We start from the raw sequence: 72089 nt of genomic DNA, 5'->3' as shown, positions 1-72089 counted from the left end.
TCGGTCCGGGCCGCTTCATCCAACAATACCGCCGAACCAAAGTATGACATGCTGGTAAGCAGTATGACTTATATCGCCCACAACTCACTTGTGTTCTACTCGTGCATATAACATCAACACATAAAACCTAGGCTCTGATGCCACTGTTGGGGAACGTAGTAATTTCAAAAAAATTCCTACGCACACGCAAGATCATGGTGATGCATAGCAACGAGAGGGGAGAGTGTTGTCCACGTACCCTCGTAGACCGAAAGCGGAAGCGTTGTAACAACGCGGTTGATGTAGTTGTACGTCTTCACGGCCCGACCGATCAAGCACCGAAACTACGACACCTCCGAGTTCTAGCACACGTTCAGCTCGATGACGATCCCCGTACTCCGATCCAGCAAAGTGTCGGGGAAGAGTTCCGTCAGCACGACGGCGTGGTGACGATCTTGATGTTCTACCGTCGCAGGGCTTCGCCTAAGCACCGCTACAATATTATCGAGGATTATGGTGGAGGGGGGCACCGCACACGGCTAAGAGATCTCAAGGATCAATTGTTGTGTCTAGAGGTGCCCCCTACTCCCGTATATAAAGGAGCAAGGGGGAGGGGCGGCCAGCCATGATGAGGCACGCCAGGGAGGAGTCCTACTCCTACCGGGAGTAGGACTCCCTCCTTTTCCTTGTCCAAGTAGGAGAGGGGGAAGGAAGGGAGAGAGGAGAGGAAGGAAAGGGGGGGCGCCCCTCCCTCCTTGTCCAATTCGGACTAGAGGGGGAGGGGGCGCGCGGCCTGCCCTGGCCGCCCCTCCTCTTCTCCACTTTAGGCCCATGAGGCCCATTAACCCCCCGGGGGGTTCCGGTAACCCCCCCCCCCCCCCGGTACTCCGGTTTTATCCGAAACTTCCCCGGAACACTTTCGTTGTCCGAATATAGTCGTCCAATATATCAATCTTTATGTCTCGACCATTTCGAGACTCCTCGTTATGTCCGTGATCATATCTGGGACTCCGAACTAACTTCGGTACATCAAAACTAATAAACTCATAATATAACTATCATCGAAACCTCCGGTAAACGGGAGTTGCATAATCTCATAGTCATAGGAACATGTATAAGTTATGAAGAAAGCAATAACAACATACTAAACGATCGGGTGCTAAGCTAATGGAATGGGTCATGTCAATCACATCATTCTCCTAATAATGTGATCCCGTTAATCAAATGACAACACATGTCTATGGTTAGGAAACATAACCATCTTTGATTAATGAGCTAGTCAAGTAGAGGCATACTAGTGACGTTTAGTTTGTCTATGTATTCACACAAGTATTATGTTTCCAGATAATACAATTCTAGCATGAATAATAAACATTTATCATGATATAAAGAAATAAAATAATAACATTATTATTGCCTCTAGGGCATATTTCCTTCAAAAACGGCTTGCCTTCCACCAACACACACTTGATAAGGGTCGCAAGATGAGTGTTTTATAGAAAATAGGATAGCTCCCCCAAGACTAGTGCATTATAGAGAATTTGCATTTGAATACAAAATGCACAAGGTGGGATCACCACTTTCACTATATCTAGAAAACACTAGACAAGATCAAGAAAAAAACAAGATCCACAAGTGGTATGGAAGACAAAGGGAGTTGATACAATCCTTGGCAAGAGAAAGGGCAAATAAAAAGAAAAGGCCAATGTAAAGATGATCAATAAATTCTACCACAAAAGTGAGTACCAATTGTCAAAAGACAAGAAGTAAATGGAAATAGTTCCCGGTGGTAGATAGAAAGGATATCCGACATCATCTTCACACCAAACAACAAGCAAATTGCAACTTGTAGAGCTAGCATGCCACCTAGGAACAAGATAATTTACAATATCAACTCTAGATGACAATATCTCAAATGTACACATTTTCTAGGCTAGTAATATACACATAGCATATTACTCCCCCATAATGTGATACCAATTAAAGATAGACAAGAGGCAATTAAAGGATCCAACAAGAGATAATTAATGGACTATTTAGAATTTGAATTTCTCATGAGAAGACATACCACATAGCGACTAGATAATCTTGTAATATCAATACTAGATGGTATTCCTCATGTACACACATTTATAGGATTGTGAGGTGCACAAAGCACATCACTCCCCCACAATGGGATATTCCATTAATCTCTCACAAGAGCCAACTAAGATATGACCAAGATGCACAAAGGCTCAACTAATGACACACATGTACATGATGTGCAAACCAACACACACATACTTGATTGCTCAAGATAATCAAGTTGGAAGCACAACATATACAAACACATGCAAGGAACAAAGCCAAACATGCAAAGGGGCAAGTAACTTTCGATGTAAATAATTTAAGCACGAGTTACCTCAAGGAGGAACATTGGATATAAGATAGAAACTTGATAATCCGAATGACTTGGCTTGAGACAATAAGAATGATGAAGTCCCCTTAATTCTTCATAATGTAGCCAAGTCTCCAATGACCTCCAACAACACCTATTGATCAAGTATGAGCTATTTGGTCCCCAACCAAGTTGGGTCCTAAGAGGTTAGTCACAATAGGCTTGGCTACCCAAATGGTTCTTTGCTTCAAACCACTTTGAGTACCAACAAACTTGGCAACCACATTGCCAACCTTATCCTTCCCAAGAGAATAGACATCATCAATAATAATTGGGTTGGATAAGTTACCACTAGTGCATGAAGAAGCGAGGTGACCTTTCTCACGACATAGGTAGCAACGTCTACTCTTCACTTTTTTCTCACTTGATTTCTCAACTTGAGAAGCATTAGCTTGAGTCTTCTTGGGAAGATGCCTTTCTTCAACTTGAGGTTGAGCATGAGAATGCACTTGTATCCACTTCCCTTGTTGCTTGTCACTACTGGCCTTCTTCTTCAAAGGGCAAGATCTAACATGATGCCCTTCAATTTTGCACTTGAAGCAAATGATCTTGGCCGAATTCTTGACTTGTTTTTGGCCCTTCTTTTTGTTCACCTTGGACTTCTTCTTGTTGGAGTTGAATCCAAGTCCACCTTTGTCATTGGGGGATTTTTGCACACTCAAGATATTGTTGAGTGTGGATTTCCCTTCATGACTCTTTTCCAAGTCTTTCTTCAAAGAAGTGACTTGGGCCTTGAGCTCTTTGATTTCCTCTACATGGTTAGTCTCAACACAAGTACTAGAGGAAGTATAAGCTTCATCGTTAGAGCAACAAGGCAAGGAAAGCAATTCATCACAAGATGTACCAACATTGTGAGTAGATGAATTACAAGGACTAGCACATGGAAATATAGCATTTTGACTAGAAGTAGTGCTAGTATGCACATGAGGCTCACTAGATGTTACCTTAGCAAGCATGGCCTCGTGAGCTAATATTAGCACATTATGGGATACTTGAAGATCATCATGAGAGCTTGTGAGCTTTACATGATTTTCTTCCAACATCCCATAATTGCTAGATAGCAACTCAAGTTGAGCCCTTAGCTCAACATTCTCCTTCAATATGGATGCTTCACAAGAGATAGAAGTAGCACAAGCATCGTCATTAAAAACAAGAGGAGAAGACAACTTGGCAAGCTCTTTTGAATATGAAGCTTTAAGTTGAGCATGAGACTCGATGAGTTTGATGAGCTCACTCTTAATGACCCTTGAGCCATTTTCGAGGTGCTCCAAGTCCTCAAGGAGTTTAGCATGTGCAACTTCAAGCTCCTCATTTTTAGTTTCAAAATCATTGGCCACCTCAAGAGCTCTATCACGAGATTCCCTCACTCTAGATAATTCTAGAGCAAAAGTCTCCTCAAGAGATTCCTTGGTGGTTTGTTCAAGTTCAAGAGCTTGAGAGAGGTCCGCAATCTTATTAATATACTTCTTTCCCTTAATGGCAATTGACATGATTTCCATGAAGTTGGAACGAGCAATCTTATTAGCGTAATCACGCTCATGACCTTCCATTTTCTCAATGGTGACCTCATGCTCCTCAAGACGAGATTCCAACTCATCAATATACTTCTTTCCCTTAATGGCAATTGACATGATTTCCATGAAGTTGGAACGAGCAATTTTATTTTTATGAAGAGCTTTAAAAACCATTTACCCCTTAATTTTTAAGGAGGCAACATTATCATTCTCTTCATCATTATCCTCATCATCATTAGCATCAACATCATCATCAAGAGACATATTGGGTTTCAAAGTAGGAGATACCTTTGAAGCCTTAGCCATAAGGCAAAAAGCAATAGATGATGATGTAGGATCCCTTGAAGCACCATTCAAGACCACATCTTGTTCCATGGGGTGTTTGGTTTCCTCTACATTGTTAGCATAACAATTCGAGGACATACATGCATTTTTATCATGGCAACAAGACATAGTAAACATATCATCATGAGATTTAGTCAAGCAATTTCTACATGATATGCAAGGACTATCAACACAAGCATGTGAAACATTTGGAGTGCTCAAAGTGTTAAAGCCCAAAGAAGGAGCATTGCAATAAGATAGTGATGATGGATCATCCACAAGAAGCATACTATCATCATTGCAATGACCAACACTACTCACCATATCATTACCTTGTGGCAAACCACATGTAGGTGAAGTATAAGAAGTTGAGAAGACTATACGACCGGAGATGGACGGAGAACAATCATCCCCACAAATCTTGGACACACCATATTTATCTTGAAGCTTCGTCCACAACTCATGAGCATCCCGGAACAGCATGAGTTGAAATATAACTACATTGCTCAAAGCATTGAAAAGCACATTAGAAGCTTGAGCATTGAGATAAGAGTTTTTCTCATCCTCTAAAGATAATCTTTGGGGATCCTTTGGGGGAGAAAAACCCATATCTACAATTCGCTCTAAATTTGGGTCCATGACCCTAAAGAGATTAAGCATGGGAATTACCCAAACATCAAAATTTGTGCCATCGAAACTAAGAGTGTCAGAGAATCCTAATCCCCTAGTCGACATCTTTACTCTCTAGGCGGTAAAGCCTGATAAAGAGAGACGAGGCTCTGATACCAATTGAAAGATCGTGGATGTCGCCTAGAGGGGGGGTGAATAGGCGTTTTAAAATAATTACGGTTTATGCTTGAACAAATGCGGAATAAACCTAGCAGTTAATTTGTCAAGCACAAAACCTAAAACAACTAGGCTCACCTATGTGCACCAACAACTTATGCTAAGCAAGATAAGCAACTAAGTGATAACAAGATATATGACAAGAAACAATATGGCTATCACAAAGTAAAATGCATAAGTAAAGGGCTCGGGTAAGAGATAACCGAGGCACACGGAGACGATGATGTATCCCGAAGTTCACACCCTTGCGGATGCTAATCTCTGTTTGGAGCGGTGTGGAGGCACAATGCTCCCCAAGAAGCCACTAGGGCCACCGTAATCTCCTCACGCCCTCGCACAATGCAAGATGTCGTGATTCCACTAAGGGACCCTTGAGGGCGGTCACTGAACCCGTACAAATGGCAACCCTTGGGGCGGTCACCGAACCCATACACTTTGGCAACCCTTGGGGGCGGTCACCGGTACCGTCAAATTGCTCGGGGCGATCTCCACAACCTAATTGGAGACCCCGATGCTTGCTCGGAGCTTTACACCACAATGATTGAGCTTCGAACACCACCAACCGTCTAGGGCGCCCAAGCACCCAAGAGGAACAAGCTCAAGGGTACCAAGCACCCAAGAGTAATAAGGTTCTCAACTTGTAACTTCCACGTATCACCGTGGAGAACTCAAACCGATGCACCAAATGCAATGTCAAGGGCACACGGAGTGCCCAAGACCTTCTCTCTCAAATCCCACCGAAGCAACTAATGCTAGGGAGAAAAATGAGACGAAGAACAAGAAAGAGAACACAAAGAACTCCAAGATCTAGATCCAAGGGGTTCCCCTCACATAGAGGAGAAAGCGATTGGTGGAAATGTGGATCTAGACCTCCTCTCTTTTTTCCCTCAAAAACTAGTAAGAATCCATGGAGGGATTGAGAGTTAGCAAGCTCGAAGAAGGTCAACAATGGGGGAAGAACACGAGCTCAAAGGATAAGGTTCAATGGGGAAGAAGGCCCCCTTTTATAGGGCCTCCCGAATCCAACCGTTATGTGCTCAGCCCGCACACGAGCGGTACTACTGCTCCACGAGTAGTACTACCGCTTAGCATGGTCAAAACACCCAAACGAGAGAGAAAAACACAAGCTGAAAATCTGCCAGAGAGGTAGTACCTCTCTAAGGAGAGGTAGTACCGCTTACTGCTTATAAGAGGTACTACCGCTCGGGTGGAGAGGTAGTACCGCTTACCGCATATAAGAGGTACTACCGCTCGGGTGGAGAGGTAGTACCGCTTACCGCTTATAAGAGTTACTACCGCTCTACTACCGTGAAACTCGACACGAAAGAGAAAAACAGGAGCTGAAAATCTGCCAGAGAGGTAGTACCGCTCTAGGGAGAGGTAGTACCGCTTATTGCTTATAAGAGGTAGTACCGCTCAGGTGGAGAGGTAGTACCGCTTACCGCATATAATAGGTACTACCACTCGGGTGGAGAGGTAGTACCGCTTACCGCTTATAAGAGGTACTACCGCTCTACTACCGCGAAACTCGACACGAAAAAGGCGCATCCCCAGAAGAAGCGGTACTACGCACGGCACAGTGCCACGGTACTACTGCTTACAAGCGGCACTACCGCTCTAGAGAGCAGTACTACCGCTTGAGGCTTTCAAGAACACAACAGAGAAAACAGAGGATGCAAAAGAGCCTAAACTACCACAACTTCTGCATATGAGCTCCGAATTGAGCAAACTCAAGCTTGTTGGAAACAAGACGACGAGGAGCATCAAAACAACGACTGGTTAGTAAGAAGAGGCAGGGGAGGTATGCCTAACAAATGGAGGAGTGAAACCTCCAACAGAGAAGAACGAGCATAACCTCCAACATCGAAAACATCATAGAAGATGCGAGTGAAGTCCGTTTTCGATGAACTCGAGCTTGTCATCAAGATGACCATAAGCTCTAAGACTCACAAAGAGAACCAAACAAGAACCAAGAAATATGATGCAAGGATGCAATGGTTTGAGCTCTCTACGAATGATACAGTCAAGCTACTCATCGAGAGCCCTCCTTGATAGTACGACAATCGATCCTATAACCTGTTCTCCCAACTACCATCATGAGACCGGTAAAATAGAAAACCTATCAAGGGCAAACATTTGCCTTGCACATGGTCCACTTGAGCTAGATGATGACGATCTTGACTCCCTCAAGTTGGACCACCTTTCTTGATTGCGTTGGCTCGACGAAGACTATTTGATTGCTCCCCCATACTCCACTATGGGTGAGTCACTCTTCCGCACATCTTCACAAGTCCATTGTCACCATAATAGATGGCAAGCTTCAAGCATTTGATCTCTTTGTGATGCTTCACTTGAATTTGCACACCGCAACCATGGGATCGCTTGATCCCTCTCGGTACATCTTCTACGCTTTGTGGGTTGATCAACTTGATTCACTCTTTGACTTAGTCTTGATCAACCTCTCACAAGACCAACCTTTAGGTAATTCCTTGAATAGCACCTTGGTCAACACAAACTCTCCTTAAAACCAACACATGTACTCCAAGAAAAGCCTATGGACAAAACCTTCAAATATAACTCAAGGCAACCATTAGTCCATAGAGATTGTCATCAATTACCAAAATCAAACATGGGGGCACCGCATGTTCTTACACGATGGACAATGCCAACGATCAGTTCATTATTGTCGATCGTTGTGTGGGATTCTGTGTCAATCTTTTTCTGTAAACTTTTGTTTTGTTGATTCCAATTATTTAAGAAATTGTGAAATTTGTATCTTCTGTAAGTAAATGTCAGTGCCAAGGCGTCTTTTGTATATTTCATGTAGTTCTCAGAAGGTTGCAAACGAACTTATTATTTTGTGTTATTCTAAACCTTGAAACTTTTGGTGCATTATATATGCTAAATATTATATGAAATGCATCAATGGAATGTACTGATCTTCATGACTTTGTTACTGGATTGGATATGATTCACCAGGCAGGCCTATGGCAAGCCACACTTCCTACTAACTTAAACCATGCTTTCTACTAACCGATGATTACCTTCTTGACCACGTCGTTGGGACCGGCACCCCGCGCCAAGACGCGTTCCTGATCTAGTACCTCTCATAGCACGACTTTCTTAACACTCGGAGTAGTGGCGATATACATCTTTTACTTTTTCGCGTTGGAGCTCGATCACCTCACCCTTGTGTTCAAGCTGGGTGCGAGCTAGGTCAGGTTTATAGGTTTTATGAACATTTTGTGTGGGCCCATTCTGTAAGGAGGGGGCAAATGATCAAAGTGTGTATAAACTTGAGTCAAATTCTCAATTGTTCCTACAACAAAAACGAGGGAAAATGGTCAAAGTACCTGAAATGCATGCTCGCCATCTTGACCGTCCATCACGATCGGACGGACCTCAACTCTCTTCTCCTCGGCTCAGGAGCTTCAATAATCAATACCCACCCATACGCCCTACTACCTTTCCTCGTTCTGTTCTGCCCGCCGCCTACTGTGCTCTGCTCCCCCCACTGCCCAGTCCACACTACCCACCCAGCGACTCCGCCACCACCGAAACCCCAATGCGGTCGCCGCGACTCCGCCGCCAGCCGGCGCCGGCGCCGGCGCGGGATCCGCATCCGGCGGAGCCCACGGAGGTCTTCCCCCTGGGCGAGGCTGTGGAGGTGCTCCCGGACGAGGGAGCCTACCGCGGGGCCCACCTCCCCGCCGTCGTCGCGCGCTTCGACCCCGACCTCCGCAGCTACGCGGTCGAGTACGACGCCCTAGCCATCTCGGGGGCCTCCGGCCGCGCCCTCCCGGAGACCGTGCCGGCGTCGCAGGTCCGCCCGCGCCCTCCGCCACCGTCGCCGGCGCCCCACGCCGAGCACGCCCCCGTGGACGCGCTCCGAGACGGCGCGTGGTGGCTCGGCGTCGCCCTCCTCGGCGGGGGGCGGGCGGACGGGAAGGTCGCGGTTCGCTTCCCGGCGACGAGGGAGGAGGCCGAGTTCGACGCGGCCGATGTCCGGCCCCACCTCGAGTGGGTCGCCGGCGAGTGGCGCTCCCCCGAGGACATGGTACGAGTTCCAACACATCTTGCAAAAGAGTCGTCCTTTTGTGCCGTTGCATCCCCATTCAAACTGGGGGAGCTCCCTTTGTTCCACAGCTAGGGTTAGCAGAAGAACATCTTGCAATGTTCGTCGGATTGCTGTTACCTAGGCGTTGTTGTTGAATGCAGTAACGCATTCATCTCCATGCGATTTCCTGGTTAGGGTTTCTGTGGGGAATCCCATTTTGTTCTCTCGTAGTCTGGTTAGGGTTATGATTTACAGGATGATCCTGCAAAATTGCAATGCGCTGGAGTTTTATGCATTAACATTGGACATTCGAGATTAGTGTCGTTGCTTCTGCGCTTTTGTTAAGTGCAGTATTGATGGATTGTTGCTGAATGTCTGTCTAGAAGATTTCAGTTCATCAGATTTATTCAATAAATTTTCCTTTGGGCTGCCGGAGGGCTTGTGTTCTGCTAGTTGGATCTGTTGAATTTGTTTGATTGGATTCATATGAATCACACTGAAACAAAGTGAGCCTAGTTGGTCACTCGGTGTACATCTGCAATGAATTGATGGTCGATAATGCTGCTGTTACTTCTCCTGGCATGTTTCTTTTATTACAGTTCCTGAGCCTCAGTGCAAGTTGACATGACAAGATTGTTATGGAACTACGTTCCTGAATTGTTGATGATCTTCCAAATGCTTTATACTGAAATTTATTGTTTTAGAGGGATTCCTGACTTCTCCTATATATTACATATTGGTATTTTATGCTTTACATCTAGCTGTGTCTTAAGCACATATAATCACCGGCTAGAATTAAACATATGGGATGATTTGTATTCCTTTTCTGATTGCTCTAGATTATACTCCCTCCGTTTCTAAATATAAGCCCTTTTAGAGATTTCAACAAAGACTATATACGGAGGCATATAGACATATTTTAGAGTGTAGATTCACTCATTTTGCTCCCTGTGTAGTCCGTATTGAAATCTCTAAAAGGGCTTATATTTAGAAATGGAGGGAGTAGATATCAACATCTATATTATGCCCTCAATTGTGTTGGTCATGGTAGTTTTACATTAGTGTCGCTTATTTTTCAAGGTTTTCTTTACTTGCGTATTTTTATCACCTTCTTTTAATTATTGGTTGCTGAATAACTACTCTTTGCCTACCAGGAGACATCCAAGAGAACGCCGTATGCTAAAGGAACACATATAGAAGTTGCCAGGTTGGAAGCTGATTCTGTTGTCGCTTGGTTCCCTGCAATTGTTGCAAAGCCTATCTGGAAAAATAACCTCTTGGTGGAGTACCCTTTCGGGAAGGGTAGTGAACTGTGCAATGAGATTATCAACATCAAGCACATCAGACCTTGCCCGCCACGTGCATCAGTTATTAGTTTCTGCGTCAATGATGATGTTGAGGGCTTCCAAGATGATGGCTGGTGGCCAGGGAAGATCACTGAGATCCATCCCAAGTTAACATATACATTTAAGTTAGCAACTTCAGGAAAGAAGGTTCAGTTACACCAGAACACACTGAGGCTTCGATATGACTGGACTGATGACCAATGGAAGCAAGTTGCACAGGTGTGTACAGAATCTTTCGGGTTACATTTCTTTGAAATGTTTGCACTTTGTGTGGATGCTTCCTGCACTGTTTTTATGTGTTTATGTTCTTAGTGCTATAATCAATTTGTATGGTGTGAAAAGGTGAGGATTCTTAAGGCTGCTTTCGTTGTAGCGAAACCTACTTTTACTTGTCAATCAAGCCTATTTGCCTCTTTGGATTGGATGATTTCAATCCATAGGATTTTTTCTACAGGGTGCCGGGATCATAGGAATATGCAACCAAATTCTTATGGATCGCTTTCCTATGCCCCTAATTCCATAGGACTTTTAGCATGAGATCATATCTCTTGTATTGTTTCCTTTGTGTGCATGGCAACTATTGGCATACATTCATGACTAGTTAGTATCTAGAGAAAATTTCTGTGTTTTTCCTGTGGTCCAACAGCATGATTCCTAATCGTTATTTCTGTGGGTTTCAATTCCTGTTTTCGGAGAACTTTGCAATTTCTATTGACACATGAGCTGTGGTTGATACCAATATTTGCTCTATTGGTGCTTAAGAATTTTGTGGTGATTCGTGATGCTCCTGTTCTAGCATTTTCTAACCATAGCATGGTCAATTGCGCAGTTCCCTTTTAGGCTTTTAACTATGAAATTTGCATGCAGGAACTGTGACATTGTTAACAACTCGAGATATTAGATATATTTTCTTCTTCTCAGAATTGTTAACCTGGATAAATTGTTAGTTATTAGTCGTGCTGCCGTGATATCTGTTCCAGTGACACAATATGCAATTCACCCTGTTGCATCCTCTTTTTATTGTCTTTTCTCGATCAAAGGGATGAAACATTCATCTCTGGCCTCTTTTAGCTAAAGTACGTACCACTTCACCACCCTCTTGCGGATACACAGATAAGAGAGAATGAAACTTCTTCTGTTTTTGAGGAAGAATTAGCTCCATTACTTGACACTGCTAAAGAGGCATCATATTGTTGTCTGTACTTGGGTACTAAGGATGAACAAATGTAGCATCTTATACTGTCTCTGTTTATGTTGCCTAGTGGATATAGTACTAATCGCCAAAAAAAACAAATATGTTATGAGCCACATCCATGACAATTACATCAGTCAGATAATCACTTGCACAATCAAACTGTTTGCCTATTCTGGTACTATCAGTGCTCTCTCATCCAGTAGATCAAATTTATCAAAAGAATCCTTGGGCAGGTCCTAAGTTTGGTGAAACTAGAATAAATCTTTCTTGTCTGTTGAGTTCTGAAATTGTAAAATGAGACGCAAACTCACATCAATGATGATGATTACTTATTCCTCTGTACTTTATGTTTAAAGCAATTTAAACTGCCAACGTTTCTAACAAGTGTCGCCTTTCTACGGCCTTTGGCCATCTTTCAGAATCTGTCGGGAACAAAATTCACAGGAGGCGACAGGGTTGAGGTGAGCAGCGACGAGGAAGGTTTCAACGGAGCGTGGTTCCAGGGGACCGTCGTCAAATCCGTGGGACACAAGTTCCTCGTGGAGTACGATGCGCTGAAGGATGATGACGAGATCACGCCTCTGAAAGAAACCATAGGGGAGGAGCACATCAGGCCCTCCCCTCCTGCTATCCCTGTCACCAACGGTTTCAAGGTCCTTGACGAGATTGACGCCTATACCAATGATGGGTGGTGGGTCGGCGTGATATCTGAGGTCCTCGACGACCAGAAGTACAAGGTTTACTTCAAGGCTTACAAGGAGCAGAATGACTTTGAGCTCGAGCAGCTGAGGCGTCACTGCGATTGGGTGGGGGGAAGGTGGATGCAGGCTTCCCCGGTAATAACCTCTACCGCCTATCCGTTTTATCAGCATCTAAGTTGACAGCTGATAATGAAATTAGCACTTGTGATGATGATTTACTGATAGCTGCTAGCATAGCTGGATAGCTACTTACCCATGTTTGTCTCATCTTTACATCCCGTTATTACCATCACCATCCGTTTCTTTGCTATCAGTCAATCACATGTGTTTGTGCAAATTCAGTTTTTCATTGACAATCTATAACCCTTGGCAGGCGCTGGAGATGTGACAGCTGAAGGGACACACGCATCTTTGTACAGGAGCCTGGGATAATTAGTAGTCCTACCCATGAGAGTGTGGCTTCACTAGTTATGATGGTTGCTGAACTGAAGCTGTGTTATGCGCATAGAAAGGCCAGCAAATCGGTAGTAGATGGCCTTTCTGCATTGCCATTCCCGCAGCAGGTGATCTAGATGAGATGTTCGTCGACGGGAGACTTTCACCTTTCACCGTCACAAGTAAGATTTCGTCGTGCTTTTTATGTAAACCACCTAAGAACAAACCTCTGGGAACATCGTCGCTATTCACGATTCCGCCTGAAACTTGTGCTGTTGCGCATTGGTTCCGCGTGATCTGGCCGGCATGGAACGTTTTAAGCACTTGAGCCGAGAGCAACCGCCAACGCTTCGCCGCTCTGATAACTATGTTACCACGTGGTTAGCCTTTTGGACCACCGAGTGCCGGGTTTAAAAGCTTGAATTCAATGTGGCGTGAGGGGGGAGAGCATGGCCGGATTGATTGCCTTGGCAGCAGAGGACGATGAAGGTTTGTTGATGGTGACGACGCGCCGTGGTTGTACGTACGAGGCAATGCGAATGGCACTTTCTTTTTTTTTTTGAGAGAGAAAAATGGCACTTTCTCTGTGCCGTGTGCTGTGCGGTATGTGCATGCACAGTGTGGCTGAACACATCTATAGATAACAAGAAAACTAATTTCGTTTTCTAATCATGGACGGCATGGTAGCCCTCTCGAATGAGAAGTCGCCACTCTCCAAAGATTCCTCCAGATGACAACAAATGCTGTTCGTTGCAGTGTCAAGTCAGTGGTACCGCTGCCTTTTTTCGTGGCGTGGCAGCAGGAATTCAATTGCTCTTGAGATGCCACTGTTCAAAACTGCGCCTACTACCAGCACATGTTGGTGGTAGAAATCACATATTTGACCTGAGGCAGAAATCAATTCACAAACTGACCTGCTTTTAAAAAAATTTCACTCTGCTGACCCTTTCGTGTGGCGCCCGACAGCTGGGCATCGCACCCTACTGTGCAGCGCCCATCACTTAGGTGCCACACTTCCTGCCAGCGTGGCAGCCCTGGTCCAGCTGCGGCCCCACACGCACTTGTGCAGCGCCTAAGTCTTAGGCGCTACACATGTAATGTGCAGCGCCTAGCTCGTGGGCGCTGCACAGTCTGTGTTCCACTTGGGCTGGCCCCACCCTCTCTCCCCTCCCACCCCACCCCACACACCCTCACCCCACCCAAACCCTAAGGCTTGCGGCCCTCCTCTCTTCCCCTCTCCCCCCTCTCAAATCCTTCTCAAATCTTGCAAATCCGGAGTATTTGACCGTGGATTTCGAAGCCAACCCCTCCCTTAAGGTAATCTCCTCCCATCCCATCATTTTGGGTGGGGTGCAGTAGCACTCAAATAACTAAAACATCAATAAAAGTACTATAAACTGGACATGCTAAGCAAAGAGAACTAATAACTTGAACATCACATCATTTAAGACAATTCAAGTTTGCTTCAAGTTTGCAAACACAAATACCATAACATAAGCTCACAAGTTAATCAACCTCACAAGTTCACAAGTTCATCATATAACATAACCTCACAAGTTCATCAACCTAACACAAAGCACTAATGCCTTCCACGCGTGTTCCTGGTGCCACGCCTGCAGGTAATCTTCTTCTTTTTAGGAGCACGAGGCTCCTCTTCGTGCACTTCCTCCTCCGCCTGCGGCTCCGCCTCCGCCTCCTCCTCCGCCTCATCATCCAATCTAGCCATCCGCGAGGTCCCTACGACCACCTTTGGGTTGCCTCTGTTGTCATAGTCGTTGGGCGTGTACCGGCGTCTGGGCTGCCTAGGCTTGAACACATATGCGGACCAAGCTTGAGCGTCCGCCAAAGTCATGTCATCATCAAGCTCATCGCCCTATCACACAACGAAACAATATGGTGAAGGCCGATGTCGTAATCAAGTGAGAATCACATCTAAATGATTAGTCATACCTCTTGGGTGATCCCACCCTCATCATCCACATAAGCATATGAGGAACTCACATCGTCCCCCTCATGGTGAGGTGCGGGGTCTGATGGTGTACCAGACCTAGAGGCAGATGGTTCATCATATTCAGGATCACGGCAACCGAGAAGGTTCGATAACCGCCTTAACTTCTTGGCCTGACGCTGTAACATGAACAAGTGTGTAAGATATCAAACTTCGCAACATAGACTGGCTCTCATAGTGAATGCGATATGTACCTTGAGGAATGCTCGTAGTGAACCATCATCATTGCCAGTTCCAACCGGTGTCTTCTCCAGAATAGACTGGCTCTCATCAGCTGCTTTCTTGATCTCGGTGCGCTGCGGATGAGAAAAAATGAATGCGTTAGCCATTCAAACATGTGTAATACGGTCAACAGGAAATTAAAGAGGGGAACACTTTACCACATACTTAATCACCGGAACAGCAGGCACTCCTTGCCCTAGCCTGACATCTCTGTTGTACTTCCCCTTTGCTAGATCCTCAAAGTTTACGGGTTCTTCAAGAATATCCTCATTATATGCCGGCGGGCATATCTCAACTCGAGTAGTTCCAATAAACCATCGTACATAGTTATCAAAAGCAAGTGAGTTGTGCTCACGAAGCGGGGCGCATGCAGTGCTACGAGCTTGCTCCACACAAAGCTGGAAGCGGGTAACATACGCAGAATGATGCTTGGCCCAGTCCTTTATCTTCCGTTGCCTTCTCCTGTCTAACCTGCGTGGTATAAAACCAAACATTAGCACAATCAAAAGGAGTCCCGATGATTAGACAATACGCACACATGCTCTCTTACCTATGAAGTGCTTTATCCATGTCCACCCAATCCGGCGGGTGAGGCTGGAAAAGACCAAACTGACGATACACGCGATGCGGCAAATGAAACTCAACCGCCCAGTTGCATATCAATGGGCACCGCATAAGACAAAGATCCTTATCCCGCAAGCACATCGGGTTGAGGCGGAACTCCGCGGTGTACCCCAAGCTCTCACCCGCGCCATATGGCTGCCATTCCACCTATGAAACAGGGCAACAATGCAAATTTGATAACTATTTTTCAAGCAAGCATGAGAAAGGACTAAAGTAATGACCTCCTTACCTGCTCAGGCGTAATCGTGTCCAACTCGGCAATGTACTTTTGGTACATGAGATTGACATCGTTCGTCATCTCGGAAACGATATCCCACTTGTAAGCCCACGTGGGGCGCCGTAATTCGTCATGTTCATCTGCATACCAAGGATCAAACCTGACGCTCTTCGGGCGTCCAACAGGCAGACGCTCCCAGCTCCATACAGAAAGTAGAAGCAGATTACCACCAATGCCTGCACTAGGTGTGATCCTGCAACACGCATCATCCAGCTACATATGAAAGAAAAACAATGTTAACTTGACAGCAAGCTTGCATTGCTAATGAATAAATGAGTTGATCACAAAACAGACCAACTACCTGTCGGTACAAGTAGGCAAGAGTCGCTGAACCCCAGCTCCATTTGCTATCGAAGACGGTCAACGCCTTCAGCCACATCCATGGAGCGTTCTTGCCAGTGGAGTCAGGAAACAAAGTCCTCGACACAATGTACCACATATACACACGAGCATGTGTCTGGATCACATCATCAGTTGCATCCGGAGGGCACATCGCAAAGTTATTTTGAATCCACGTGAAAGCAGCTCCAGCTGCCTTCCTTTCCCTCTTCTTCTTCTCTTCTCCCTCCTCTACATCATCCTCAGCCTCGGTAGGAGCCATACCGATAAGAGCAATCATCTGCTCGCGCCACCCATCAGAATCGGTGTTCATACATAGAGGCCTCCCGTCGATAGCAAGACCGGTGATCAACGAGACATCCTCGAGCGTCACGGTCATCTCCCCGGTCCGAAGATGGAAACTGTGGGTCTCTGGCCTCCACCGATCAACAAGAGCGGACACCAGTGGAGCGTTCAGATTCGGCGTGGACCGGCTGACCAACAGAATCCACGGGAGTAGTCCTGCCTGCTTGATGTACGGTGTGTACCGTTCATCGTAAGGCATGGCAGGACCAGAGACCCCGTGATACCGAATCTTCAGAGGTTCAAGCTTCTGCAAAAAACAAGTAATGACAAATCTTAGGGCATGTAAATTTCAACTAAAGGCAAATTTGCAAAAGATTTAGAGTACTCATTATTACCTTATCCTTCTCGCGCATCATGTAGGACCGGTGTTGCACGTCGTAGACATCGTCCATAAGCCAAACCATCCTTACAATTTCAAACAATAAACATACATGAGTTCATCTCAAATATCGGAAAACACTCAACATCTAATATATATCTAAAAAAACTCAACATCTCACATATAGCTACAAAACTCAACATCTCATAATTATCTACAAAACTAGGCATCTCATATATATCTAAAAAAAATAAACAATCTAGGTTTAACTAACAAGAATCATATACTATCGGATATGACTACACATCCTCCATCACAACACCGAAAGAGTTTCCACCTAACGAATGAACACCGGATATGAACACCGGATATGAACACATGATATGACTACACATCCTCCATCACAACAAGAATCATATACTACCGGATATGACTACCAATTCTTTTGGTTGCAATGAATGTGTGCTCATTCTGAAACACCGAAAGCCTGCCTTGACCACATTTGAACAATAGCATTGCTGCCTTGTCGGCTCTCTGCATACTTGTAAAACTAAATAAAATTTTGATAGTTGTTTTCAAAGTACTTGCCATTGATGAGAAAAGGATTCCACATTTGAAGGTCAGACCAGGAAATGGCTCCTGAGATGGATGACTTATCATCTCCAATTGCAATATTACATCAAAAAACTTAATCTGGAACACCGAACGATTTTACGGAGGAAAAGAAAGGGAACGGAGGAGTTTACGTACTAGGAAGGATTGGAGATCGAATCCAAGCCTCAAAACTTCAAATCTGAGAGGGGGTGTGGGGGGGATCCGAAGGGGGCGCCGCCGCCGCCGCTCTCTGTGACAACAGAGCAACTGGAAGAACTGCCTGGGAGGGTCTGGCCCGATGCGGGCTAAGTCAACGTGCAGCGCCTAAGACACGGGCGCTACAATATACACAGTGCGGCGCCTAAGTCTTAGGCGCCGCAGTGCTGTCTGTGGGGCCAGGGCTGCCACGCTGGCAGGATGTGCAACGCCTAAGTGATGGCCGCTGCACAGTAGGGTGCGGCGCCCAGCTGTCGGGCGCCACACGAAAGGGTCAGCAGAGTGAAATTTTTTTGAAAGCAGGTCAGTTTATGAATTGATTTAGGCCTCAGGTCAAATATGTGAAATTATCCCATGTTGGTGCGGTCGCTGGGCTATTCACTCGTGCCGCCGCTGGTCCATACTGTATCATCCATGCCGATGCACGTGCACACAACGTACTTACGTACCCCTCACCAACATGTGCACCCTCCACCGTTGGAATTTCCCTCTAATCTTTCATCGTTTTCCTTTCTAACTCGTGAAAAGCATTGCTTAATAACCATTACCTGCTTTGACAGAGGCGGGTTTCCTCCCCCTTTCACCCTCACGCACAAAAAATGGATTGAGGCAGTCTAAGTGACCGCAACGAGAAAACAAATACACTAAAATGTACCCCCTCCGTCTCATTAATGAGCATCTACAACCGCAATACCCAAAAACCGGCCCCCAAACGCCTCGAACGTGTCCGCGGACAGTGACCGAACACCACACCAAAAGCTTCCGCCACAATCATGAAATTCAAACTTCATACCTCAAATTCATAATACCCATGCAAATAAAAACCTACGTACTACGTACATAGGTAAAACTACTCATCGTTGGAGATCCCGACGATCTCCGTGCCCGACGCGGGGTAGACGGGCAAGTGTGGAAGCTCCTGCGCCCGCGAAGGCTCCGACACCTCCTCCCCCTCCGCCTCCACGTCCAGTTCAGCGAACATTGCTTCCATCGGCGCACACATGTTCTTGTCGGATGAACTGCCGGTTGGCCTTGACGTAGGCCTCGTCTTGGCTGGACTCGAGAATGGCTGTCTGTTCTGCCATTTCCATCGCTTGGGCGGCCTCGTACTTTGCGCCCCCATGGCGAAGCCTGCAACCGACAACACCTCCATCTCCTCCTCCTCCATGGGCTCCGCTTCGGGCGGCTCTGACGGCTCCGGCGAATCCGGAGGAAGGCCAGCGGCGAAACGAGCAGCCCGCCTCGCCTGGATATGCTCTAGCAACTGCACCCTCCGCTCCGGAGTGAGCATGACATAGGTGGTGATTCGGCACCTTAGTATGGCAAGCGGCGTACAAAAGTGGAAGTGTCGGCGACAAAGAGGACTAAGGGGAAGAAATGGGGCGGGCTAGGGTTCTGCTGCCGCCATCCTGCTTAAATAGCCCGCTTCCTCCCTCGGGCGGCACGACGTAGCAGCGTAGAGCGGAGAAGACACCCGTCGGACCAGCGGTCTTTCCTCGTCCCCGCTTGGGTCCTATCCGTCAATCCTACATGGCGGGTGTGCCTGGCCCTTCTCATATCTGCCCAGATATAGGCTGAATACGGGGAATGCCGGACTGCTTTGGACGTTTAGCCTAGCTATGGGAAGTCCGGTTGGGTGGCCAAAACTCATCCGGCACTAACCGGGCAGCCAGGTCGGTCGGCCAAAACTCATCCGCGCACCTGAGCGATTATGGGTACTCCGGTTGTACTTCCTCCGTTCGGAATTACTTGTCACAAAAATGGATGTATCTACAATTAAAATACATCTAGATACATTTATTTTTTGGACGAGTAGTTCCGAACGGAGGGAGTAGATGCTATGAGATCCAACCAGTTGATTGGCCAGCACTGTTTAATTTCGAGAGGGCCAGCCAGTACAAAACTGTTGCGTGCACCTATTGCATTTGCACACCACAACAACAACAGCAACAGCGAACCAACATGTGGTTGGATGGTTAGAGGGACTGTGGTATCCCAGTCCACCAGGGTTCAAATCCTGGTGCTCGCATTATTTCTGGATTTATTCCGGCGATATGCTTTTAGTGGGAGGAGACGTTCCCGTCGACGAACTATAGCTGCGCGCTAGTGTCAAGAGTCCTGAGCCATGGCTCGGAGGGCCCGTGTGTTTCAGTGTTTGGTCGTTGCCAATGTTGTCGTCACTCATCTAAACAAAGACCATGGCTCGCCAATAAGAAACTATTTGGCCACAATCCAAGCACGCCCTAAACCTTGCCGTCGACCGCATGAGCATGGCGCTGACCTTTGGATCCTCATGAGCTTGACGCCAGAACGGGCTCGCTAACCGAAAGGGTCATACCTGCTTAGCCCTTTTCGGCTAGGATCACTTCTGTTTCAGGTTTGGATGAAGGGCCTATTTATGAAACAAACAACGCAGTCAATCTCCTCAAATTGACCTTGGAGAGTTTGCAAGACACTGTCCTCTCGATCCTGAGTATCTTCAAGCTTTACTATAAAATGAAATGAATTTTGTCCCCCGCAAAAAAAAAAATGATTTTTGTCACTCGAAACTTGTCCAGATGGTACGGTTTAGTGGCATATTTGGAACTGGCAACTTGCCAGTGGTATATAAACGTTCGGGCATGGTTTGAGTGAAATGTATGGCAATCCTCTAAATTTTGTATTGCCCGTCGAGGCGTCCTATGGTGTAGTATTCGTGTAAAAATAAGTCATAAGAGATGAAGTGTTGCTCTTGTTAGAGTCATGATTGAAGCGTGCTGTCATAAATTTGTACGTACTTATTATCTTTCGCAAACTACCCTTTCTCCTCTCATGTAATCCTTCTGCTTTTGGGGAGCAAGTGTAGACTTTTCTCATTCCACCACAGAACCGAAGAGGACGGAAACAGTGCACGACAGCGGACCAAAAAATAAACAGTGTTGTAAACCTGTCGTTCAGTTAACAGCTTACTTCATGAGTCGTAAGGAAGCAGTTGAAACTATTAACTGCTACTACCTCCATTCCTAAAGACATTTGGGGCCTCTTTGATTCATAGGATTTCTAAAGCGCGAGAATAGAAAAAACATGGGATTAGAGTGAAATGTCGTCTTGAATCCTACATGATTGTACGAGTGCTTGATTGTGCATAAAAAAACGTAGGATTCTTTCAAAGAGGTTTGAGTGGATGAAAAGTTTCCTATGAAATCTAGTGCAAATGAATCCTATGGAAAGATTCTTATGGTTTAGAATCCTACGAATCAAACAATCAAGATAGAAAAAATTCCTAAGGATTAGAATCCTCCAAAATTCCTTTGAGAATCCTTTGAATCAAAGAAGCCCATAAATTAAACTGCCCAAACGTCTTATATTTAGGAATGGAGGTAGTAAATTCTACTACATGGAGTCAGGGATAGATGCTGTACAGTTTATCATGAACTAATTAATACTTGTTGCCTAATTATATACTCCCTCTATATATAGAAATATAAGAGCGTTTACATCACTACTATATTTCTATTAGCCTGTAACAGAAAAGGTAGAAGTTAAATGTGTATTACCACCATGTGACATGTCAAAAACGACAATTAAAATACTGACTGCAGTATGCAATTATCTAGATCCACTGCCGAATATTTTCTTATGAACGGTCAATATATACACATGAAATTCACCATGTTGTCATACAAAAATACTTGGAATTCACCATATATACCACTAAATTAGAACAAATGGCTCATGACGTGTAATAGAAGGATGTCGCAAGAAAGAAATTTATGCCTTAAATGGATTACTTGTTTACATCAACTCAACGGAGCGCCGACCAATAATTAAGGGCTGGCTAAATGGCTTTTATCCGATGCACACTATGATTTAAGATGAGCACAAATCCATTAGGAGATTGTTCTTTTTTATTTTGAAACAAGATGCAAAAGATTTGCCTCATTTATTAATTAAGAAGAGGAATAGAGTTTATTTTGTGTTACAACACGGACAGTGCCGCAACGCCCTGAATAACAGACTCACTACTCTCGTGGCATCAAATGACCCAATTTTCTAGCACCCGCAGTTACCCATAGCTTGGCCTCCTTGATATTGGCGAGGAGGACCGCCGGCAGCGCACTCTTATGACAGAGCAAGTGTGCATTTCTTTCGCTTCAAATGGTCCACGTGACGAGCATGACGAGCGAGGCCATCACTCTCCTACTGGGAATCAATTGTGTATCAGCAAAGAGCAACATATATGTGAACTAACTGGCACAACAGAGATTTTTTTCGCAAAATAGTAATAATCAACATCCTGACATTCAAAACAGAGCTCGGGCTTACGTGCTCCCGGCAAACAGTAAATTCAGAAAATATTAGCAAGAAAATTAAAGCATACGGTCTTTCAACAATAAACAATCACGTCTTCTAACTGCGCGCAAGATTTTGTGAAGAAATGATCTGGGGGGGAAAATGTGCTGTAAAAGGGCTATTTTTAGTTTTAAATAGCGCGCTAAGCCTCTTAGCGGCGAACCTCTTCTAAATGCTATAGTGGAGCAATAGTGCACTATTTCAAAGGTTTGTTCATTTGTTTGGACCAATATCTCTTAGGGCAAGACCTTTTGTAAATGCTATAGCATGCTATAACGGGCTATTTAAAACCATGAATTTTAAGTTGTTTGCTTCTCACATCTCCATAGTTCCCAAGAGCAAGCCAGATATGCAGGTGGAATTCTGAGTCCGGGTGTTACTTGCCATGTCCAGAAGGACCTTGACAAATTGGACCCAAATCCAAGTCAGATTCCGAGTTCCCGACACCACCGGAACATTGACCATGAACTACTTTTCTACTTCAACAGTTTCACCGAGGGGAAGAGGCATTTGGAGGAAGAGAAGCGTCACCTTTTCATGCTCAGGATGAGAATGGAAGAAACCATGATGAGGAGAGAAGGACATGCAATGCAATGCACCGGTGAGAAACAAGGCTGGCCGCATGCTTGCTTTCCCTTGCTCGCCCTAGTTGGGTTGATGGAGAATTAACTCCAGCTGCACCACCTACACTGGTGGCACAAGTGGAACTACAGTGCGGGTGGCAATGGCATTTCCTCCCTCTCCACTTTGCCTGCTCCATTGCATTCCCCTCGTCTCCTCTGTGGCCTGCCCTTGCGGGTGGATGGGCACCTACGCCATTGAACGCCATAACTGAGGGTAGGTCTGATGTCCGTTACTGAAAAGATTGAGATTACCTTCTGTTTATTTTCTTCAGTAGGTAGGAGTACCATATACTGCAGAGAACAGCATGAGCAGGCGGTAAAAGACAAGGAGCACCAGAGCTGATATCGACTGCAGTGGACTCGTAGTCACGTGGACTCGGTCAGGATAGCAGCCGGCTGCGCAGCAATCAGATCAGCTGCTCGTACTTGTCAGCTAGCACATACTTATGTTGATATGTACGTAGTACGTGTAGATGTGGTAAACATGCAAGGTTTTGAGTAGACGACAGAGGTATGCAGGGCTAGAAAACACTTGCTAATAATATATACTCCCTCCGTCCGGAAATACTTGTCGGAGGAGAAATGAATGTCTTTTAGGAGGGCGCAAAATTTCATGAGGAAATGACATCGGAGTAGCTCTGGACAAAAAAAGAAACAAAATCGGAGCTTGGAAAAAGGTACTGTTTGTGTTTGGTAGAACTGCTCTTTTTCTTTCTTTCTTTTCGTTTTTAGAACTGCTCTGTATCAGACTGGTGTGCTTGGTTTCGTTCTTAGCAATGGAACCGGGGAGGTGCTCCCTGTTTTTCTAAAAAGAATTAACTATCAAGTTGACAGGATGGCAAATGCCAATGCCGATCGAAGACAGAACAGCCTGCAAAGAGGTATGGGCAGTGAGACTTCTTTCATTACTACAGTACTTTGTGCAATTGTCGAGTCCTACGTGCAATGTTACAGCCGATCGGTATAAGGAAGCATGATCTGTGGATCCGAGCCCCAGAGTTGCACAGACATCTCCATGTGTTGATCCTTAAATACCTCCAATAAATTCATATGAATCCATATCGTATACTCCTATGTCCTACGCGGACCAAATAAATGACCACACATGCTCCTTGCTAGCCAGGCCACGGCCACGGCCTATGAATCAGGACATGCGAGAACCCTTAGGTAACCCATGCCGCCGCCATCAATGGCGTCCCAAGCTGCAAGCTCACACTGGCCACCAGTTGCACTATTGTTAGTTGGTTGTTACCATGTGTCTGGAGCAAGCGTTGCCAACTTCAGAGAATGTATCCATGCAAGTTTCAGGACTAGCCAACTAAGATAAACCAACCCTGCTGCATATTCTTGATCTCTCCTTTTCCTTCCGGCCGTATGAACATTTCACATTTCGGATGCAAGTTTGAAAGATTCCCCTGCATTCCTCGCGGAAGAACAAGTTGCATATCGATAATTATGAATAAAAAGATCTACTAGCCACGAACGTCAACTTGTTGATTGCAGTCAAGTCAGAGTTTAAGAGACCCAGCCGCCTAATAAAGAGGATGTCAAAGGTCCAGGTCAAGTCGGTTGACGGAATCAGGATGAGGTGACACGGCCTCTGTCATCGGTCAACCACCCTTCCTGCCTCAAACACTAGAGGCCAAGAGCGTGCTTTTTTTCTGGAGGTCCAGGTCATTCTTTTTTGTTTGACAAACTGTACAATCATTTTACAGTAACTACAGCCGAGTTAACAAGCTTAATCATTTTTTGGCGAAAAAATAGCTTAATCATTTTACAGTAAGATTCAGCCTTACTTGTCAGACCATAAACAATACGTACCATTTCATAATAGCAAATGAATTGGAGTGGTAGGTAAGTGTGATCAATGGGGGTACCTGCTGCCCGGCTGGGGACATCCATCCAATGCGAACTTCGCCAGCTGCAGCAAGGTCAGGTCACTGGCAAAGCTAGTGAGCTGACAGCAAGGTTCTTCTACCGGGAGCTGAGCTGATTTTTTTTATCTGTTCGTTGTACGATTGGCTCATTCAATCGGTAGAGCTTGGTAGGTTCAGACTTTACTCGAACGGGGTCCTGTTATTAATCAGAAGATCCGTCAGAAAGTGTTAATAATAGTAGTAGTAGTAGTAATTCTATAACAGTGATGTGGATAAATAAGATCAGTCTGACAGCTGACGGAGAACTTCCCCAAAGAGTGACAGAAAACCCCCTTAAAGGAACCGGTAACAGCCATCTAATTATCCATGAAAAGGCACAGGGAAATCAATGTTGCTACCTTCCCTTCCAACTAAAAGGGCCAAGTGAAGTTGATGGGCCGTGATGAGTGCGTGGGTCGCTGCGTCTCCGTCCTCTGGTGCTGCAAAAGATTGCAGACATTGCAGTTACGTCCAGTTAAAGCTAGTATAAATTTGGTCCGAAATGTTGTGCAGACACAAGATTATACTAATATTTTGATCGTACCAAGTCAAACTACAGACTTTTAGTCTGAAAATGTTGTGCAGATACAGTACAAGATTATATATGATATTGCAATCACATCACTTACTTCAGAAGATCAGTGCTAAATTGTTTGTGCTACCCTTCCGCGTGACTCGGCAGAAATCACATATCTGACCTTAGGCAGAAATCAAATCACAAACTGACCTGATCACGAAAAAATTTCACTCTGCTGACCCTTTGGTGTGGCGCCCGACAGCCGGGCGCCGCACCCTACTGTGCAGCGCCCTTCCCTTAGGCGTCGCACATCCTGCCAGCGTGGCAGCCCTGGTCCAGTTGCGGCCCCACACGCACCTGTGCAACACCTAAGATCTAGGCGCCACACACCTGTAATGTGCAGCGCCTAGCTCTTGGGCGCTGCACAGTCTGTGTTCCACTTGGGCTGGTCCCACCCTCTCTCCCCTCCCACCCCCACCCCACACACCCCCACCCGACCCAAACCCTTAGACTTGCGGCCCTCCTCTCTTCCCTCTCCCCCTCTCAAATCCTTCTCAAATCTTGCAAATCCGCCACACACCGTGGATTTCGAAGCCAACCCCTCCCTTAAGGTAATCTCCTCCGATCCCCTCGTTTTCATCCATAGGAATTGTCACATTTGCTCAAATCTTGCTAGTTTGGGGAAACCCTAGATTTTGATAGGATTTGGAAATTTGTGTTGAATGATGTTATATTTCTTTGCTAATTTGGGTTGTTTAGGCTTCCATAGTATGCTAGGGTTAGGGTTATGTGTGTTTGATGTTGGTGTTAGGGTTATGTTGGTGTTAGGGTTGTGGTTATTGTTATGTGGGGGTTAGGGTTATTAATTCATATATATGTTAGGGCATATGTGTGCAAATATTTTTCTTAAGTATTTACTTGATATATGTGTGTTTTTGATTATTGTAGGGATGGGGAGAACATGTGTTTATGTTCATCATGTGGATAAAGAGGCCTTTTTGAAAGGCAATGTTGAGACGGACCCGGATGAGCTTGACATGGTGTTTGAGAGTAGTCCTAGCTATGCGGAGCTTTTGAAACAAGTGAGGAAAGATTTGAATTGGATGGACCCAAGTGACGTTGTTGAGTTCGAGGGAAGGCATAATGTTGGTTTAGGAATGCACATCCGTTGGAAGACAATGCGTGTGAACTCCGAGCAACGTTGGGTTGCATACAAGGAGACGGTTGCGAATCTCTAGACAAGGCTCTTGAGTTATTTGCCTCCAAGAAGGTTGAGTCTACTTTGAATTTAGACTTGAACCGGAACCCCTCCCCGTTGGTTGCTAGCACTCCCCCACCCATGAACCAAGATCAAATGAGTGAACCTCAATTCACGCAAGAAGATTGGCCAACATTGAGCCCGACTCCAAACAACCAAAATGAAGGTTTTGAAGAGGAGAATGATGAGTACGAGGAGGATGACAACGAAGTTGACCTCCATGACAACAATGTGGGTGATCTCGACCAATATCATGTGCAAGAGACAATGGACCAATCCATCCCTTTTTCCCGTGCATATGCATCGGACTCGGATGACGATGGTCCTGATGAAGAAGTTGATGAGGAGGGGTTCACACCGAAGGAGGCCGAAGCATTCAAGAAGGTATTCGGGCGGGATCACAAGACACCATTGTTCAAGGATCTTAGTCTCGCGGATGAAGCCGTTGTGGATGGTGGAAAATGCATATCTCTTGGAGCTAGGCCAAGTTCTCACCGTGATTTGGAAGACGGCAAGAACGGGATATATCCCGGTTGTGAGTTTCAATCCTTCTTGGAATTGAAGATGTGGCTCGACAACTACTCGGTTACACATTATCGTCCACATAAAGTGGCCAACTCGGACGTGAATGTGCGTTACACGGTCAAATGTGAAGTGCCAACATGTCCATGGATTGTGCGTGCAAGGCCATGGAAAGGAGGTCCCACTTGGCGCATAGTGAGTTGTCTACCAACTCACATGTGCCGGCACAAGAATGCGGATGGCAAGCTTGTGTACCAACAACACAGACAACTCACGTCCGAGTTCATTGCTTACAGGCTGTCCAACCAAATATCCACACTTCCAACAATGAGCATCAAGAGTGTCATTGACCTTGTGAAAGCCATCTTTCATTACAAGGTGAAGTACGGCAAGGCATGGAAGGCGAAGCAAGCCGCATTCAAGATGTTGTATGGCAATTGGGAGGAAGCATACAACCGACTCCCTAGGTTGTTGTTAGCTATGGCCGCCACAAACCCAGGCATGGTTCACGTGGTTGAGCCTCATGGGCACCAAACATTGATTCATAACGGGAGGACCGTCCGAGTATTTGGCCGTGCATTTTGGGCCTTTGAGCAATGCGTGAGGGCTTTTGAGCATTGTCGGCCCGTCATCGCCATTGATGGCACGTTCTTGACCGGACAATACAAGGGCACTTTATTGGTTGCAATAGCAAGTGATGCCAATAACCGGGTGTTGCCTTTGGCTTTCGCTTTGGTTGAGGTGGAGAACAATGATAACTGGGAGTGGTTCTTGCGTCAACTGAGAACAAGGGTATTACCTGCTGAAAGGGAAATTTGTGTCATATCGGATCGCCATCCTGGAATTCTAAATGCGGTGGTGGTTGACATTCCCGGACATACAAAGTTGCATCATCGATGGTGCATGAGGCACTTTTGTGCAAACTTCTATAGGGCATGTGGTATCAAGGAGTTGGCCGATGATCTTCAGGATTGTTGTCTCGCTTTCACCAACAAGTGGTTTTCCACATTGTTCAATGCATTGCTCAGACACAAGAAACTTGACCCCGGCGGTCAGGAGTTTCTGAATAAGAACATTGCCGAAAGGAATATGTGGGCACGTGCTTTCGATGAAGATGGCCGGAGGTACGGTCAAATGACAAGCAATATGGCAGAATGCTTCAATAAGGTGCTCAAGGGTGTACGTGCATTACCCGTGACGGCAATAGTTCAATACACATTTGACAAGTTGAATGAATACTTTTTAAAGCACTCAATGGAGACTGATAAGCAGATTGCTGGTGAGAACAAGGATAAGCACAAGTACAATTTCCCACCAAAGGTCGAAGAATGGTTGGAATTTCAATCACGAAAGGCAGACTCCGAAGAAGCTGTACTATATGACGACAACGAGTGGAAGTATGAGGTGAAAGAGCCCGGAGGAACCACAAACGATGGCCGCCAACACGGAGGCCGGGCTTTCAAGGTCTCCCTAACACGGTGTGATTGCAGCTGCATGAGGCCGTCTTTGCTTCATCTCCCATGCTCGCACTTGTTAAATGCATCCCGGGTTAGGAATGTGGACGTCAATCACCCTCTTACCGTGAGGGAGTCCGAGTTCTCAATCATGACGGTAAAGAATACATGGACTCCACGGTTCCAGCCATACTTGGACCAATCACAATGGCCGGAGTATCATGGAGTTCAACTATGGCCGGACCCGGAATTGAAGATCGTTAGACGGGGAAGACGTAAGACAAAGCGTCTTAGAGGTGACATGGACGGATGGGGCCGTGGTGGTGGTGGAGAATACGGCACCGGCCAATTCCAAGAGCCTCGTGAGCAATCCCGTTGTGGGGGCTGCAGTAATGGGGGACACAACACAAGAACTTGTCCCAAACCAAGAAAGAGATCAAAGAAAAATGGTGCAAGCACAAGCCAAACAAATGATAGCCAACCAAGTGAACCAAGGGGTAGCCAACCAAGTCAAACAAGTGGTGGAGTGCCAAACCACTCAAATCAAACAAGCCAACGAGGAACTAGGCAACAAAGAGGGAGTCATCTTGGTCTTAGAAGAGGCCGTGGTGGTGGTCTTGGCCGTGGTGATGGTCTTGGCCGTGGTGGTGGTAGAGTCCGTGGTGATGGTCTTGGCCGTGGTGAAGGTCTTGTCCGTGGTGATGGTCTTGGCCGTGGTGGTGGTAGAGGTCGTGGTGATGGTCTTGGTCGTGGTGAAGGTCTTGGCCGTGGTGATGGTCTTGGCCGTGGTGGTGGTAGAGGCCGTGGTGATGGTCTTGGCCGTGGTGAAGGTCTTGGCCGTGGTGATGGTCTTGGCCGTGGTGATGGTCTTGGCCGTGGTGTGGTGCAAAACCAACTGGAATGCTCCTGGTGCTCTCTGGACTGGAATGTCCAGGTGTGCAGCGCCTAAAGGAGAGGCGCTGCACTGTGTAGTGTGGCGCCTTTCCCTTAGGCGCTGCACCCCTGGACATTTATTAGGCTGCACCAACTCCCTCCCACCCATCCCCACCCCACACACCCCACCCTCCACACAAACCCGAAGCTCAGTGCCTCCCCTCTGCCCTCCTCTCTGCCCCTCTCAAATCCTTCTGAGATCCGGAGTATTTGACCGTGGATTTCGAAGCCAACCCCTCCCTTAAGGTAATCTCCTCCGATCCCCTCGTTTTCATCCATAGGAATTGTCACATTTGCTCAAATCTTGCTAGTTTGGGGGAAACCCTAGTTTTTGATAGGATTTGGAAATTTGTGTTTCTTTGCTAATTTGGTATGGTTAGGTTTTCATAGTATGCTAGGGTTAGGGTTATGTTGGTGTTAGGGTTGTGGTTATTGTTAAGTGGGGGTTAGGGTTGACCAATAATTCTCGGTTTTGTAGGCATGGCTTCATCCGGTTCCATGACGAGGCCATCGTGTGCTAACCAAGAAGACATGCCGAACAAGTGGGAGGACGCATCTTTGGACAAGGTGAAGGAGAAAGATGTCAACATCCCGCCTTGTTGGTGTGGAGATGTTTGCAAGGTGAAGGTGTCCACCGACCGAAAGAAAGCATGGACGGAAGGGCGGAGATATTTTGTATGCCCGAACTATGCTTATGATCGTGCACTTCCAACTAACGCCTATGACCAACCACCGGTAAGCTCGAGAAGTAAAATGTTACTCTCAAATGTGTGTCAACACTAACAACAAATTTTTATGCAGTCACCGCCTCCTCTATGCAAGTACTTCACGTGGATAGATCTTGAAGTGCCAGAAGATGTGAAAAAGGACCAATACGCAGATTGTCTTAGGCGGCAACGACGGTTCGAAGAATCGTTTCGAAGAGGCTTGGAGGAAGAGCGTCGTCAGAAGGAGAGGATGGAGCGGAAGAAACGAGAGGAGGAGAGGGCACGCCAAGCGAAACTTGCTCGTGAGGAGGAGAGGGCAAGAAAGCTTGCAAAGGCTCGCGAGGCGCAAGAGGAGGACTCGGCACGTGACAAGAAGGGGAAATGGCCTCGCTCTACTCAGTAGGGACTTCGCTTCGGTGCACTCGTCGTCAACTATTTTCTAATGAATGTGTCATGAAGTTGTGAGGGCATGTGAGATGTTGGTGAACTATCTTCTAGGGCAAGCTGCCATTTGTCATTTGTAATGAATGTGTCGTGAACCATGTCGTAGTAATGTTTGAATTGTCTTAAGTTATGAACTCGTCGGCTTAAAATTTATGTTTGTTCAAATTGTTGTGATGCTGCAGTCATTGTAAGTATTGTGGATGTGATGCAAGCCAACTGTGGCTCTCTGGATGTGAGATGTTGGAAGTAGTGCAGCGCCTAAGGGCAGGGCGCTGCCCTATACAGTGCAGCGCCCAATTGTTGGGCGCCACACAGTACAATGCATCGCCTATATGTTGGGCGCTGCAGTGCTGCTATAAGCAAAACTGCAAAAACAGATGCCATTTTGGCCTCCTGCAGCAGCACTCACATAATAAAAATACTGTAAACTGCACTAGTAAGAGTTCACCAACATATAACATAATAAAAATACTGTAAACTGCAGAAACTAATAACTTGAACATCATATCATTTAAGACAATTCAACATTACTTCAGGTTCGCAAACACAAATACCACACTAGTAAGAGTTCACCAACATATAACATAACCTCACAAGTTCGTCAACCTAATTAAACGGCTACAATTAACATGAACAAGCACTAATGCCTTCCGCGTGTGTTCCTGGTGGCACGCCTGCAGGCAAGCTTCTTCTTCTTAGGAGCACGAGGATCCTCTTCGTGCACTTCCTCCTCCGCCTCCGCCTCCGCCTCGCCTCCTCCTCCGCCTCATCATCCAAGCTAGCCATCCGCGAGGTCCCTACGACCACCTTTGGGTTGCCTCTGTTGTCATAGTCGTTGGGCGTGTACCGGCGTCTGGGCTGCCTAGGCTTGAACACATATGCGGACCGAGCTTGAGCGTCCGCCAAAGTCATGTCATCATCAAGCTCATCGCCCTATCACACAACGAAACAATATGGTGAAGGCCGATGTCGTAATCAAGTGAGAATCACATCTAAAGGATTAGTCATACCTCTTGGGTGATCCCACCCTCATCATCCATATAAGCATATGAGGAACTCACATCGTCCCCCTCATGGTGAGGTGCGGGGTCTGATGGTGTACCAGACCTAGAGGCAGATGGTTCATCATATTCAGGATCACGGCAACCGAGAAGGTTCGATAACCGCCTTAACTTCTTGGCCTGACGCTGTAACACGAACAAGTGTGTAAGATATCAAACTTCGCAACATAGACTGGCTCTCATAGTGAATGCGATATGTACCTTGAGGAATGCTCGTAGTGAACCATCATCATTGCCAGTTCCAACCGGTGTCTTCTCCAGAATAGACTGGCTCTCATCAGCTGCTTTCTTGATCTCGGTGCGCTGCGGATGAGAAAAAATGAATGCGTTAGCCATTCAAACATGTGTAATACGGTCAACAGGAAAGTAAAGAGGGGAACACTTTACCACATAGTTAATCACCGGAACAGCAGGGACTCCTTGCCCTAGCCTGACATCTCTGTTGTACTTCCCCTTTGCTAGATCCTCAAAGTTTACGGGTTCTTCAAGAATATCCTCATTATATGCCGGCGGGCATATCTCAACTCGAGTAGTTCCAATAAACCATCGTACGTAGTTATCAAAAGCAAGTGAGTTGTGCTCACGAAGCGGGGCGCGTGCAGTGCTACGAGCTTGCTCCACACAAAGCTGGAAGCGGGTAACATACGCAGAATGATGCTTGGCCCAGTCCTTTATCTTCCGTTGCCTTCTCCTATCCAACCTGCGTGGTATAAAACCAAACATTAGCACAATCAAAAGGAGTCCCGATGATTAGACAATACGCACACATGCTCTCTTACCTATGAAGTGCTTTATCCGTGTCCACCCAATCCGGCGGGTGAGGCTGGAAAAGACCAAACTGACGATACACGCGATGCGGCAAATGAAACTCAACCGCCCAGTTGCATATCAGTGGGCACCGCATAAGCCAGAGATCCTTATCCCGCAAGCACATCGGGTTGAGGCGGAAGTCCGCGGTGTACCCCAAGCTCTCACCCGCGCCATATGGCTGCCATTCCACCTATGAAACAGGGCAACAATGCAAATTTGATAACTATTTTTCAAGCAAGCATGAGAAAGGACTAAAGTAATGACCTCCTTACCTGCTCAGGCGTAATCGTGTCCAACTCGGCAATGTACTTTTGGTACATGAGATTGACATCGTTCGTCATCTCGGAAACGATATCCCACTTGTAAGCCCACGTGGGGCGCCGTAATTCGTCATGTTCATCTGCATACCAAGGATCAAACCTGACGCTCTTCGGGCGTCCAACAGGCAGACGCTCCCAGCTCCATACAGAAAGTAGAAGCAGATTACCACCAATGCCTGCACTAGGTGTGATCCTGCAACACGCATCATCCAGCTACATATGAAAGAAAAACAATGTTAACTTGACAGCAAGCTTGCATTGCTAATGAATAAATGAGTTGATCACAAAACAGACCAACTACCTGTCGGTACAAGTAGGCAAGAGTCGCTGAACCCCAGCTCCATTTGCTATCGAAGACGGTCAACGCCTTCAGCCACATCCATGGAGCGTTCTTGCCAGTGGAGTCAGGAAACAAAGTCCTCGACACAATGTACCACATATACACACGAGCATGTGTCTGGATCACATCATCAGTTGCATCTGGAGGGCACGTCGCAAAGTTATTTTGAATCCACGTGAAAGCAGCTCCGGCTGCCTTCCTTTCCCTCTTCTTCTTCTCTTCTCCCTCCTCTACATCATCCTCAGCCTCGGTAGGAGCCATACCGATAAGAGCAATCATCTGCTCGCGCCACCCATCAAAATCGGTGCTCATACATAGAGGCCTCCCGTCGATAGCAAGACCGATGATCAACGAGACATCCTCGAGCGTCACGGTCATCTCCCCGGTCCGAAGATGGAAACTGTGGGTCTCTGGCCTCCACCGATCAACAAGAGCGGACACCAGTGGAGCGTTCAGATTCGGCGTGGACCGGCTGACCAACAGAATCCACGGGAGTAGTCCTGCCTGCTTGATGTACGGTGTGTACCGCTCATCGTAAGGCATGGCAGGACCAGAGACCCCGTGATACCGAATCTTCAGAGGTTCAAGCTTCTGCAAAAAACAAGTAATGACAAATCTTAGGGCATGTAAATTTCAACTAAAGGCAAATTTGCAAAATATTTAGATTACTCATTATTACCTTATCCTTCTCGCGCATCATGTAGGCCCGGTGTTGCACGTCGTAGACATCGTCCAGAAGCCAAACCATCCTTACAATTTCAAACAATAAACATATAAAAGTTCATCTTCATCTCAAATAAACTAAACAAAAATAGGCATCTCATATATATCTAAAAAACTAAACAATCTAGGGTTTCAACAACAAGAATCATATATTGTGAACTAATAAATAACACTACGGTACTACCAATATGAATACACATCCTAAATCGAGCAAACCAAACAAATCAAGGGTTCCATCAAATCATGGACAAATCTCTAGAATGGCAACAAATTTACGGAGCAAAAGAAAGAGAAGGGAAGAGTTTACCTAGTAGGATGGATTGGGGATCGAATCCACGGATCAATTCTTCAGATCTGAGAGGGATGTGGGGGGATTAGATGGGGGCGCCGCCGTCGCCGCTGCTCTCTGTACAGAGAGCGGAGAGATGAAGAACTGCCTGGTCGGGCTGGGGCGGCCGCGCTTAAGTCACTGTGCAGCGCCCAAGGCCTAGGCGCTGCACGTCAAAGTGTGGCGCCTAGCTCTTAGGCGCTGCACAGGTGCGTGTGGGGCCGCAACTGGACAAGGGCTGCCACGCTGGCAGGATGTGCGACGCCTAAGGGGAAGGCGCTGCACAGTAGGGTGCGGAGTCCAGATGTCGGGCGCCACACCAAAGGGTCAGCAGAGTGAAATTTTTTCCTGAACAGGTCAGTTTGTGATTTGATTTCTGCCTCAGGTCAAATCTGTGATTTCTGCCGCGTGACTCTTGGCAGTTTCTGACATACACCATGATCTCAGTACCTCTGGCTCGTCCGCAAACCGATGCGCGTGGAAGAGGGATTAGGTTGTGGTTGGACAGCCGTCCCGGATTTTATCTCTGTAAAACTCATAACCAGCGTCAGCTGCCGTAGAGAATAAACAGTATAATAGTAATAATCAGCAAACAAGGGCTAAACCTCGAAGGAAAACATATTTGGTCACTGTTTGGGATCGATTTTGCAGTTGTCTGGAGGGAAAAGAACAATTCCTTGATAGACCATGTGATAATAAGACTATTATGCCGAGTGACTATTCCAACGACTGATCCTGCGGGCCAACAACCGTTGAACAATGCATATGGCGCCACACCATCGCCTTGAATAACAAGCGGTGTAATCCGCAAACAATGGCTGAAACTTGCTTAAGGAAAACATAAGCCTGTATGGAACAGATCACTGCGATAGTCTCGAGAGAAAAGACCCATTCCGGGACAGATGGTGATATAAGTATGCCGAATGACTATTTCTCCGCTACTATACGACTGGCTGATCATGTGGGCCAACATATTTGGCGCCACATCGGCTGCAAGATTAGCGTGAGGCTGCTCACGCGCTTAGCACTCCACGCTTAATTCTTGGGAGAGCTATTCCTTCCTTCCCAGACTCTCCCTCCCTCCCCTCTCTTCCTCTCTCTCTCTCCCCCTCCATCTCTCTAAGAGCTGAGCGGTTTTGGCTTAACCAGGTGGGCCCCGCCTGGCGGTCCTTCTCCTTGGACGCGCACAACCCCGCTTGGCCATCTCCTCGTGCCCCTGCATATATAGCAAGGAAGCTCTCTCCTCTTCGCATCAGCAGGGGCGCCAGATACTGCTTGCCCGGCTTCTTCTCCGCTCGATCCAAGCCATTTGTGCCTTCTCCAAGCTCCACTTCTTCTGTAAGTTCTTCCATGCCTTCTCTCTCTCTTCAAGTTCCCTTCCTCTCTTAAGTTCTTCTGTGTTCTCTCCATGTCGCCTGTCCTGCAATCTCTCTCTCTCTCTCTCTCTCTCTCTCTCTCTCTCTCTCTCTACACACACACACACACACACAACAAGCAAGAACTTTTCTTGTTCTCAACAACACGGTTACCAGATAATGTTGTTTTTTGTCACTGGAACGAGTCTTGCCTTCTGACTGCACCCAAGAAAACAACAGATCTTGAAAACTCAGAGTCCACTTTCAGAAAAGATAGATATGGAAAATACAGAGTCAGTGACAGCTCTCCCCATTTAGTCACGAGATGTGCAAAAAAGTCTGTCGCACCCCTCATTGTCCAACTAGTTCTTCTTCTTCTCCCTTTCTTGGCAGATAAGGAACTGCCACCTCCAGTTTTCCTTTCTTATTCTTGGACTGCAGGGTTCAGATAGTCTACTTCACCCTCTAGTTTGGCAAGAGAGAGTGTAGTAGAGTCCTGACAGAATCTGTTGCAAACTTTCATCTCTGGTACGCAGCTTGGAGGATGGAAGGGACAAAGAAGCAGGTTTTCACGATCCAGGTGGAGGATGGAAAGCCTGGGAAGGATGGCCAGCCGGCGGTGGGGCCAGTGTTCCGGAACATACTGGCCAAGGATGGGTTCCCGCCGCTCGATCCTGACATGAGAACCTCATGGGATGTGTTCAGGTAAACACAAGCAACAGCAAAGTCCATCCATCCCTGTCTTACTTTTCTCCTACTGAAGTTTTAATTAGACAGTAGCTTTCACTTTCAGTGGTGGTACTTGATTCTGTTTTTTTCCCCCTGGGCTATGTTATACAAAATTACAAAGACAAAGAGAACTAGCTGGTAATAACTGGTGTTCACTAAATAAAGAAAGAAATTCGACCTCTGCTCCATGTCAGACGAGTTCATCTCCTTGTGTGTCACCTCCATGCATGTGATTTTTCCTAAAGGACAAAAAAAAACAGTACTCTGCATGTGGTTTTTCTTTACCAGCAACAGAAAAACACTGCTCTGCATGTGTGTGGTTGTTCAAAGATGCTACTGGGGACAGCCGCATTATCTGTTTTACCAAAACCAACTCTTGGATTCACATTTAAGGATAGGCATGTGTTTTCCCTCGGAAAAAGGACTTGCATATGTCATGTTTTGTTTTGTTTTGTACTCGCTATTTACAGAGAAAATTGTGCAGTGACTACTAAATGTCTTGAATTAGAAGTTTATTGTGTACTCTAAAGATCTTTATTTGCTCTCTCCCTTTTTCTCAAACTTACATTAAATTCCCTTTTTTAATAGAAAAGGCAGCAGTTGGATTTGAGTAGCACATGGGTAGAAAGTAGAAACTGAACTAAGAACATACGGCATCCACTGTGTCAACAAGCGTTTCTAGCATCAATCTTCAAAGGTTACACGGGTCATAGTTTAGCTGGATCCTTCATAAAAGGCCTGTCAAGAGAGTACATACATTAGGCATAAGACACTTCAGACCTCATCTTAAGGCTTGAGACTTCATCTGGTGGTGTTATTCAACAAACCATACATGATAAAGCTTTTAGTCTTTTCTTCACACGTATAAAGGTTAGATTTGCCGTTTTAACAACAAAATGGAAAACCAGCCACATCCAATATTCGTAGCACAAAAGAATCTTACAGAACTCAAATAAGCTTAGTTTTGATCTTTTACGTGATCTTGGTTTTGATCTTTTTTGCTTACATCCCTGCAGAACAGCAGCAGGGAAGTATCCAGATAACCGGATGCTTGGATGGCGTCCATTTAAAGATGGAGTGGTATGCGCATATACAACTAACCCCTAGGATGGTGAAGCTTATGCATCTGCTATATGCCTATTTTTGCTTAGATTGTTCTTGATGAGAACAACATCCCCCATTTTCATGTTTCTAGCCAGGGCCCTACTTATGGAAATCATACAAGGAGGTCTATGAGGAAGTCCTGCAAATTGGATCTGCGCTGCAGCAGCTGGGGGTGCAACCAGTAAGAACCAAAACTTTAAGTCAACTTTTCCACTCCAACTATATAAATTGGCATCTTTGTATTTTGAAGAGCGCTTGTAAACTTTACATTAATTAGAGACATTGATGTTCCCATGCTTGATTTATGTCAGGGTTCCAGGGTTGGAATTTATGGATCCAACTGCCCTCAATGGGTGGTAGCAATGCAGGTACCCATCTGGATGATAATATCCATAATCTCCTTTGATTAGGATAATTAATGCTAATCTCACAATTAATTTTGCAGGCTTGCAATGGTTACAGCATAATATGTGTCCCACTATACGATACTTTAGGTAAGCAGGAAACTGATAAATAATAGACCCTCCTCATAAAATGCTTCAGATGCCCTAAAAAAATGTTACAGATCAATTAATGCAGACATTTGAAACACTGGATTTGTGTGTGTGTTTTTATCAGAAAAGGTATATCATGTCTCTATTAGCATTAATAATATTTCCTTGAGATTTCAGGTGCAGGAGCTGTTGATTACATTCTTGACCATGCTGAGATTGATGTTGTCTTCATACAAGACAAGAAAATAAAAGAAGTACAGCCAAATCTATTAAGTAAATTGAGCACCTTTAAGATCACGTCTGAATTTAGATCTCATAGTGAATATTTCTTATTTGCAGATACTGTCCCCAAATTGCACATCTGCAACGAGGCTAAAAGGTAAGAAAATGGTAAAGTGGTTAGGGTCTCTCTGTTATTCCAGGAAGGATTAAATAGTCTAATTTTTTTCTCCAAAACATGTTTGCAGCATTGGTGGCATTCACCTCGGCAAATAATGAACAAATCAAAGATGCCGAGCAGATTGGGATGAAAATGTACTCCTGGAATGATTTCTTAAAAATGGTGGGGAAAGAGAATCCTATATATCTAAATAGCTGATCCCCACTATCTCTAATTATCTCAACATGCAAATGCTAACTCAACAAATCACCATGCAGGGGAAAAGACCCGCCTTAACATGCACCATGCATGCTACTTATATTCAATAAATATTCTACAACTATACAATAATCATGTATATTTGTTTCAATTTTTATATTATTAATCCAAATACTAGTGTTTTATAGAACCAAATCTCTTTAAAATAATTACAACCAATTCCTGCAGCAATGCTCAGGTATCATCTAGTTTACAAAGTTTGGTTTACAACTAAAATAACTAGATCCATTCAGACTGCCAAGATTGGAAGCAATGTTTGTGATGAAATAACTAGATTTCATTGGAATTGGTTTCCGTATGATATTCTCCCGATGAAATATATGTGTTGATCAAGCAATAATTCTGAATTGCATTTCAGGGAAAGGATAAACCAGTTCAACCTCGTCCACCGCAACCAAATGATACATGCACCATCATGTACACAAGTGGAACAAGTGGGCAACCCAAAGGTGTTATGCTGAGCCATGAGAGCCATGGGATGTATGTAAAAGGGGTGGACCTCTTCATGGACCAGTTTGAAGATAAGGTTACTCCTTTCTATCAGATATAATGATGTGAATAAGCTTAATTCCAATTCAATAGATGGTTATCTTTAGCATAAATGTAAGCAAACTGGGTGGTTTTGGGCATGCAGATGTCAACGGAGGATGTATTTCTTTCTTTTCTCCCACTTGCTCACATTCTCGACCGCATGATCGAAGAGTATTTCTTCCACAAAGGAGCCTCAGTTGGCTATTACCATGGAGTGAGCAAATCCACATATTAGCCTTTCTACTTTTTCAATCTTATTGGTCATCATTCTTTCTTTAATATAACTGCACTGTTCTTTTTTGTCAGGATTTGAATGCCTTGAGAGATGATCTCATGGAGTTGAAACCAACCCTACTAGTTGGGGTGCCCAGAGTGTATGAAAAGATTTACGAAGGTGGTAAAAGAAAAATTATTGATATCAAATCAGCCTTCATATCAGCTAACTCAGATAACCTTTTTATGATTGACTTTAGGTATTTTAAAGGCCTTAGCGGATCTCAGACCTCTCAGGAGGGTGATTTTTAATGCTTTGTACAACCGGTAAGTTGGTTAGCATCATGAATATTTATTGCAGTAAATAAATTATGTCATCTCACCATAGCTTTTGCAATTCAGCAAACTAGCAGGCATGAAAGCAGGCTACACACAAAAAACTGCTTCACCTTTCGCTGACATGCTGGCTTTTCGCAAGGTATTGTGTTCATAACTAAGGGGGTGTTTGTTTCCAGGGACTTTTTGGTGTAGGGACTAGAAAAAGTCCCTCTTAGAGACTTTTTTACCAAACGGGAGGGACTTTTTAGGGACTAAACTAGGCATTTGGGACTAAATGAAGAAGACTCTCAAGGAGAGTCTTTTTGGGACTTTTTGGGACTTTTCCAACAATGCCCCTCCATGCACCTATTGGCCCGCCACCCCATGGTGTTGTTTGATTGTTATTTTTCTATATACTAGGGGCAACATGGTCATTTAATAACCTCTAGGAAGGGACTAGGGACTTTTTAGTCTCTGGAAACAAACAGGGAGGGACTTTTTAGGAACTAGAGACTTTTTAGTTGGGACTAGAAAAAGTCCTAGGACTAGAGAACCAAACACCACCTAAGAACCACTAGACACAAATTACTTTCAGAAAAATAAATAAAAGATCAGTAGCAGTTGTACTCACAGTGTCTGTATCTTACTTCTTTTTGTTGCATTTCCTTGCTCTAGGTCAAGGCAAGGCTCGGTGGCCGTCTTCGCCTACTAATCTCCGGTGGTGCACCCTTAAGTACTGAAATTGAAGAGTTCATGAGAGTGACCAGCTGTGCATACTTTATTCAAGGCTATGGTAATGCATGTAGACACTTTTCAGGGTTCAGATTTCTTCCTGCAGACTGCCATCACCACAGAAGTACAAATATATTTGTTTAAAGGACTCTAAAGCATCAACAAGTAGTTGCCAAAGGCAAACAAATAATAAACAAAATATGTCACCAGACTGGCAAACAAATAATAGAAAATATATACCACTAGACTTGGTGAGTATACTTGTAGCTCAACTGCTCAAGTATGAGTTATAGTTGTATTTAGAACTGGAATGTATTGACCTGTTTTAACAAGTCACAAGATAACGATAAAGCTGGTTTCATATGTAGGTTGGGTTCATGTTTTCCTTACTGTGTCCTATCCCCATTGCAAACACTAGTTTTAAGAGTTTTCAGCAAACTTTCTGTTTCGACTATTTCACTTGTTGCACATTACTGTTTACAGCTCGAAGTAAAAGATTGTGGACATCTATTTTTCCTATTAACAAAGATACTGACATGCCACATAATCTTTTTCTCTCCATATGATGTTCCAAAATTGCATGGGTTAGTTATCAGTCCCTTTGTCAATGAAAAGGAACCAGTATAACGTTCAATTCTGTTGTCTCTGCTCAGGTTTAACAGAAACATTGGGACCTAGCACAGTCGGTTACCCTGATGATATGTCCCTGGTTGGAACTGCCGGTGTTGCCGCCACCTTCACTGAACTGCGACTGGAAGAAGTACCTGAGATGGGTTATGATCCACTTGGTGTTCCTTCTCGTGGTGAAATCCTCATTAGAGGGTCCACTGTCTTCACTGGGTACTACAAAAATCCTGAGCTCACAAATGAGGTCATGGTTGATGGATGGTTTCATACAGGTGAATAATCAATTTTAATTTAAACAGGAGACTAATGTAAATTTAAAATTATCATGTTCTGACACAATCTTGTTCTCAGGAGACATTGGGGAGATGACCCCAGATGGAATCCTGAAGGTTATTGACCGAAAGAAGAACATATTTAAGCTATCGCAAGGGGAGTATGTCGCAGTTGAGTATCTGGAGAAAGTATATGTCTTCCCTCCAATTATTGAAGATGTAAGGACAAACCCATTGAAATCATATGCTTATATTGACAGAGTCATGGTGCTACATACAATGTAATACTGTCATTTTTGTAGATCTGGGTGTACGGGGACAGCTACAAATCAATGTTAGTCGCAGTAGTTAACCCACATGAAGAAAACACCATGAAGTGGGCAGGGTCAAATGGCTACAAAGGTTCTTTCAGTGAAATATGCAAATCTGAAGGCCTTAAAGAGCATGTCCTTAAAGAGCTCGCAGCGGCTGCACAGAAGAACAAGGTAAGGCCATTTATTCACTTCTACATTGGACACTAAACATATTACATGGTCAACATGGTTTTCGCTTTTGCGTTACAACAAAGAGGAACTCACGAGTTTCTATATTGTATAGACTCCTTCGTTTTAAATCTTTACTCCATCTAAGCATCACATATATAATCCTCTTTGCATGTCTCGGATCAGCTACGAGGTTTTGAGTACATCAAAGGCGTAGTGTTGGATCCTGTACCTTTTGACATTGAAAGGGATTTGGTCACTGCAACAATGAAGAAGAGAAGAAACTACATGCTAAAATATTATCAGGTAATATATTTTCATCTGCTGCAGTGTGATTTTTGTTGTTTTTACTAATTTTCAGGGTAAAAGCCAGTGTATTAGTATTGGGTTCAAGTGAGCCCAATAAAATTGGTAAATCCCATACAAAATCACTATTGATCTATGAACAGCTAAAGTTGTAGCATACAGAGCCAACCTTGTGGTCCATATGTTGTAGAGCTGACTTCTTGGTCTTCGTCCTAGCTTTGCCCATAAATGTCCTCTCTTACTTCTTTTGAGTAATTCTAATTCATTGTTCTTCATGTGCAGCCTGAGATTGACAAATTATACAAAGCATTGGAGGGTCAGAGGGCTGCGAACAAAGCAAAGTAAAGCTATGTGTTTTGTTAGGTCACATGCCGGAATATTATTGTAAATCTACTATTGAACGACGTTGGTAATCAAGACTACATAAAAGCAATAATGCATATTGTGTGGTGCATTGTGTATGTATATCCCCCCCCCCCCCCCAAAAAAAACCCCCCGCCCCACTCTCTGAAATTTACATATGGCGCACAGATAACAATTAAAACAGATTTTTGTGCTAGGCCGCGTATTTTGACCAACGGACAATTTTTATTAATGTCGTGTGCGCCCTGTTGAAACAAAGGGATGGTACAGTGGAAAAAATTAGGAATGAAGTCCTTCTAATGACTACGCGAGGGCCAATATGCAAGGGAGAACATGATCGACTCAGTCCCAGACTATATTGTTATGTCCCAAAATATATTCATCATGCACATATTACATACTGACCAAACTGAAGATAGCAGCTTGCAAATTTGAATGGTGCCTCTGATGAATCCTTGAGACATATATTTATAACATCAAAAGATCATTAGTATTATCAGAAATAGCATACCTCATGAACTATCAAAGAGAACTTGCTGCTTGTCCGATTATAGCACCACTGGACTGTCAAGTACATGCTTATAAATCTTCAATGATATGCTCAATCAAGTACGTTGGTCTGATGGTGCCTGAGGTTTGTCGAAGTTCTCTAGCTCTTATAAATCTTCATAAATATGCTCAATCAAGTGCATTGGTCCGATGGTGCCCATGTGTGTAAATATCCCACGGACCAACACATTCCATGTTGCTTCATTTGGACATATTCCTTCATATAACATCTTCAAGAGATAGACCATGGCATCATCCAACCTGTGCTGACTGCAAAGCCCTGACATCAGACTTGTGTATGCAACTATGTTGCGTGGACAATTAACTGCAACCATTTGACCTAACATCCAAGCAGCAGCCTTGACATTCCCTTCCTTGCAGTAAGCATGAATTATCGCATTGAAAGTGAATGCATCTGGTTGAATTTGTTGGACTATCATCCTCCCGAGAAGAATTATAGCTTCTTTGTTCCTTCCCATCTGGCACAGACCACTAATAGTAGTGTTGTAAGATACTGGAGTCAACTCAAGCCCATGGTTTAGCATCTGGATCAGCATTCGAAGAGCGTCTTCGCAGTTTCCTTCCCTGAAAAGACCATGAAGCAACTCATTGTAAGTCCTGTCGTTTGGAGAGCATCCATATCTTCCCATACCATGGAACACACTCAAGGCTCTTCCCACTCTTCCGCAGTGACACAGGCTTCTGATCAACGTGTTGAATGTCAATGTGTTAGGAGGACAATTTTCCATCAACATCTTATCAATGAGATTCTCTGCCTGATCAAACATCGCCTTCTTGCAAAGCACATCCACCATATTTGTATAAACAACAACGTTTGGCTTGAAACCAGCATTTGTCACGTCATTCCATATTGACATGGCACCATCTAGGTCCCCAGCTTTGGAGAATCCGTCAATGAGAGTAGAATAGGTCCTTACATCAGGAAAACAACCGTTTTGCTCCATGCCACTGAAAACAGACGATGCCCTCTTAAGATCACCAGTGTGGCAAAGGCCACGGATGAGAACATTGTAAGAGATTGTCGTTGGTGCCCATCCTTCAGCCACCATCCAATTCCACATGCCAATCGCGTCATGCGCCTTTCCGGCATCGAAGAATCCTTTGACCAACACAGTGAATGTTTGAACATTTGGAGCACAACCTTCGCTTACCATCCTAGCCAAAATGGCGCAAGCCATCTTCATCTCCCCAGCCTTGCAGAGTGCATCGACTATGCTTGTGTAGGTAGCAGGTTCTGGGTGCAGTCCCCGGTGAATCATCTCGTCGATAACCGAGAGCACCTCCCGCATCCTGAACTGCCTGCACAGCGCGTGAACAACGGCATTGTACGAGGAGCACACAGGCACTGTCTCTGCCACGACCCTCCTGGCCTCGTCCACCCTTCCCAACTTGCAAAGCGCAGAAACGATCGTCGTGTGGCTCACCACGTCTGGCTGGCAGCCCTTCCTGGCCATTTCGTCGAGCATCTTGCGTGCGGCGTCGACCCGGTCGTTCTGGCACAGCGCCTTCATGAGCAGATTGTAGGTGTGCACGTTGGGCTCGACGCCGGCCTCCCTCATGTTCTCGTACACCGGCACCACCGCCCCGACCAGGTTCTCCCGGAGCAGCGCGTCGAGCAGGTGGTTGTACACCCGCACGGTGGGCGCCGCGCACCCCAGGTCGTGCGCGCGGTAGAACGTCTTGAGCGCGCGGTCGGCCGCGCCGGCGCGGGCGAAGGCGCAGATGGCGGCGACGAGGGCACCCTCGGGGCACGCCACCCCGCGCAGCCGCATCTCCTGCAGCGCGTACTGGACGCCGTCCACGTCGCCCGCCGCCGCGAGCCTCCTGACGGTGGCCTCATGGGCCCTCGCCGTGTCTCCGGCATCAGGAGAGGGCTTGGATCGCTCCGGCCACCGGATGGTGACTTGCGGGTTGCTCTTCCGGTGGTTAGGTGGCGTGGCGGTGGAGAAATGGCGGTCGTGGAGCCGCCTGAGCAGGAGGCGGCATTTGGTCGAACACATGGCGCGCAGCTAAAACTTCGACGGTCAAACAGAGTAGTGGCCCCGTTTGTGTAAGCCACGGGTACTTCAGGCCGCCTAATGTTTGGGCCTGGTTTTGAAGCCCAGCCTAATTCAAACTGACACGAACTCGTTCTCATCAAAAGAAAAAACGATTCTCAAAAAAATAATCAACAGAAAAAATTATCTAAAAAATTCAGGATTTCTCAAAAGAAAAAACAAACTCAAAGTATGGGCAGTGGGAGACATCCGAGAAGCCTTCCGTCCTACTTTCTTATAGTCCTATAATATAAGTTGTGTTTTTACTGGAGAAAGAAATTCATTGCTTAATCATGATGATTACAAATCATTTTGAGTCGGCACAAGAATTTCTTGAGAAACGGACCTCAACCAAACAGCAGTGCGAGTAGAATTATGCCACATTCGAGCTAAGTTATGAGCGACCGAATTACGAGAGCAACATATCATGGATATGGCGTGCTCCCTGCCCATGTTCAATAGACGTTTGATCTCCTCAACCAAGGCTGCCCCTGGCGAACGATCCTTCTCCTCAATCATTGTAATAACATCTTATATTTATACGACAAAAGGAGTACCTAAGAGAAACTCGTTTCGGGTGAGAGAAGTGGCTAAGAGGCAAAGATTAGAGTAAGGAGTTGATATGGCAGCAATGACCTCTTCGTTGAATATGTTATCTGGGCTTTGTCCCTTCTAGCACTGTGTTGTTTACCGTCGACAAGGAGCAAGTGGAGGTGGGTCTTCACCAGTTGAATCGTCGTCTTACATGTTCCTCTGCAAGGTGAAGAATATTCTTCTTTCCTAACGACAACAATGAGCGGTGGTTTCCACCCTCGGGCGGCTAAAACGACTTCAAAAAGCTTAAGGGCGGGTTCACTATGTGAATGTCGGGTAGGCGGACGGCCGATTAACCGACATTAGCGCGGGTAGTCGTCTGCCCTGTCGGGCCACGTTCGCTTCATCAGCATGAATAAGACGCAGACAACAGCGAGAGAGGAGCTTTAGAATGACTCCGAATTGTCAAAGTCCAATGTGTCAATGTCCAGACTCCCGCAAACATCCCCCATTCTATTGCCGGTATGTGGGATTCGAGACGCCCAGGCCGGTGCGGATAAATTTGGTGACCTCCGTTAAATGGACACTGTATGGCCAAAATCGTCCAGACCGTCCAATCTAGACATTTGTGGGCGATTTGATGATCCGTGTTGGTATTGCAGTTGGAGTTGCACAATGAATTAGTATGTACTCCCTCCGTTCCAAAATAGATGACCCAACTTTATACTAACTTTAGTATAAAGTTGGGTCATCTATTTTAAAACGGAGGGAGTAAGAGCATAATTGGTTTGCTGCCAAAAATTGGCATGCCAATGTTTGGCATTGTGCCAAATATTGGCAACTATTTGGTTGGCTACGAATTGTTTTGCCTATCTCACATAAAGTTGCCAATAGTTGGCAAATTTTGATATTGCCAATATTTGGCAATGCCAACATTTGGCAAGCCAAATATTGGTAACAAACCAATTATGCTCTAAATCCCAGAAAGCACATGGCATAAAGGTCAATTTCCCACCTTCCCGCCTGCATGAATTCCGACAGTAGATTTCTCGCAGTTTTATTAGGAGTTTGCTCAATTGGGACATTCGAAACTCAGTACTGTATGTCGATTTTCTCAAAAAGTACCTTCACAGTACTATAGTCTATCTTCACAAAGAAATTTTGTAATGAATCAGCAGTCAAACTTGTGTACTCTTTGAGAGAGCGTTCCAGAACAGAAGAGTCAGAGTCATAGCATAGCACCGACAAAGCACTTAATAATCTCACGTTAAGCAGGCGTACTTAATGCCATGTGCCCAAGAGAGCACTTAATGAAGATCTGTCCTGTTGTCGATCATTTATCATTCGCTCTTAATCTGTTTATCATTTCTTGCTCGCTTAGCTATCTTTTGTGTGATATCCTTTATAGTAGCTTTTACTCCCTCCGTTCCAAAATATAAGTCTTTTTAAATATTCCACTACGGACTACATACGGATGTATATAGACATATTTTAGAGTGTATATTCACTCATTTTGCTTCGTATGTAGTCCGTAGTGAAATTTCTAAAAAGACTTATATTTAGGAACGAAGGGAGTACTTCGCTATCCATTTTTAGTTTTCCCTCATGCTGGTGCAACTAGTAGTATACTGTTTTACCATCGTGATAGTTAAGCCAGTTCTCTACTATGCTCGAATGATTGTTGCATCCTGTCTTGAAAGATTTGTTCCTCGGTAGGTTTCTTGCTCAATTTCATAACTATGAATATATTTCGCTACAGTGTTTGGGCTCAAATCAAAACATTCAGAAGAGTTCTTGAATCTCCCATTCACCCCTCCCCCATTTGGTCGATATACTCTCGGTCCTAACAGAAGCGATGACCTCTTCGTTGAATAAGTTAGTTGGGCTTTGTCCCTGTTCCGGCACTATGCTATTTGTCGTCGATAAGGAGCAAGTGGAGATGGGTCTAAAGGAAATATGCCCTAGAGGCAATAATAAAGTTGTTATTTATATTTCCTTATATCATGATAAATGTTTATTATTCATGCTAGAATTGTATTAACCGGAAACTTAGTACATGTGTGAATACATAGACAAACAGAATGTCATTATTATGCCTCTACTTGATTAGCTCGTTGAATCAATGATGGTTATGTTTTCTAACCATAGACATAAGTTGTCATTTGATTAACGGGATCATATCATTAGAGAATGATGTGATTGACTTGACCCATCCGTTAGCTTAGTACGATGATCGTTTAGTATGTTGTTGTTGCTTTCTCCATAACTTATACATGTTCCTATGACTATGAGATCATGCAACTCCCGAATACCGGAGGAACACTTAGTGTGCTATCAAATGTCACAACATAACTGGGTGACTATAAAGATGCTCTACAGGTGTCTCTGATGGTGTTTGCTGAGTTGGCATAGATCGAGATTAGGATTTGTCACTCCGTGTATCGGAGAGGTATATCTGGGCCCTCTCGGTAATGCACATCACTATAAGCCTTGCAAGCAATGTGACTAATGAGTTAGTTGCGGGATGATGCATTACGGAACGAGTAAATAGACTTGCCAGTAATGAGATTGAACTAGGTATTGAGATACCGACGATCGAATCTCGGGCAAGTAACATACCGATGACAAAGGGAACAACGTATATAGTTATGCGGTTTGACCGATAAAGATCTTCGTAGAATATGTGGGAGCCAATATGAACATACATGTTCCGCTATTGGTTATTGACCGGAGACGTGTCTCGATCATGTCTACATAGTTCTCGAACCCGTAGGGTCCGCACGCTTAATGTTCGGTGACGATCGATATTATGAGTTTATGTGATTTGATGTACCGAGGATAATTCAGAGTCCCAGATGTGATCACGGACATGACGAGGAGTCTCGAAATGGTTGAGATATAAAGATTGATATATTGGATAGCTATATTCGGACACCAGAAGTGTTCCGGGTGATTTCGAAAAAAACCGGAGTGCCAGAGGGTTACCGGAACCCCCCTGGGGAACTAATGGGCCACATGGGCCTTAGTGGAGAGAGAGAGGGCAGGCCAAGGCAGGGTCGCGTGTGCGCCCCTCCCCCTCTATTTCGAATTGGCTCCTTCTTCCTTCTCCTCTCATTCCTTCCCCCTTCCTCCTCCTAGTTGGACTAGGAAAGGGGGAGTCCTTCTCCTACTAGGAGCAGGACTCCTCCCCTCCTTGGCGCGCCCCAAGGGCCGACCGGCCTCCCCCTTGCTCCTTTATATACGGGGGCAGGGGGCACCCTAGAACACACAAGTTGATCATTGATCCCTTAGCTGTGTGCGGTGCCCCCCTCCATCATAATCCACCTTGGTCAGATCATAGCGGTGCTTAGGCGAAGCCCTGTTCTGGTAGCATCATCATCACCGTTATCACGCCGTCGTGCTGACGAAGCTCTCCCTTGACATTCAGCTGGATCAAGAGTTCGTGGGACGTCACCGAGCCGAACGTGTGTAGATCGCGGAGGTGCAGTACTTTCGGTACTAGGATCAGTCGGATCGTGAAGACGTACGACTACATCAACCGCGTTGTCATAACGCTTCCGCTTATGGTCTACGAGGGTGATAGAGCATTTCCTCATATAATCTTTTTAGCCTTTTTGCACCACATTGTAATCATATTTTCACATTATTTACTTCAGAAATATTCAAATACCCCCATTATGCTACATTTACAACACTCCTCCATGTTTTGCAGAAAAAGGCGAAAAGGCCCAAAATCCTTCTATAATAGAGAGTGTCAAGAAACTGTGGTTGCTGTAACTTACGGAGGGACCCAACCATGAAGAAAAGAAGTAACTAGAGGGGTCAAGATAAAGTTGGAGGGATCATCTTGTGAAGAGAGAAGAGAAGTGGAAGGGCAAAAGAGCAAAACTGGCAGATCAGAGGAGGGGATCAAATCCCTAGCGGCAACCATCGATCCCCTTTGGGCCTGGCTACATATCCCTCTCCCCCAACCTTCTTCTCCACCTCTGGCCGTCGCCGCGGCCAGGCCGGCATGGCGGCGCGCCACCTAGTACCTCCACCCACTCCACAACGCTGCAGCACCTCCACCCGCGCTACCGCAACCCATCCATCCACCAGGCGCCATCACATCCAGCCACCATCACCTCGCGCGCCCTACAAGACTAGAGGTCGTGGTTGTTTGGTGCCCCGCGCGATTCTCCACCTCTCTTCTTCAACCTGCTGCTGTTCGCCCTCAACCCTCTCTGCTGCTTCTCTCACCCGGATGCCCCTGCTGCTCCTTCTCCCACGTCTTGCTGCTGCTTCTCTTCTCTGACCCCCATTGCTGTTGCCTTTTCCTCTGAACCCCTACCGCTGATCCTTTTCCTCAACTCTCTCTGCTGCTCCTCTCACGCGGTCACGCCCCTGCTGCTACTCCTCTCAAAGCCCCCACGCTGCTGCTCCTTTTATTTACCTCCTATTCTGCGCTTCTTCTCTGAACCCAAACTGGTGACGCTCCTCTTCTCTCTTTACTTTTTGCAAATTTCTGAAACTTGTAGGTGAACCTTGTGTATTGTTCTAAACACCTAATTTCTCTAAAATTAAGATATGTAATACTTTGTAAGGTTCAGATTTTAAGAGTACTTGCAACCTGCTGTTTATTTTGTTTCGTACTTGTAACTATAATGTACAATTAATATTTGGTCTATGTGATTTTTCTTTCTGAGTTAGTAATCTGCTAGCATGTGTTTGTGTTCATCCATATGAACTTGTTCCATTTTGTAGTCCTTGTGTTAGCTCAAGTATATGTGTGTTTGTGATGAGAAGTACTTCTATTATGTCCTATGATCTTGCTATTACACTTTTCTTACATGTTTGATGTATATATATGTTCTGATGTGTTGTAGTTCTCCTTGTTGTTGATGGTTGCCTGTGCCAGTATTGTAGTTCCCAAAGTATAACAAAAATACCAAAAAGAGAGTGATTTCAATCTTAATCTCCCTATGCTGTTTTGCATTTTCTTTGTCGTCAACCTTGTTTAGTTTAGCTTTTTCTTGCATTCATAATCAGAATTGTGTTACCTAGCTTTAGCCGAGCATAATTGCCGTCGCCTAGTCCCTGTGGAGAACACGACATCCGTAGCTTGGGGCATAAAAACCCCGCTGTACTTTCAATTAATCATTTTGGCGCCGTTGATGAGGACTAGCGTCGAGCGATTGTGTTAGGCTATAGACTAGGTTTTTCTTCATTTTCTAGTTTGTGCCATATATTTGTGTTATATCTCTAATCACTAACCCCTGTTCTAGCTAGTATCTTTTTGTTTTCTTTTCATTTTGCAGGTTAGAGCTATCTACTCGGTTATGGCATATTATTCAGATTGTCTTGGAGATGCGAGGAACACTGCAAACAACACGGAAACTATTCAAGAACTCATAAGATTTCCCATCGATTAGATGATTTAGCTCGGCAGCGAGAAGTAGTTTTTGAGGATAGGCCTAGCTCTTATGATCCTTATTCTAGAGGTCATCCTTATGTTGCTCCTACATACCATATTTGTGGATTTCAGGGCCATTCACCCGCTGAATGTCAGCGTGGTTACTCTCACTCTCCTGATTGTTATGGCATGAGCTTCGCCCCACAGCCTAGCTCATACCAAAACAATTACTCATATGGGTGGCCTGAGAACCAGAATATGTCATATAGGAGCAACAACCCTGAGATCTCACCATTTGCTTCTAGTAATCATATACAGGGATTTAGGTACAATGAGGAGAGCCACAACTATGCTCGACAACAGATTTATTCAGCTCCTACTCATATACCTCAACACCAGGAGATGTTGCCAATGGAGTTAAATGGTCCTCCATTTGGTCAACCAACAACTCCAGCAACCGCCGAGCAATCTCATGTGCAAGTGCCCACACAAGATGAATTCGGTGACATAGACAAGCTCACACTTTTGAGTCTCGAGTTCACTTGGAGTGCTGAGGATGATCCTATTAGGAAGGTTATACTAGAGGAAATGAAGAAGATCAAGAGTGGGAATGAGCTAGTGGATGAAGTAAAGAAGATTGAGAAGAACATCAACGCTGGCAGTACTATTTCTTCACAGCTTGAGCTGAGTAATTCTGGGAATCCCCTTGATACATGTGAGGTTCCAATACCATCACATCTAGCTGACCAAGATAGCAAGTGCCTTGAGTAAGAGATACCTCAGATTGAAGAAGATGAACTGGAAGACAAGGAACAAGATGATCAAGAGCTACAATTCCCAAGTGATCAAGTTGAAGACTCATCATCTACTACTCTTGAAGAAGTACAAGAAGCTACTGTAGATGAAGATGAAGAAGCTGAGATTCATTGGCCTATTGTCATACATGAGCGTGATGTGTCAGGTTTATCCAATCCTCTCAATGACATGCATCCTTGTGATTTCTTTGCTACTACCTTGCATTGCATGATGCCATCTGTTAAAGTAGATTTGAAAAGGTATTTGCTTGTATATGATGATATATACCCTGTTAGTGGTATTATTCTCATTTGTGATGATCACAGTTACTTTCCTCGTGCTAGTCCTATGCTTAATGAAACATATAATTCCAATGCTAGTATTGAGCTTAATGATAAGTTTCATCCTCATGTTAGTGTTGACCTTGCTGATTTCTACCATCCTAAACATGTGCTTTATAGCTATGCTTATGTAATTGGATATTCGATTAATGACTTGGAGGGTATTATCCCTACCACTTGCATTGTCTCTTTCGTTGAGTGCTCTTTCAAGTTCTTGCTTGTGCACAAATCACTACATGTTGACCAGGTTCGAGGTGACATTCCTTGGGACCCCGGTGGATTTAGAGCATGGTGAAAAGGAGAAGCAATGGGCACATACAAGGAAGAGAAAAGCTGGAGCATGCACGAGGATAGAGAGCATGAGGATAGAGAAGCAAAAGGAGAGGAGTCACAATGCAAGAGGATGTGAGATGATCGAGCGAGTTCTACTTCATAAAGCCTGGTGAGCTGTTTCATGACCCCAATCTGAATATATCATCTATTGATACAAGCTGAAATCAATTGCTAGTTGGGTTGCTTGAGCCAGTTATTACTTGTTGTCAAGCTGAAATTCACCTTTGGCATCGTGCTTGATGTGAATTTTTGAACTTGATTTCTAAATGCCTTGTAAACTAGTGATCTACACCATGCGTGCTTGGCTGAAATTAGTGAGAACTATTAGTTTTGAGTGCTCAAATCCCTAGTACACTAGAAAACTTCGTCATTTTCTGCATTTACTATGATACACCTAGATCACCATGTTTAGATGCTGAATTTGTGCTAAGTGTGTTCCCATTGAGAGCAATCACCTAACCACTATGGATTAGCATGCTATGTTCCCTGGATCGGTAGCATGTGAACCAGACATGAAGAAGTGAGGATTCCTGTTTTTGTGCTTATGCGTTGTTCATTTTTAAAAAAAGTAAATCTTATAATGAATGATAAGTCTGACTACCTACAGTAGCATGTCATGTTCCCTGGATCGGTGGCATGTGAAATCGGGTTAGCTTGGGCAGTAACTAATAATAAAAATTGTAATTGTCAAACCAGGTGTATACCATGTGCTCTGGATCGGTGGTATGTTCCTTTGGGGAGGCAAACAAAAAAACTAATAATTGGTCGAGCCGGGTATATTCCATGTTCTCGGGATCGGTGGTATGTTCCTTTGGTGAGATCGATAAAATATTATCATTGCTTTATTTCTGTAAATAAGTGATCTGATCACAAGTGTATGTTCTTTTTGTTCTCGGGATCATGCTCTCTTTAGGAACCTTCGGCACAATCATCATTTGAACTAGTTGATCTTCTTTTATCATTGTAAAAGTTTAAAATGGTCAAGTCTACTAATATCCTACCACTTTGAAGCACTCCTAACCATTAATTTTCACTAGCTAGGTTCAAAGCATGCTTTGTTTGGAGATCTACTTCACTTGGCATTCTCTAGTCAGCTCACTGTTCACAATCTTGCTCTTGTCATATTCCTTTGCTTGAGGACAAGCAAAGATTTAAGTGCGGGGGAACTTGATAGAGCATTTCCTCATATAATCTTTTTATCCTTTTTGCACCACATTGTAATCATATTTTCACATTTTTTACTTCAGAAATATTCAAATACCCCCATTATGCTACATTTACAACACTCCTCCATGTTTTGCAGAAAAGGGCGAAAAGGCCCAAAATCCTTCTATAATAGAGAGTGTCAAGAAACTATGGTTGCTGTAACTTACGGAGGGACCCAACCGTGAAGAAAAGAAGTAACCAGAGGGATCAAGATAAAGTTGGAGGGATCATCTTGTGAAGAGAGAAGAGAAGTGGAAGGGCAAAAGAGCAAAACTGGCAGATCAGAGGAGGGGATCAAATCCCTAGCGGCAACCATCGATCCCCTTTGGGCCTGGCTACATATCCCTCTCCCCCAACCTTCTTCTCCACCTCTGGCCGTCACCGCGGCCAGGCCAGCATGGCGGCGTGCCACCCAGTACCTCCACCCACTCCACAACGCTGCAGCACCTCCACCCGCGCTACCGCAACCCATCCATCCACCAGGCGCCATCACATCCAGCCACCATCACCTCGCGCGCCCTACAAGACTAGAGGTCGTGGTTGTCTGGTGCCCCACGCCATCCTCCACCTCTCTTCTTCAACCTGCTGCTGTTCGCCCTCAACCCTCTCTGCTGCTTCTCTCACCCAGATGCCCCTGCTGCTCCTTCTCCCACGTCTTGCTGCTGCTTCTCTTCTCTGACCCCCATTGTTGTTGCCTTCTCCTCTGAACCCCTACTGTTGATCCTTTTCCTCAACTCTCTCTGCTGCTCCTCTCACGCCCCTGCTGCTACTCCTCTCAAAGCCCTCACGCTGCTGCTCCTTTTCTTTACCTCCTATTCTGCGCTTCTTCTCTGAACCCAAACAGGTGCCGCTCCTCTTCTCTCTTTACTTTTTGCAAATTTCTGAAACTTGTAGGTGAACCTTGTGTATTGTTCCAAACACCTAATTTTTGTAAAATTGAGATATGTAATACTTTGTAAGGTTCAGATTTTAAGAGTACTTGCAACCTGCTGTTTGTTTTGTTTCGTACTTGTAACTATAGTGTACATTTAATATTCGGTCTATGTGATTTTTCTTTCTGAGTTAGTAATCTGCTAGCATGTGTTTGTGTTCATCCATATGAACTTGTTCCATTTTGTAGTCCTTGTGTTAGCTCAAGTATATGTGTGTTTGTGATGAGAAGTACTTCTATTATGTCCTATGATCTTGCTATTACACTTTTCTTACATGTTTGATGTATATATGTTTTCTGATGTGCTGTAGTTCTCCTTGTTGTTGATGGTTGCCTGTGCCAGTATTGTAGTTCCCAAAGTATAACAAAAATACCAAAAAGAGAGTGATTTCAATCTTAATCTCCCTATGCTGTTTTGCATATTCTTTGTCGTCAACCTTGTTTAGTTTAGGTTTTTCTTGCATTCATAATCAGAATTGTGTTTGTTGGGGAACGTTGTAATTTCGAAAATTTTCCTACGCACACGCAAGATCATGGTGATGCATTGCAATGAGAGGGGAGAGTGTTGTCCACGTACCCTCGTAGACCGAAAGCGGAAGCGTTAGCACAACGCAGTTGATGTAGTCGTACGTCTTCACAATCCGACCGATCAAGTGCCGAATGTACGGCACCTCCGAGTTCAGCACACGTTCAGCCCATGATGTCCCTCGAACACAGATCTAGCCGAGTGTTGAGGGAGAGTTTCGTCAGCACGACGACGTGGTGATGATGATGATGTTCTACCGATGCAGGTCTTCGCCTAAGCACCGCTACAGTATTATCGAGGTGGACTATGGTGGAGGGGGGCACCGCACACGGCTAAAAGATCAAATGATCAATTGTTGTGTCTCTGGGGTGCCCCCTGCCCCTGTATATAAAGGGTCAAGGGGAGGAGGCGGCCGGCCAGGGAGAGGCGCGCCAAGGGGGAGTCCTACTCCCACTAGGAGTAGGACTCCTATTCCTAGTAGGAGTAGGAGAGGGGAAGGAAAGGGAGAGTAGGAGAAGGAAAGAGGGGGCCGGCCCCCTTGCCCTAAACCAATTCGGTTTGGGCCTTGGGGGGCGCCTCCCACACTCCCCTTGCTGCCCTCTATTTCCACTAAGGCCCATTAAGCCCCTGGGGGGGGGGGGGTCCGGTTACCCCCGGTACTTCGGTAAAATCCCGATTTCACCCGGAACACTTCCGATATCCAAATATAGGCTTCCAATATATCAATCTTTATGTCTCGGCCATTTCGAGACTCCTCGTCATGTCCGTGATCACATCCGGGACTTCGAACAACCTTCGGTACATCAAAACATATAAACTCACAATATAACTGTCATCGAAACGTTAAGCGTGCGGATCCTACGGGTTCGAGAACTATGTAGACATGACCGAGACACGTCTCCGGTCAATAACCAATAGCGGAACCTGGATGTTCATATTGGCTCCCACATATTGTACGAAGATCTTTATCGGTCAGACCGCATAACAACATACGTTGTTCCCTTTGTCATCGGTATGTTACTTGCCCGAGATTCGATCGTCGGTATCTCAATACCTAGTTCAATCTCGTTACCGGCAAGTCTCTTTACTCGTTCCGTAATACATCATCCTGCAACTAACTCATTAGTTGCAATGCTTGCAAGGCTTAAGTGATGTGCATTACCGAGAGGGCCCAGAGATACCACTCCGACAATCGGAGTGACAAATCCTAATCTCAAAATACGCCAACCCAACAAGTACCTTTGGAGACACCTGTAGAGCACCTTTATAATCACCCAGTTACGTGACGTTTGGTAGCACACAAAGTGTTCCTCCGGTAAACGGGAGTTGCATAATCTCATAGTCATAGGAACATGTATAAGTCATGAAGAAAGCAATAGCAGCATACTAAACGATCGGGTGCTAAGCTAACGGAATGGGTCAAATCAATCACATCATTCTCCTAATGGTGTGATCCCGTTAATCAAATGACAACCCATGTCAATGGTTAGGAAACTTAACCATCTTTGATCAACGAGCTAGTCAAGTAGAGGCATACTAGTGACACTCTGTTTGTCTATGTATTCACACATGTATTATGTTTCCGGTTAATACAATTCTAGCATGAATAATAAACATTTATCATGATATAAGGAAATGAATAATAACTTTATTATTGCCTCTAGGGCATATTTCCTTCAGTCTCCCACTTGCACTAGAGTCAATAATCTAGATTACACAGTAATGATTTTAACACCCATGGAGTCTTGGTGCTGATCATGTTTTGCTCGTGGAAGAGGCTTAGTCAATGGGTCTGCAACATTCAGATCCGTATGTATCTTGCAAATTTCTATGTCTCCCACCTGGACTAAATCCCGAATGGAATTGAAGCGTCTCTTGATGTGCTTGGTTCTCTTGTGAAATCTGGATTCCTTCGCCAAGGCAATTGCACCAGTATTGTCACAAAAGATTTTCATTGGACCCGATGCACTAGGCATTACACCTAGATCGGATATGAACTCCTTCATCCAGACCCCTTCATTTGCTGCTTTCAAAGCAGCTATGTACTCCGCTTCACACGTAGATCCCGCCACAACACTTTGTCTAGAACTGCACCAACTGATAGCTCCACCGTTCAATGTAAACACGTATCCGATTTGCGATTTAGAATCGTCCGGATCAGTGTCAAAGCTTGCATCAAGGTAACCGTTTACAATGAGCTTTTTGTCACCTCCATAAACGAGAAACATATTCTTAGTCCTTTTCAGGTATTTCAGGATGTTTTTGACCGCTGTCCAGTGATCCACTCCTGGATTACTTTGGTACCTCCCTGCTAGACTTATAGCAAGGCACACATCAGGTCTGGTACACAGCATTGCATACATAATAGAGCCTATGGCTGAAGCATAAGGAACATCTTTCATTTTCTCTTTATCTTCTATAGTGGTCGGGCATTGAGTATTACTCAACTTCACACCTTGTAACACAGGCAAGAACCCTTTCTTTGCTTGATCCATTTTGAACTTCTTCAAAACTTTGTCAAGGTATGTGCTTTGTGAAAGTCCAATTAAGCGTCTTGATATATCTCTATAGATCTTGATGCCTAATATGAAAGCAGCTTCACCGAGGTCTTTCATTGAAAAACTCTTATTCAAGTATCCTTTTATGCTATCCAGAAATTCTATATCATTTCCGATTAGTAATATGTCATCTACATATAATATCAGAAATGCTACAGAGCTCCCACTCACTTTCTTGTAAATACAGGCTTCTCCAAAAGTCTATACAAAACCAAATGCTTTGATCACACTATCAAAGCGTTTATTCCAACTCCGAGAGGCTTGCATCAGTCCATAACTGGATCGCTGGAGCTTGCACACTTTGTTAGCTCCCTTTGGATCGAAAAAACCTTCTGGTTGCATCATATACAACTCTTCTTCTAAAAATCTATTCAGGAATGCAGTTTTGACATCCATTTGCCAAATTTCATAATCATAAAATGCGGCAATTGCTAACATGATTCGGACAGACTTTAGCGTCGCTACGGGTGAGAAGGTCTCATCGTTGTCAATCCCTTGAACTTGTCGAAAACCTTTTGCAACAAGTCGAGCTTTATAGACAGTAACATTACCGTCAGCGTCAGTCTTCTTCTTGAAGATCCATTTATTCTCAATTGCTTGCCGATCAATGGGCAAGTCAACCAAAGTCCACACTTTGTTCTCATACATGGATCTCATCTCAGATTTCATGGCTTCAAGCCATTTTGCGGAATCAGGGCTCACCATCGCTTCTTCATAGTTCGTAGGTTCATCATGATCTAGTAGCACGACTTCCAGAACAGGATTACCATACCACTCTGGTGCGGATCTTACTCTGGTTGATCTACGAGGTTCGGTAGTAACTTGTTCTGAAGTTTCATGATCATTATCATTAGCTTCCTCACTAATTGGTGTAGGTGTTACAGAAACCGGTTTCTGCGATGTACTACTTTACAATAAGGGAGCAGGTACAGTTACCTCATCAAGTTCTACTTTCCTCCCACTCACTTCTTTCGAGAGAAACTCCTTCTCTAAAAAAACTCTGAATTTAGCAACAAAAGTCTTGCCTTCGGATCTGTGATAGAAGGTGTACCCAACAGTCTCCTTTGGGTATCCTATGAAGACACATTTCTCCGATTTGGGTTCGAGCTTATCAGGTTGAAGCTTTTTCACATAAGCATCGCAGCCCCAAATTTTCAGAAACGACAACTTTGGTTTCTTACCAAACCACATTTCATAAGGCGTCGTCTCAACGGATTTCGATGGTGCCCTATTTAACGTGAATGCGACCGTCTCTAAAGCATAACCCCAAAATGATAGCGGTAAATCAGTAAGAGACATCATAGATCGCACCATATCTAGTAAAGTACGATTACGACGTTCGGACACACCATTACGCTGTGGTGTTCCGGGTGGCGTGAGTTGCAAAACTATTCCGCATTGTTTCAAATGAAGACCAAAGTCATAACTCAAATATTCTCCTCCACGATCAGATCATAGAAACTTTATTTTCTTGTTACGATGATTTTCAACTTCACTCTGAAATTCTTTGAACTTTTCAAATGTTTTAGACTTATGTTTCATTAAGTAGATATACCCATATCTGCTTAAATCATCTGTGAAAGTGATAAAATAACGATATCCGCCACGAGCCTCAACATTCATCGGACCACATACATCTATATGTATGATCTCCAACAAATCTGTTGCTCTCTCCATAGTTCCGGAGAACGGCGTTTTAGTCATCTTGCCCATGAGGCACGGTTCGCAAGTACCAAGTGATTCATAATCAAGTGGTTCGAAAAGTCCATCAGTATGGAGTTTCTTCATGCGCTTTACTCCGATATGACCTAAATGGCAGTGCCACTAATAAGTTGCACTATCATTATCAACTCTGCATCTTTTGGCTTCAATATTATGAATATGTGTATCACCACTATCGAGATTTAGCAAAAATAGACCACTCTTCAAGGGTGCATGACCATAAAAGATATTACTCATATAAATAGAACAACCATTATTCTCTGATTTAAATGAATAACCGTCTCGCATCAAACAAGATCCAGATATAATGTTCATGCTCAACGCTGGCACCAAATAACAATTATTTAGGTCTAATACTAATCCCTAAGGTAGATGTAGAGGTAGCATGCCGACCGCGATCACCATCGACTTTGGAACCATTTCCCACGCGCATCATCACCTCGTCCTTAGCCAATCTTCGCTTAATCCGTAGCCCCTGTTTCGAGTTGCAAACATTAGCAACAGAACCAGTATCAAATACCCAGGTGCTACTGCGAGCATTAGTAAGGTACACATCAATAACATGTATATCACATATACCCTTGTTTACCTTGCCATCCTTCTTATCCGCCAAATACTTGGGGCAGTTCCGCTTCCAGTGACCAGTCTGTTTGCAGTAGAAGCACTCAGTCTTAGGCTTAGGTCTAGACTTGGGTTTCTTCTCCTGAGCAGCAACTTGCTTGCTGTTCTTCTTGAAGTTCCCCTTCTTCTTCCCTTTGCCCCTTTTCTTGAAACTGGTGGTCTTATTGACCATCAACACTTGATGTTCCTTCTTGATTTCTACCTCCGCTGCCTTTAGCATCACGAAGAGCTCGGGAATTGTCTTATCCATCCCTTGCATATTATAGTTCATCACGAAGATCTTTTAGCTTGATGGCAGTGATTGAAGAACTCTGTCAATGACACTATCAACCGGAAGATTAACTCCCAGCTGAGTCAAGTGATTGTGGTACCCAGACATTCTGAGTATATGTTCACTGACAGAACTATTATCCTCCATCTTGCAGCTGTAGAACTTATTGGAGACTTCATATCTCTCAATCCGGGCATTTGCTTGGAATATTAACTTCAACTCCTGGAACATCTCATATGCTCCATGACGTTCAAAACGTCGTTGAAGTACCGGTTCTAAGCCGTAAAGCATGGCACATTTAACTATCGAGTAGTCATCAGCTTTGCTCTGCCAGACATTCTTAACGTCGTTAGTTGCATTAGCAGCAGGCCTGGCACTCAGCGGTGCTTCCAGGATGTAATTCTTCTGGGCAGCAATGAGGATAATCCTCAAGTTACGGACCCAGTCCGTGTAATTGCTACCATCATCTTTCAACTTTGCTTTCTCAAGGAACATATTAAAATTCAACGAAACAACAGCACGGGCCATCTATCTACAATCAACATAGACAAGCAAGATACTATCAGGTACTAAGTTCATGATAAATTTAAGTTCAATTAATCATATTGTTTAAGAACTCCCACTTGGATAAACATCCTTCTAATCCTCTAAGTGATCACATGATCCATATCAACTAAACCATGTCCGATCATCACATGAGATGGAGTAGTTTCAACGGTGAACATCATTATGTTGATCATATCTACTATATGATTCACGCTCGACCTTTCGGTCTCCATGTTCCGAGGCCATATCTGTTATATGCTAGGCTCGTCAAGTTTAACCTGAGTATTCCGCGTGTGCAACTGTTTTGCACCCGTTGTATTTGAACGTAGAGCCTATCACACCTGATCATCACGTGGTGTCTCGGCACGAAGAACTTTTGCAACGGTGCATACTCAGGGAGAACACTTATACTTTGATAATTTAGTGAGGGATCATCTTATAATGCTACCATCAATCAAAGCAAGATAAGATGCATAGACGATAAACATCACATGCAATCAATAAAAGTGATATGATATGTCCATCATCATCTTGTGCTTGTGATCTCCATCTCCGAAGCACCGTCATGATCACCATCGTCACCGGTGCGACACCTTGATCTCCATCGTAGCACCGTTGTCGTCTCGCCAATCTTATGCTTCCACGACTATCGCTACCGCTTAGTGATAAAGTAAAGCATTACAAGGCGATTGCATTGCATACAATAAAGCGACAACCATATGGCTCCTGCCAGTTGCCGATAACTCGGTTACAAAACATGATCATCTCATACAATAAAATTTAGCATCATGTCTTGACCATATCACATCACAACATGCCCTGCAAAAACAAGTTAAACGTCCTCTACTTTGTTGTTGCAAATTTTACGTGGCTGCTATGGGCTTAGCAAGAACCGTTCTTACCTATGCATCAAAACCACAACGATAGTTTGTCAAGTTGGTGCTATTTTAAGCTTCGCAAGGACCGGGCGTAGCCACACTCGGTTCAACTAAAGTTGGAGAAACTGACACCCGCCAGCCACCTGTGTGCAAAGCACGTCGGTAGAACCAGTCTCACGTAAGCGTACGCGTAATGTCGGTCCGGGCCGCTTCATCCAACAATACCACCGAACCAAAGTATGACATGCTAGTAAGCAGTATGACTCCCACAACTCACTTGTGTTCTACTCGTGCATATGACATCTACGCATAAATCCTGGCTCGGATGCCACTGTTGGGGAACGTAGTAATTTCAAAAAAATTCATATGCACACGCAAGATCATGGTGATGGATAGCAACGAGAGGGGAGAGTGTTATCCACGTACCCTCGTAGACCGAAAGCGGAAGCGTTAGCACAACGCGGTTGATGTAGTCATACGTCTTCACGATCCGACCGATCAAGTACCGAACGTACGGCAGCTCCGAGTTCAGCACACGTTCAACCCGATGACGTCCCTCGAACTCAGATCCAGCTGATTGTTGAGGGAGAGTTTCGTCAGCACGACGGCGTGGTGACGATGATGATGTTCTACCGACGCAGGGCTTCGCCTAAGCACCGCTACAGTATTATCGAGGTGGACTATGGTGGAGGGGCACCACACACGGCTAAAAGATCAAACGATCAATTGTTGTGTCTCTGGGGTGCCCCCTGCCCCTATATATAAAGGAGCAAGGGGAGGAGGCGGCTGGCTAGGGAGAGGCACGCCAAGGGGGAGTCCTACTCCCACTAGGAGTAGGACTCCTCCTATTCCTAGTAGGAGTAGGAGAGGGGGAAGGAAAGGGAGAGTAGGAGAAGGAAAGAGGGGGCGGTCCCCCTTGCCCTAAACCAATTCGGTTTGGGCCTGGGGGGGCGCGCCCCACACTCCCCTTGCTGCCCTCTATTTCCACTAAGGCCCATGTAGGCCCATTAAGCCCCGGGGGGGGGGGGGGTCCGGTAACCCCCAGTACTCCGGTAAAATCCCGATTTCACCCGGAACACTTCCGATATCCAAATATAGGCTTCCAATATATCAATCTTTATGTCTCGACCATTTCGAGACTCCTCTTCATGTCCATGATCACATCGGGACTCCGAACAACCTTCGGTACATCAAAACATATAAACTCATAATATAACTATCATCAGAACGTTAAGCGTGCGGACCCTACGGGTTCGAGAACTATGTAGACATGACCGAGACACGTCTCCGGTCAATAACCAATAGCGGAACCTGGATGTTCATATTGGCTCCCACATATTGTACGAAGATCTTTATCGGTCAGACCGCATAACAACATACGTTGTTCCCTTTGTCATCGGTATGTTACTTGCCCGAGATTCGATCGTCGGTATCTCAATGCCTAGTTCAATCTCATTACCGGCAAGTCTCTTTACTCGTTCTGTAATACATCATCCCGCAAATAACTCATTAGTTGCAATGCTTGCAAGGCTTAAGTGATGTGCATTACCGAGAGGGCACAGAGATACCTCTCCGACAATCGGAGTGACAAATCCTAATCTCAAAATACGCCAACCCAACAAGTACCTTTGGAGACACCTGTAGAGCACCTTTATAATCACCCAGTTACGTTGTGACGTTTGGTAGCACACAAAGTGTTCCTCCGGTAAACGGGAGTTGCATAATCTCATAGTCATAGGAACATGTATAAGTCATGAAGAAAGCAATAGCAACATACTAAACGATCAGGTGCTAAGCTAACGGAATGGGTCAAGTCAATCACATCATTCTCCTAATGGTGTGACCCCGTTAATCAAATGACAACCCATGTCAATGGTTAGGAAACTTAACCATCTTTGATCAACGAGCTAGTCAAGTAGAGGCATACTAGTGACACTCTGTTTGTCTATGTATTCACACATGTATTATGTTTCCAGTTAATACAATTCTAGCATGAATAATAAACATTTATCATGATATAAGGAAATAAATAATAACTTTATTATTGCCTCTAGGGCATATTTCCTTCAGTGTTACCTAGCTTTAGCCGAGCATAATTGACGTCACCTAGTCCCTGTGGAGAACACGGCATCCGTAGCTTGGGGCGTAAAAACCCCGCTATACTTTCAATTGATCAGAGGGTACGTGGAAAACACTCTTACCCTCTCATCGCTATGCATCACCATGATAGATCTTGCGTGTGCGTAGGAAAATTTTGAAATTATTGCGTTCCCCAATAGTGGCATCAAAGACAGGTCTATGCGTAGATGTTATATGCACGAGTAGAACACAAAGGAGTTGTGGGTGTGGGTATATACATATTGCTTGCCGTCACTAGTTGATTCTTGATTCGGCGGTATTGTTAGATGAAGCGGCCCAGACCGACATTACGTGTACGCTTACGCGAGACTGGTTCTACCAACGTGCTTCGCACACAAGTGGCTAGTGGGTGTCAGTTTCTCCAACTTTAGTTGAATCGGATTCAATGAACAGGGTTCTCTCTGAAGATCAAAAAGCAATCACTATACCGCGTTGTGGTTTTTGATGCGTAGGTAAGAACGGTTCTTGCTAAGCCCGTAGCAGCCGCGTAAAACTTGCAACAACAAAGTAGAGGACGTCTAACTTGTTTTTACAGGGCATGTTGTGATGTGATATGGTCAAGACGTGATGAGATATAAATTGTTGTATGAGTTGATCATGTTTTGTTGAAGTTATCGGCAACTGGCAAAAGCCTTATGGTTGTCTCTTTATTGCATAAGATGCGGGCGCCATATAATTGCTTTACTTTATTGCTATGCGATAGCAATAGTTGCAAAAGCAATAGTTGGCGAGACGACCATGTGATGACACATTGATAGAGATCAAGATGATGGAGATCATGGTGTAATGCCAGTGACGATGGAGATCATGATGGTACTTTGGAGATGGAGATCAAAGGCACAAGATGATGATGGCCATATCATGTCACATATTTTGATTACATGTGATGTTTATCTTTTATGCATCATATTTTGCTTAGTACGACTGTAGCATTATAAGATGAACCCTCACTAAATTTTAAGGTACAAGTGTTCTCCCTGAGTATGCACCGTTGCGACAGTTCGTCATGCCGAGACACCACGTGATGATCGGGTGTGATAAGATCTACGTTCACATACAACGGGTGCAAGCCAGTTTTGCACACGCATAATACTCGGGTTAAACTTGACGAGCCTAGCATATGCAGATATGGCCTCGAAACACTGAGACCGAAAGGTCGAGCGTGAATCATATAGTATATATGATCAACATAGTGATGTTCACCATTGAAAACTACTCCATCTCACGTGATGATCGGACATGGTTTAGTTGACATGGATCACGTGATCACTTAGATGATTAGAGGGATGTCTATCTTAGTGGGAGTTCTTAAGTAATGTGATTAATTGAACTTTAATTTATCATGAACTTAGTCCTGATAGTATTTGCATATCTATGTTGTAGATCAATTGCTCGCGTATAGCTTCCCCGTTTTATTTATGATATGTTCCTAGAGAAAACTATGTTGAAAGATGATAGTAGCAATGATGTGGATCCGTGATCTGAGCATTATCCTCGTTGTTGCACAGAAGAATTATGTCCTTGATGCACCGCTAGGTGACATAACTATTGCAGGAGCAGATGCAGACGTTATGAACGTTTGGCAAGTTCGGTATGATAACTACTTGATAGTTTAGTGCGCATGCTTTACGGCTCAGAACCGGGACTTCAAAAACGTTTGAACGCCACGGAGCATATAAGATGTGCTAAGAGATGAAATTGGTATTTCATAATCATGCCCGAGTCGAGAGGTATGAGACCTTTGACAAGTACTTTGCCTACAAGATGGAGGAGAATAGTTCAACCAGTAAGCATGTACTCAGATTGTTTGAGTACTACAATCACTTGAATCAATTGGGTGTTAATCTTCCGATAAAATAGTGATTGACAGAGTTCTCTAATCACTATCACCAAGTTACTGGAACTTCGTGATGAACTATAATATGCAAGGGATGACGAAAACGATTCCCAAGCTCTTCGCGATGCTGAAATCAGCGAAGGTAGAAATCAAGAAAAGCATGAAGTGTTGATGGTTGACAAGACCACTAGTTTCAAGTAAAAGGGCAAGGGAAAGAAAGGGAACTTCAAGAAGAATGGCAAGCAAGTTACCACTCCCATGAAGAAGCCCAAAGCTAGACCCAAGCCTGAAACTGAGTGCTTCTACTGCAAAGGAAATGGTCACTGGAAGTGGAACTGCCCTAGATACTTGGCAGATAAGAAGGATGTCATACTGAACAAAGGTATATTGGATACACATGTTATTGATGTGTACTTTACTAGTGTTTATAACAACCCCTCGGTATTTGATACTGGTTCAGTTGCTAAGAGTAGTAACTCGAGACGGGAGTTGCAAAATAAACAGATACTAGTTAAGGGCGAGGTGATGATGTGTGTTGGAAGTGATTCCAAGGTTGATAAGATCACCATCGCACACTCCCTTTACCTTCGGGATTAGTGTTGAACCTAAAATAAATGTTATTGGTGTTTGTGTTGAGCATAATATGATTGGATCATGTTTATTGCAATGTGGTTATTCATTTAAGTCAAAGAATAATTGCTGTTCTATTTACATGAATAAAACCTTCTATGGTCATACACTCAATATAAATGGTTTATTGAATCTCGATCATAGTGATACACATATTCATAATATTGAAGCCAAAAGATGCAAAGTTAATAATGATAGTGCAACTTATATGTGGCACTACCGTTTAGGTCATATTGGTGTAAAGCGCATGAAGAAACTCCATGCTGATGGGCTTTTGGAATCACTTGATTATGAATCATTTGATGCTTGCGAACCATGCCTCGTGGGCAACATGACTAAAACTCTGTTGTCCGAAACAATGGAGCAAGCAACTGACTTATTGGAAATAATACATACTGATGTATGAAGTCCGATGTGTGTTGAGGCTCGCGGCAGGTATCGTTATTTTCTGACCTTCACAGGTGATTTGAGCAGATATGGGTATATCTACTTGATGAAACATAAGTCTGAAACATTTGAAAAGTTCAAAGAATTTCAGAGTGAAGTGGAAAATCATCATAACAAGAAAATAAAGTTTCTACGATCTGATCGCGGAGACGAATATTTGAGTTACGAGTTTGGTCTTCAACTAAAACAATGTGGAATAGTTTCACAAATTCATGCCACCTAGAACACCACAGCATAATGGTGTGTCTGAACGTCATAACCGTACTTTATTGGATATAGTGCAATCTATGATGTCTCTTACCGATTTGCCACTATTATTTTGGGGTTATGCATTAGAGACAACTACATTCATGTTAAATAGGGCACCGTCTAATCCGTTGAGACGACACCGTATGAACTATGGTTTGGCTAGAAATCTAAGTTGTCGTTTCTTAAAGTTTGGGGTTGTGATGCTTATGTGAAAAAGTTTTAGCCTGATAAGCTCAAACCCATATCGGAAAAGTGTGTCTTCATAAGATACCCAAAAAGAAACTGTTGGGTACACCTTCTATCACAGATCCGAAAGGCAAGATCTTTGTTGCTAAGAGTGGATCATTTCTAGAGAAGAAGTTTCTCTCGAAAGAAGTGAGTGGGAGGAATGTAGAACTTGATGAGGTAATTGTACCTTCTCCCGAATTGGAAAGTAGTTCATCACAAAAATCAATTCTAGTGATTTCTGCACCAATTAGTGAGGAAGCTAATGATGATGATCATGAAACTTCAGATCAAGTTACTACCGAACCTCGTAGGACAACCAGAGTATGGTCCGCACCAGAGTGATACGGTAATCCTTTCTGGAAGTCATGTTACTAGACCATGACAAATCTACGAACTATGAGGAAGCGATGATGAGCCTAGATTCTGCAAAATGGCTTAAGGCCATGAAATCTGAGATGGGATCCATGTATAAAGAACAAAGTATGGACTTTGATTGACTTGCCAAATGATCGGCGAGCCATTGAGAATAAATGGATCTTCAAGAGGAAGAGGACGTTGATAGTAGTGTTACTATCTACAAAGCTCAAATTGTCGCAAAAAGGTTTTCGACAAGATCAAGGTGTTGACTACGATGAGATTTTCTCACTCATAGCGATGCTTAAGTCTGTCCAAATCATGTTAGCAATTGCCACATTTTTCTGGCAAATGGATGTCAAAACTGCATTCCTTAATGGATTTCTTAAAGAAGAGTTGTATATGATACAACAAGAAAGTTTTGTCAATCCTAAAGGTGCTAACAAAGTGTACAAGCTCCAGCGATCCATCTATGGACTGGTGCAAGCATCTCGGAGTTGGAATATACGCTTTGATGAGTTGATCAAAGCATATAGTTTTATACAGACTTTTGGAGAAGCATGTATTTACAAGAAAGTGAGTGGGAGCTCTGTAGCATTTCTGATATTATATGTGGATGACATATTATTGATCGGAAATGATACTGAATTTCTGGATAGCATAAAAGGATACTTGAATAAGAATTTTTCAAAGAAATACCTCGGTGAAGCTGCTTACACATTGAGCATCAAGATATATAGAGATAGACCAAGACACTTGATAAGTTTTTTTTCAATGAGTACATACCTTGACAAGATTCTGAAGTAGTTCAAAATGGAACAGTCAAAGAAGGAGTTCTTGCCTGTATTGCAAGGTGTGAAGTTGAGTAAAGACTCAAAACCCGACCACAGCAAAAAATAGAAAGAGAATGAAAAGTCATTTCCTATGCCTCAGTCATAGATTATATAAAGTATGTTATGCCGTGTACAAGTCCTATTGTATACCTTAGCATGATTCTGGCAAGGGGGTACAATAGTGATCTAGGAGTAGATCACTGGACAACCATCAAAATTATCCTTAGAGGACTAAGGAAATATTTCTCGGTTATAGAGGTGATAAAAGAGTTCGCCGTAAAGAGTTACGTCGATGCAAGCTTTTTACATCGATCCAGATGACTCTAAGTCTCGATCTGGATACATATTGAAAGTGGAAGCAATTAGCTAGAGTATCTTCGTGCAGAGTATTGTAGACATAGAAATTTGCGAAATACATATGGATCTGAATGTTGCAGACCTTTAGACTAAACTTCTCTCACAAGCAAAACATGATCACTCTTTGGGTATTAATCACGTCGCGATGTGAACTAGATTATTGACTCTAGTAAACCCTTTGGGTATTAGTCACATGAAGATGTGAACTAATCACATAAAGAAGTGAACTATTGGTGTGAAATCACATGACGATGTGAACTATATTATTGACTCTAGTGAAAGTGGGAGACTGAAGGAAATATGCCCTAGAGGCAATAATAAAGTTGTTATTTATATTTCATTATATCATGATAAATGTTTATTATTCATGCTAGAATTGTATTAACCGGAAACTTAGTACATGTGTGAATACATAGACAAACATAATGTCACTAGTATGCCTCTACTTAACTAGCTGGTTGAATCAATGATGGTTATGTTTCCTAATCATAGACATGAGTTGTCATTTGATTAACGAGATCACATCATTAGAGAATGATGTGATTGACTTGACCCATTCATTAGCTTAGCACGATGGTCGTTTAGTTTGTTGCTATTGGTTTCTCCATAACTTATACATGTTCCTATGACTATGAGATCATGCAACTCCCAGATACCGGAGGAACACTTAGTGTGCTATCAAACGTCACAACGTAACTGGGTGACTATAAAGATGCTCTACAGGTGTCTCCGATGGTGTTTGTTCAGTTGGCATAGATCGAGATTAGGATTTGTGAAAGTGCTAGTGATCGACTAGAGGGGGGTGAATAGGCAAATTTTAAGAAAGTCTTCAAAACATGGGAGTTTCGAAGACAAACGATAGAAATAAACCTATTACCATGTAGCGGAAGGTAGACTACACTAAGCAAGCCATAGTCAAGTATTCAATGAAGTGAAAGCACAACGACTAATAGCAGCTAGGCAGTATAGATCAGGTAGGAGGATAGTATGAAGCCAATCAGAACAAGCAGTCACTCAGTGAAGACAAAAGGTAATGCAAACAGGCAATGACTTCACAAGGACCAACTGTAAATAAAGAGATGGGAAGGATAGAACCAGTGGCTCGTTGAAGACAATGATTTGTTGGACCAGTTCTAGTTGCTGTGACAACTGTACGTCTGGTTAGGGATGCTGAGATTCCACTCAGAAGACCGTGTCTTCACCTTATTCCCCTTGAGCTAAGGACACCCAGTCCTCGCCCAATCACTCTGGTAAGTCTTCGAGGTAGACTTCCAAACCTTCACAGACTTCATTCACCGGCAATCCACAATGACTCTTGGATGCTCAGAACATGACGCCTAACCGGCTGGAGGATTCACAGTCCTCAAGTGTAATAAGTCTTCAGATCACACAGACAAGAAGACTTCAGTGATGCCTAACACTCTTTGGCTCTGGGTGTTTAGGGCTTTGTCCTCGCAAGGAATTCTCTCTCAAAGGCTTCGAGGTGGGTTGCTCTCAAACGACAAAAGCCGTATACTAACTCTGAGCAGCCAACCGTTTATGGTTGTAGGGGGTGGGCTATTTATAGCCACTAGGCAACCCAACCTGATTTGTCCGAAATGACCCCGGGTCACTAAGGAACTAACACGTGTTCCAACGATCAGATTTCAATCACACACGGCAACTTTACTTGGGCTACAAGCAAAGCTGACTTATCCAGCTCTGGATAAGATTTGCTCTCATTGTCTTCGCTCGAAGACATAGGATTTTGGTTAAGCATCACTTCAGTCATTCTGACTGGTTCTCTTGGACCCCACTTAACAGTACGGTGGTTCCTATGACTCAACAAAGAAGAAAAAGAACGACGAAACAACTAAGTCTTCATGCTCCATAGTCTTCACGCGATGTCTTCTCTTGTCATAGTCTTCAATGTGAATGTCTTCACATACCACCTTTGACTTCAATGTCTTCATACATTTTTAGGGGTCATCTCTGGTAGGAAAACCGAATCAATGAGGGACTTCTACCTGTGTTATCCTGCAATTCTCACAAACACATTAGTCCCTCAACCAGGTTTGTCGTCAATATTCCAAAACCAACTAGGGGTGGCACTAGATGCACTTACAATCTCCCCCTTTTTGGTGATTGATGACAAACTGGTTGAAGTTTTCAACGGGGAATAAAATATATGAAATTGTAAAGGATAGGATATTGTCTTCATAAGTGGCAAAGGCTCCCCCTGAAGATGTGCATATAAGTAATTTGCTCTTGGAATGCAAATGCACATGGCAGGTTGTACTTGTGGAGATCCTCTTCAACTTATGATGACAATTCATCATGCATGATTTGATGTAACAAAGATACTGACATGCATAATGAAAAATGGATGTCTGCAAAATGACCTAAGTGCGGAAGTTATCATCGCACATGCGGAATTTATCATCGCATCACAGAATAGCAAATAAGTAGCAGATGACCATCGAGTTTAAGCGTTACAACTCGAAGAACCAAATGTATCGAAAAGCAAGAGTTGTAAGCACTTGGCAAAAGTAGCAAAAGGTAAAGCAACCACCCATATGGACCCGCTTGATGACTATCAACTCATATGCTTCTCCCCTTTTGTCAGTAAGGACCAAAAAGGTTTGAAGACATAGAGCGCCTACTCGTTCCCATGAGGTGCAGGCGAGGCAACAGGGTCGTCATTGAGGTCCGGTGGTGCAGAAGAACTTGGTGCAGTGTCGACATGCGCTGAAGTTGGAGGGGGTGAGGTTGCATCATATTGGTCATCAATGACTCTGGCATTCACTGTCGCAGCTGAGGACGAATAGTCAAAGTCTTCAAGTGAGGGAGTCCGACGCAAGTGAGCATTCCTGGGAGGAGTTGAGTCAAACTTGAATCTTTCGGTGAAGACATCATCCTGCAGATCAGCTTCAGCACTAAGCAATGTCAAACTCTTCCATGAACTCCGACAGGTTTCATGAGTGACAAAGGCATTCTTGGTGGCAAGATTGCGAATGCGGTTGACATCCACCAAGAGGCTTTGCATCTGACGCTTGAGCCAGTTGTGATGCTTTTCCTGTTTCTAGTGTAGCGCGACGAGAAGCTCTCGGTCATTGAGAACACGAGATCGCCTTCGAGGTCTTTGCGCAATGGTGCTTACAGTGGCGTCAGTTTGAGTACGAGGGGCACGTGTGTTACCAGCCAAGGGATAAACACGCGAGACTGCCTGAACTCCTTCAATGGGATGGGTGAAGCTTTGGTGATCAACATTGTGAAGATAAATGGGATCCTTAGTAGGCTCTGGGTAAATAGCTTCAACAGGCAGATCAACCTCTGGCAAGAAGACAAGATGATTGCGCGCAGACGGCTGATAGTTAATGGCAGAGTGAAGCTTGATAAGTCGCATTACCCATGGAGCATAGAACTTCAGACCAAAAATGTCGGAGCCAGATGCAGCCAACTGCCTAATGAAGAAGTCTTGAGCATTGAAGTTGATGCCATTGAAGATGTAGAAAACCAAAGTCTT

At 44.4% G+C, this 72089-nt stretch overlaps 3 protein-coding genes and 1 long non-coding RNA gene across 4 annotated transcripts; 3 read left to right on the top strand and 1 right to left on the bottom strand.

Moving 5' to 3' along the window:
• The first annotated feature begins 8561 nt into the window (after positions 1 to 8561).
• On the top strand, positions 8562 to 13116 carry LOC123189934 (protein AGENET DOMAIN (AGD)-CONTAINING P1). Its single transcript, XM_044602460.1, has 4 exons — positions 8562 to 9157; positions 10312 to 10722; positions 12118 to 12534; positions 12773 to 13116. Exons 1-4 carry the CDS (start codon positions 8666 to 8668, stop codon positions 12785 to 12787), a joined length of 1335 nt encoding a protein of 444 aa, XP_044458395.1. The 5' UTR covers positions 8562 to 8665; the 3' UTR covers positions 12788 to 13116.
• A 22004-nt stretch (positions 13117 to 35120) lies between these two features.
• Positions 35121 to 42352, top strand: LOC123189915 (long chain acyl-CoA synthetase 1). Its single transcript, XM_044602437.1, has 20 exons — positions 35121 to 35404; positions 35958 to 36126; positions 37167 to 37230; positions 37346 to 37435; positions 37566 to 37622; positions 37700 to 37748; positions 37926 to 38002; positions 38088 to 38127; positions 38216 to 38310; positions 38765 to 38932; positions 39041 to 39151; positions 39244 to 39331; positions 39411 to 39477; positions 39553 to 39628; positions 40144 to 40261; positions 40854 to 41099; positions 41179 to 41318; positions 41402 to 41584; positions 41768 to 41887; positions 42170 to 42352. The coding sequence occupies exons 2-20, from the start codon at positions 35966 to 35968 to the stop codon at positions 42230 to 42232; spliced, it is 2013 nt and encodes a 670-aa protein (XP_044458372.1). The 5' UTR covers positions 35121 to 35404; positions 35958 to 35965; the 3' UTR covers positions 42233 to 42352.
• LOC123189926 (pentatricopeptide repeat-containing protein At3g48810) lies at positions 41584 to 44869 on the bottom strand. Its single transcript, XM_044602448.1, has 2 exons — positions 42762 to 44869; positions 41584 to 42170 (listed from the first exon to the last, which is right to left on the bottom strand). Exon 1 carries the CDS (start codon positions 44818 to 44820, stop codon positions 42907 to 42909), a length of 1914 nt encoding a protein of 637 aa, XP_044458383.1. The 5' UTR covers positions 44821 to 44869; the 3' UTR covers positions 41584 to 42170; positions 42762 to 42906.
• A 4348-nt stretch (positions 44870 to 49217) lies between these two features.
• LOC123189909 (uncharacterized) lies at positions 49218 to 54522 on the top strand. The gene is made up of 2 exons (XR_006496046.1): positions 49218 to 52360; positions 52948 to 54522. It is a non-coding gene; the product is annotated as an uncharacterized lncRNA (long non-coding RNA).
• Positions 54523 to 72089: the final 17567 nt, after the last annotated feature.

Source organism: Triticum aestivum, chromosome 1A (assembly GCF_018294505.1).
Source record: "Triticum aestivum cultivar Chinese Spring chromosome 1A, IWGSC CS RefSeq v2.1, whole genome shotgun sequence".
NCBI classification, from domain to species: domain Eukaryota; kingdom Viridiplantae; phylum Streptophyta; class Magnoliopsida; order Poales; family Poaceae; genus Triticum; species Triticum aestivum.
This window is presented reverse-complemented; position numbering and strand designations above follow the sequence as displayed.

Coding starts and splice junctions, on each gene's coding strand:
- LOC123189934 (XM_044602460.1), top strand. CDS start 8,666: ATGCGGTCGCCGCGACTCCGCCGCCAGCCGGCGCCGGCGCCGGCGCGG. Junction 9,158..10,311: donor GGCGCTCCCCCGAGGACATG/GTACGAGTTCCA, acceptor TTTGCCTACCAG/GAGACATCCAAGAGAACGCC. Junction 10,723..12,117: donor AATGGAAGCAAGTTGCACAG/GTGTGTACAGAA, acceptor GCCATCTTTCAG/AATCTGTCGGGAACAAAATT.
- LOC123189915 (XM_044602437.1), top strand. CDS start 35,966: ATGGAAGGGACAAAGAAGCAGGTTTTCACGATCCAGGTGGAGGATGGA. Junction 37,231..37,345: donor GTCCATTTAAAGATGGAGTG/GTATGCGCATAT, acceptor TCATGTTTCTAG/CCAGGGCCCTACTTATGGAA. Junction 38,311..38,764: donor GGAATGATTTCTTAAAAATG/GTGGGGAAAGAG, acceptor ATTGCATTTCAG/GGAAAGGATAAACCAGTTCA.
- LOC123189926 (XM_044602448.1), bottom strand. CDS start 44,820: ATGTGTTCGACCAAATGCCGCCTCCTGCTCAGGCGGCTCCACGACCGC.